Source organism: Musca vetustissima, unplaced genomic scaffold, assembly GCF_032173495.1.
Source record: "Musca vetustissima isolate MV318-11 ecotype Yass unplaced genomic scaffold, APGP_CSIRO_Mvet_v1 utg11186, whole genome shotgun sequence".
NCBI classification, from domain to species: Eukaryota; Metazoa; Arthropoda; class Insecta; order Diptera; family Muscidae; genus Musca; species Musca vetustissima.
Window position 1 is genome coordinate 62873 of NW_026882082.1, and position 72089 is coordinate 134961.

General features: G+C 35.3%; 7 protein-coding genes across 8 annotated transcripts; 4 read left to right on the forward strand and 3 right to left on the reverse strand.

Annotated features, from left to right (window-relative positions):
- The first annotated feature begins 2956 nt into the window (after positions 1–2956).
- On the forward strand, positions 2957–10655 carry LOC133328265 (uncharacterized). The gene is made up of 7 exons (XM_061536815.1): positions 2957–3100; positions 3235–4222; positions 8406–8524; positions 8806–8936; positions 9306–9501; positions 9573–10447; positions 10537–10655. The coding sequence occupies exons 1-7, from the start codon at positions 2957–2959 to the stop codon at positions 10610–10612; spliced, it is 2529 nt and encodes an 842-aa protein (XP_061392799.1). The 3' UTR covers positions 10613–10655.
- Positions 10656–13787: 3132 nt separating this feature from the next.
- Positions 13788–17245, reverse strand: LOC133328266 (repetitive organellar protein). Its single transcript, XM_061536816.1, has 5 exons — positions 17109–17245; positions 15023–16972; positions 14127–14966; positions 13930–14055; positions 13788–13874 (listed from the first exon to the last, which is right to left on the reverse strand). The coding sequence occupies exons 1-5, from the start codon at positions 17223–17225 to the stop codon at positions 13788–13790; spliced, it is 3120 nt and encodes a 1039-aa protein (XP_061392800.1). The 5' UTR covers positions 17226–17245.
- A 2851-nt stretch (positions 17246–20096) lies between these two features.
- LOC133328267 (calcineurin-binding protein cabin-1-like) lies at positions 20097–26809 on the forward strand. The gene is made up of 2 exons (XM_061536817.1): positions 20097–25164; positions 26766–26809. The coding sequence occupies exons 1-2, from the start codon at positions 20097–20099 to the stop codon at positions 26807–26809; spliced, it is 5112 nt and encodes a 1703-aa protein (XP_061392801.1).
- Positions 26810–27502: 693 nt separating this feature from the next.
- LOC133328286 (regulator of gene activity) lies at positions 27503–39629 on the reverse strand. 2 transcript variants are annotated; one of them, XM_061536836.1, is made up of 8 exons: positions 39409–39629; positions 33218–33353; positions 32899–33056; positions 31502–31733; positions 28605–29264; positions 28148–28352; positions 27875–28039; positions 27503–27797 (listed from the first exon to the last, which is right to left on the reverse strand). In XM_061536836.1, exons 2-8 carry the CDS (start codon positions 33348–33350, stop codon positions 27572–27574), a joined length of 1779 nt encoding a protein of 592 aa, XP_061392820.1. In that variant the 5' UTR covers positions 33351–33353; positions 39409–39629; the 3' UTR covers positions 27503–27571. The 2 variants fall into 2 exon arrangements, with proteins under 2 accessions (XP_061392820.1, XP_061392819.1); XM_061536835.1 differs by having other exon boundaries at positions 31484–31733.
- A 3882-nt stretch (positions 39630–43511) lies between these two features.
- LOC133328284 (importin subunit alpha-3) lies at positions 43512–46756 on the forward strand. Its single transcript, XM_061536832.1, has 4 exons — positions 43512–43629; positions 45065–46276; positions 46359–46535; positions 46628–46756. Exons 1-4 carry the CDS (start codon positions 43564–43566, stop codon positions 46721–46723), a joined length of 1551 nt encoding a protein of 516 aa, XP_061392816.1. The 5' UTR covers positions 43512–43563; the 3' UTR covers positions 46724–46756.
- A 3439-nt stretch (positions 46757–50195) lies between these two features.
- On the forward strand, positions 50196–53812 carry LOC133328268 (mitochondrial pyruvate carrier 2). Its single transcript, XM_061536818.1, has 3 exons — positions 50196–50376; positions 50443–50483; positions 53540–53812. Exons 1-3 carry the CDS (start codon positions 50223–50225, stop codon positions 53810–53812), a joined length of 468 nt encoding a protein of 155 aa, XP_061392802.1. The 5' UTR covers positions 50196–50222.
- Positions 53813–56600: 2788 nt separating this feature from the next.
- On the reverse strand, positions 56601–57035 carry LOC133328269 (uncharacterized). The gene has a single exon (XM_061536819.1). The coding sequence runs from the start codon at positions 57006–57008 to the stop codon at positions 56601–56603; it is 408 nt and encodes a 135-aa protein (XP_061392803.1). The 5' UTR covers positions 57009–57035.
- Between the last annotated feature and the right edge of the window lie 15054 nt (positions 57036–72089).

Genomic DNA, 72089 nt, shown 5'->3' on the forward strand with positions numbered 1-72089 from the left:
TTGAGGCAAAACTGTCTTCACTAATGGGTGAACTGAACGCCATTAACAAGGCTGTTGACATTATTTTAGAGGATGGCATTGAAAAGGCCGTAATTTTAACCGACAGTAAAAATGCTCTTTCACTCTTAAGGAACAACACCTCACAGAACTACCTGGCCAATATTATTATCGAAAAGATAAATATGTCACCAATCACTCTACTCACGTTTATTTGGACTCCTTCGCACATTGGAATACAGGCCAATGAAAAAGCCGACCACTTCGCCAAACTTGCCGCAGATGTTGGATGCATTATTCATTCATATCATGCGGTAAAAGATGCACACACTTTAATATACAATACCCTGTGGGATGAATGGGTCACAATCTTCAAGGAGACTTCTATTTCCAAAGGTACTTACTTTTCACAATTCTTTCCCGAACCCCCAAAACAGCACTGGTTCGCCGGCTCATCAATATCACCTGGAAACATCAAATTAATTAACAGACTGTTTGCTGGGCATACGTATGGAAAAACTTACCTACACCGAATCAACATTGCAAACAACAACCTTTGCGACTCCTGCAACACACACGAAACCGAAAACCACGTCATTTTCAATTGCTGCAAATACAACTCCCACAGAACTAATTATTCAATATTTAACAATTACACAAACTTACCCAGAATATACATTATTGGTCTGTTCCGGTACTGCAAGAAACTACTACTTTTTACTACGATAACGAAATGTCCTTTATGATATCGACACAAATAGTAAAAACTATTAGATTCTTGCAGTACGGGAACGATAACGAAATGTCCTTTATGATATCGACACAAATAGTAAAAACTAGTAGATTCTTGCAGTACGGGAACAGACCATATAACTTTTTACCGGGTTAACCTACTTTAAACGACATGTACACTAACAGTACGTTTACATTTAACCGGATTTCGTTAACCCAGTGGGTTTCAATTGTCATTTCCTTTGCATATATGTCACATAAATCCTCATAAAGTAGGTTAACCCGGTAAAAAGTTCTAATGTACAAGGAGTTTAAAACTTTTTCACCGGGTTAACCTACTTTATGAGGATTTATGTGACATATATGCAAAGGAATTGATAATTGAAACCCACGCTTAAATGTAAACATACTATTATGAGAATTTATTTGACATATATTCTAAGGAATTGACAATTGAAACCCACTGGGTTAACGAAATCCGGTTAAATGTAAACGTACTATAAAGATCAATTTCTATTGATGTAGATTGATTTAATTGATGTTGAGTTGTTAAGGGGGAAACATATAATAAATGGGAAACACATACGAGGCATGTGAAGTTGAAATATAAAGGAATATCAGAGTCAAACTTGAATTTGGACGCCGTTTTCCTCTGATTCTTGTAAAATAAAATATAGAGAATTTTTCTACGATCTTGCAATTGGTTTTCCTGATATTGGGTTTTTATTTTTCAAAAAGAATGTACTGTATCTCCCGAATGCAAGGATGTAGCGATGTCAAATTTTGTCCATATCCTATCTAGGATAGTTGCATTAAATCTGTGAACAGAAAATTGTTCTATGATTACGGAAAATAATTCGGGGCTCAAAGGTTTAAATGTAAAGGTGGGAACATCTTTCCTATAATTGTGCCATTACCACTTATACGTGTAACACACATGCAAATGCTGGGAATTGCGAGTTATTCCATGAAGAAAGATTTGCTTCCTCAAATTTTCCCAGCGGGCGCATTGAGTATATTGAATACGGTAGCACATTTAAGCGGTGTACACACTATCATTTTTGACTGTCAACTTTTTTATCGATTACTGACTGTCCAACAACCATAAATATTTTTGTGGTTGCCTGATGAATGACAAACATGTGAGGCCACATTATCAAACAAGCAAAATTTGGGCAAGAGTGCCATTCAAAAATGATAGTGTGTACACCGCATTAATAACGAAAAATTTCGAAGTGTATGCGTTCCCAATTTTCCTGTTGGGTGATCTTTAAAAACATAATTTGTCACATTCATATTGGCACTAATATTACGTTGGAATCAAATCAGCTGGGGTTTGCTGACAAAATTTAATATACACTCCACCTAATGATGGAGGGTATACAAATAATAAAAATGTGGCTTCAATTTTCTATAATAAGCTATTGCTGTGTCATTATCTAAGGTAGTTTCAGGTTTCGTTAACGCAGTGGGTTCAAATTGTCAATTACATTGTATATATGTCAAAGAAATCCTCATGTTGTGGATTAAACCCGTAAAAAGCTCTAATTAAAATGCCGTTTTACTTCTCGCATTTGATTTCCCTGTTGGGTATGTTCAGTGAGTACGTGTTCAAACATTACATATTTTCGATAAATAAATCATTCATATAATCGATTAGTCGTGCATCATATGTCATCTCCGAGAGGGGTGGAATATTATTTTCGCAAAAAGTGACAGTTGACAACTGATTTTTTGTGCATTCGATTAAAAGTTAGAAGACTATTTTCCTTTTTGTGTAAAGAAAAAAAAACCCAACTACTAAATACAATTTAATTAAGTATACATGATTAGAATAAGTAACGAAATATTCGAAAACAAAGTCATAAACGTAAGAATAAATGCGACATAGAGAAGACCTATGAATTTGCAGCTACAACAACAAACAACGCAAACAAAGAAAAAAATCAATAATTTTTGTGAAAAGCATAGAGATTAAAACAAAAATACATATATTAATATTATTAAAAAAAAAACAACAACAAAACAAGTGAGGGACAGCAACTAAACAAAAGAGCAAAATATAGAAGAAGGAAAACAAGAATAGATTTGTTTTTTAATTTTTTTTATTATATACTTCCAACCATAAGGAAAGAAAAAGAGGGCATTGCCTTTATTTAAGGGAGTAAACGTCTAGTGTAGAACAAACGACTGTCGTGTAAGGACGGACACAGGAAAAAGTAAAAAAATGACAACTCCGTTAGTACAATTGGAAGATGTTGATTTGATGAACCACTACAGTGATGAAGATGAAGAAAATAAAATGAATAGCCATAATAAACAGCAGCAGCTGCACCAACAACAACAGCAATTATTAACCACCGAAGTTGAGGTAAGTCTTAGCAGCCACAGTTAAGATAATTTAAGGTGACATCCATCCACATTAGGAGATAACATAATTATTTGCTAATTGTTGTTTGTTTTTGTCTTGTTTCACCCCCTCATAACCTATGGTCGGCCCCACAGATAAATACAATTGGTCTCAACAAAAAGAAACGTAGAAAACCAAAGAATAGCAACAGCAGTAAAACACAAAAACCAAAACAACAGCAACACGAACCTATGCTCTTATCACTGAAAGACGACGACGATGAAGATGACACAGTTGGCGTCAATGACAGTGGTATGGGAACAACGGTACAGGGAGCTATTACTCCCGATAGTGATGACGGCAATGATGATGACGACGACCCAGAGTATAGCAACGACGATGATGATGATGTTGTTGGCGGCAAGTCATCCATGGCGTCTAACCTTACCTCAACACATCATACATCCCATAGCATAGATGCAGCCATACAACAAACGGTATTAGCTTTCGATGAACATGATTTCTTCAACACCCGCGATTTAACAAACGAACCACATTCCTCCACTCTAATGTTGAATGGTCATGCAAATTCAACCACACTAACAGCCGCAACAAATGGCAAACAGCAGCAACAACAACTATTTGCTCCCACAAATGCAATGTCGGCTACGCATCAGTTAAATACTCTCGACACAAGCATTATAACCATCTCGTCGACAACCTCTCCCTCGGTGAGCAATGGCGGTGTAAGTAGCCAACGCGATGACATTAACGAGAGCAGTCAAAAGCCAAGCAATCAACAACCGTATAGTGACAGTCCATCGCGTTCCGGCTATGGTTACAGTTCGAAGACACATTCGCCCGCTTCAAGATCTAAATACGCAATACAACAGCCAACAACATCCACTGCAGCACCCGTTCGTTTGTTTAGCAGTAATGTTTTGCCACCGCATCTACGTCAGGATTCTATAAATTCACACGATGACACCGATGAAATTTGCCTAGTACCCGATGTTGATTTTGAATGCGGAATAAGCATAATGGACCACAGTGGCGGTAGTGATAATCGTGAATCGCAACCGTTGTTGGGTGGTGGGGGAGCTGTTCGGGATCACTATGAGGTGGCATGTAATACATTTATGGGTAAGTCAGATAAGTGGTTAATAACCTTTGGGTTTTTTGTTTGTTTAACATTTATATTAAAAGGAAAAAAAACAGAAAGTGAGAACTTAAAAGAATCCCTAGCAATGCTATGAACTCAATTTTCATAAGTCGCTTAAAATGCAAAAAAAAAAAAAACAAAAAATCAAATGCAGCCATTATCGTTTAAAATTTTTTAATGTTGTCTCTATTATTCCATAATAATAAATTATTATTATTATTAGCAACAACTGGCGCAAAGGTCACTTTGCAACAACAAAGTCTATTCTTATATCTCCAATATTCCGTACACATCACATCAATTATGCCTTCAAATAGGTTAATATTTATATTATTAGCACATGCCTGTATATAAACAAAATGTTTTGTTTGTTTCCTTTACTGGGGGAAATATTAATTCTTATCAGCTGAAAACTAAATTTTTAAACAATGACTCACATTCCAATGTGATTTACAAAATATGTTCTTTCCATATTACAAACCCTATCAGCAATGGCTATTATGTTTACATAATTTAAGAATAATTCGAATTTACATAAATTAAGAATAATTAATTTAAGAATAATAATAAATTGATGTGTAGTTTATTTCAAAATCAATCTTCTAATGGCAAAACGATTTGAATGATTTTGTTTTCCTATTTTTTTTATTTTGCAAGTCATTTAGATGAACGTTTGTTCGTTATACAGCCTAAAAATATGCTGTAATGTTTTTTTTTTAATTTACACATCGTTTGATGTGTAATTCATCAGTTTACTATGTCTGAGTTTATACATGCAAATTTTTAAGCAACTCTGCCACTGCTCTTTTCGATTCACTTTTGAATTTCTACCCCTTGCCACTTTTTATACCTCTCAATTCTATGAACTCACCACAGTTTTTTAGAAAAGATGCATGTATAAACCCAGACTATAGAAATTAATTTCATTAGAAAAAAATTCCTCAGGACTGCGGAATAATTTTTCCATTAACAAAAAAAAAAAAATCTGAAAGATTTCTCAGGGGAAAGATTTTTTCTGTAGAAATTATTTTACCATCCTGAGGTCTATTGAAAATAAAATATATATCATATTAACAAAAATATAACAAAATTTGTGTTTAAAAAAATCCCATTTTTGACATAATACATATCCAGATTAACAAACTTGTATTTTTTAATATGCCAAATTGCTTTCACATTCACTTCGAAGCTTCAAAATCAATTTACTTTTTTTTATTTATTAACAAAATTTTTTGTAAGCAAAAAAAAAAATCAAAAAATTTCGGCAAATTAGATCAAATTGATTGTGTGTGTGTGTTTCTATCGTCATGCTATGCATAAAATTACAAGTTCTCACTGCAATATCACCACCTGTCCATGTGATGAAACCTATTGTACTCGTATCAGTTCGGATTATTCATTTTCATACGACGAATACAATGTGGAAAAACTTCAAACTATAACACCGTTAATGATAACACATTCTTTCGTGTCTATCTCTTCAAGCTCAGCGGCATGGGACTGGGGACAAGCTCAATGTCGTTGTATAAATTGTCCACTTAAAAATGACTGTAAGTCTGCCTTTCTGTCCTCTTATCAGCATTAAATGCAAATTTAATTTAACTGTTTTTAAGGTATTTCGGCTTATTTGGTAGATTTGTTAAATTCACCGACATAGTTTCGAATATGACAACGACAGACTTACATTTAACCAATCCAAGTGTTTTCTACATCAATCCATTGTATATTGAAAATCTTGCCAACGAATTTAATTACAACGACAATTTTGAATTTCAAGGTGCAAAAAAAGCAAAATAAATAAACTTCTTACAAAAGTTATTATTAAAATTATACTTGCTAAAAAATTTAGTATTTAAAAAAATCTAAACGACTTTTCAAGAATGCAAATAAAAGGAATATAAGTTATAACGTATTTATCCTTAACCTTTGAGTTTTGAAAAATATACATCATGTGTATATACTATATATATTTGTTTATTCTTTCGTCTGTCAAGAGTTCAATTCAAGTGCAATGCTATGTGACGCCACGTTTCAATAAACACGCACGACAACAGAAAATCACCACCCCCACCACAGCACTCATCATTATTATCAACTACAATTAAATTGTCCTGATTTTAAAAAGGTGACGGATTTTTAAGGCCTGTCGGTGATTGCCTTGAAATTGACACACTTTAAAATTTTATGTATTTTTGGTAACAATATCCCTTTTATTATTCGGAAACATTTTATATGAATTACTATCAGAAACTACTTGTTTCAGTAAATAACCATTTGTGTCCGCCACTGATTTTTTCATAACGCCAACAACCACAACAACATTGTTTATTTTGGTATGTTCACATACATTCTTCATTTGGTTGCAATACGAACAGAAACGAGGTTAATTCTAAAATAGCCAGGGTTGGGAATAAAATTCCTCAGAGGAGAAAGTTTTTCTGTAGAAAAAATTTCTTCAGACATTTTTCTATACAAAAAAATTCCTCAGTAAGCTGAGGATAATTTTTTCTATAGAAAAAAATTAATCAGTAAAGGGCAAAATAGAAAAAAATTCAGTAAGCTCTATAGAAAAAAACAAACAATTTTTTCTTAGAAAAAAATAAAACAAAAATATAAAATAAGCTGAGGACAATTTTTTTTATAGAAAAAAATTCCTCAGTAAGCAGAGGGCAATTTTTCCTATAGAAAAAAATCCTCAGTAAGCTGGGGGCAATTTTTTCTATATTTTTTTTCCTCAGTAAGATGAGGAAAATTTTTCTATAGAAAAAAATCCTCAGTAACCTGAAATGACTTTTATCCTGAGGTGACTTTTATATAGAAAAAAATTCCGCAGTAACCTGAGGTGACTTTTTTCTATAGAAAAAATTGTCCTCAGCTTACTGAGGATTTTTTTTTTCTATAGAAAAATGTTCCTTATCTTACTGAGGAATTTTTTGTCCATGTGGCAATGAAAATTCCAACCCTGCCATACAAAATTAAAACAATAATTGCAAATAAATTGTATAAGATACCGAACCGAAAAGAACACACAACATATAGCAACAAAGACTACATTTCTCTAGTCGAACATTTGACGAAAAAAGCCGGACTACAGTTTTGTTTGACTAGTCAATAACTATAACGTCCAAAAATGGATAATATTTCATTGCAGAGTGTAGATTCATATGAATACATAACAGCTGGTGTAAATATAACAACGCAATTCAATGGTAATTGGTTCTTTCGCCTGAGCTTATACCCATTCTTTTCAACTTCAACAATGTCTGTCCTTATGGTAAAACAAAAAATTTTACAAAAAAAATTTAGATTTCATTATTGTTGTATGCCCAATTAATATGTGACGACGTCGAAGGCACACCGCCATCATCAAGTGTGTGCTTTTGTGTGTGTGCGCGCTGAAGTTAAAGGATTCCTAATTGAAAAACTATATATATTTAAGGTTTTGTGTGTATGTGTGTGAATTTTTTTATTAATTTTTAATCAATGAATATCAAATACGACACACTAAACTAATATGTGGAAGTATTTCCTTCTGATGTACCTTTCTCTTCTTCGAAAATTGGCCGCCTAAAAAACTAAAAACTATTTTTATATCGTTGAACAAAGTTATAAATTGAAAAGAATTAAAATTATTATTAGGGCCTGTTTTTGCTTCAGACGCCATCGGGTCAATTTGGGTTTTACTAGTATATGTTTCAACGCTCAACGGAAATGTTATGTCCTTTCAAGTATTTCTACAAGAGACAATGTCGAAAGCGGGCTTCCGGTCGTCTGATGTTATTGAAAACGAATTTCTTTAGTAATTATACCTGAAAAACAAAATTTTAAATAGAAGTTCTGAAATGAACTGTATATACATACACGAAAAGGATTCTATCTGAACAAGCCTCTCAAATCTTCAAATTTCTTTTGCTACAAAAAATGTCAAAGGGCTCATTTTTCTGGGTGATTGGGTGAATGAATGTTATCCTTAGCAAATGTGAATAGGTGTTCTATCTAAGCGAATTATAACAATTATTGTAATGTGTTAGGAAAGGATTAAACATATTCAGACATGGCATCTCTATATTCAATACCTAGAAATCTATTTTTCGCAGCCCATGACAAAATTTGATACATTACTTACTCCTAATCTGTGCTTCTGTTTCCAATTTTCCTTTTCAGATGATCCCAGTTTTACAGAGATTGTTGCCCAAGTGGAATTTGCCATTGAGCATGGTGTTATGCCGGAGCGTATTTATCAAGGCAGCAGTGGATCATATTTTGTTAAAAATGCCTCGGGGGTAAGACTTAATTTAAAACTATTTCACTCCATCACTCATCTCACTTCTAGCTTTGAAAATTGACAATATTTTAATTAAAGACCAATTAAGATATTATCTCTCCCATAAACACAAAGCTAATAGTAATTCTTAATGATGACTTAACGGGGAAATTTAACAACAGAGAAGATATTTGTTAAATTTTTGGTTTAACGTCAAACATTCACAAATCATCTCATTGATGTTGTAACTGGGAAAAGGTAGTAGAAAGGAAATAATAAAACTTTTTTTAATTATTTCAGAAAATCTTGGCTGTTTTCAAACCCAAAGATGAAGAACCCTATGGACGCCTTAATCCCAAATGGACCAAATGGATGCATAAATTATGTTGTCCATGTTGTTTTGGTCGTGCCTGTTTAATACCAAATCAGGGGTGAGTGGAAAATCAAAATTGTTAATGTAAAATACTAAAACTTGTAAATAATAAGGGTGTTTAAAAAAATATTTTCAAGAAAAAGACTTCTCAGTTTGCTGAGGGATTTTTTTCTATAGAAGAAAGACTCCCAGGTTACTGAGAATTGTTTTCTTTAGAAAACAATGCTTAGGTTTTTAAAGAATATTTTTTTCCAATCCATAAAAATGCTTAGGCTTGGTTTTTTAAAAAAAATATTTTTTTCCAAGCCATAACAGAAATAAAATCGCTTCAGATTTAGATTTTTCACTCATATATATTTTCCACAACTTTCATCTAAATGATGATAACCAACCTTCATCTCTTGTTTCTCATGCCTTTTCTTTCCAGTTACCTTTCGGAAGCCGGTGCAAGTTTAGTCGATCGCAAATTGAATTTAAATGTTGTGCCAAAGACCAGAGTTGTACGATTGGTAGCGGAAACTTTCAATTATGCACGCATCGATCGACAAAAAGCCAAATTAAAGAGAAGGATCAAGGAACACTATCCCTCAGCTAAATTCAACCGTATGAGTTTACCCTTAAAGGTATGCGCGATCTAAATTAAGTAACCTCCCCAACAATTTGTTTTTACATTAATCCAATTTTCTTTTTCCAGACTGGTTCATTTCAAACCTTTGTAGAAGGCTACAAAGATGCCGACTATTGGCTAAGACGTTTCGAACAAGAACCACTTTCTGAGGCCTTAGCTAAATCATTTCAATTGCAATTCGAACGTTTAGTTGTCTTAGATTATATTATACGTAATACAGATCGTGGCAATGACAATTGGTTAATCAAATATGTTCAACCGAAAATTACAAAGAAAGTGAATGGTACGGGTGGCAAATCATTGTTTTCCGGTAACGCCACCACCACCACATCGTCATCATCGAATGAAGTGAAAACAGCCAACATTATTAATACCGATCCCATTGATACACAAACACCAGCTACAACAAATAACAACATTGAACAAAATAAAAATGCCAGCGGCCAATTGGTTGATATCCAATCTGGTTCGCTGCATAGCACCTCAACGACAAATAGTTCATCGTCTGTATCGTCGTCGGCTGGTGAGGGTGATCCGAAACAGACACGGAAACAACCAACCACAGAACGTAACGAATGGAGTGTGGTAGATGCTCCGGAAATTAAAATAGCAGCCATCGATAATGGTTTAGCGTTTCCCTTTAAACATCCCGATTCATGGCGTGCCTATCCCTATCACTGGGCATGGTTGCCACAGGCTAAAGTGCCATTTAGCGAAGAAATAAAACAATTAGTACTGCCGCAATTATCGGATATGAATTTTGTTGAAGAATTGTGTACGGATTTGTATTATCTGTTTCAGCAGGATAAGGGATTCGATAAACGTCTATTCGAACGACAAATGTCAGTGATGCGTGGACAGATTTTGAATTTAACACAGGCCCTGAAGGATGGCAAATCACCGGTTCAATTGGTGCAAATGCCTGCCGTTGTTATTGAAAGGTGAGTGTCTACAAAAAAAAAAAATAAAAATATATTTTTATGGGAAAATGTGTTTATTTATTTCTTTGTTCCCTTGTTTTCTATTTCAGATCCCGTGCATCACGTGGCTTTTTCTCCTTTACACAGCGCTTCCAAAATAAAAGTCCCTTTTTCTCTTGGTGCTAACATTTCTGTTCTAAATCCCAAACAACAAATAACAACACTTCAATATCAGTTTTTTTATTTTCAAATCTCTTTCTTTACAAAACACACAGATTACTTTTCCTTTGTTATAATCTGAATTGTGTTTTTTTTTTAATAATTCTTTCCTTTTGGGTTCCTTATAATCATCCATATTTATAATATACAAAACATATACATATATGATTATTATTATTAAAATATTGTTAAGAATTTATTGTGCACATATATAATATATACATACAACATAAATACATGCATACATACACATATATACTCTTATTTATATTATAATCTCCGAAAATATACTTATTTTGTTAATTCCACATAGCTTTGTTTTTTTGTTTAATATTTGCGTATATATATAAATAAATATTAATTAGTTGTAATAAAAAACATTTAAATTATTTTTTTAGAAGAAAAATGTGTGTTGATATTTTTCCAAAAATTTGTATTGCTATTTTGGATAATGTATTTTTTTGTTAATGAAATGGAAATGTAAAATTAAAAAAAAAATAAAAATTGTATTTTTTGTTTATTTATTTTCACAAAGAAAATCTTAGAATTTATATATCATAAATATATTTGAAATTTATTATAGTATAATTTGAATATTTTACATATAGACAACTTTAGTAGATAGACTTATCGTAAATATTGGCTGAAAATGAAAAATACACAGGGGATTATTTATTTAATTTTATATACTTTCAGTTTATAAAAAATTGTAGAACATGAAAAATACACAGGGGATTTTTTATTTAATTTTATATACTTTCAGTTTATAAAAAATTGTAGAACATTCCCATGAAATATTTAAATTTTTTTAATACTACTTTTAGGAATATTGGCCTATAAAGAACGTTGATTTTTTAGATATTTTATTTAAATTTTGTAAATAATGGGATTTTTTTAAAGAATTTTTTTAATGGAATGTAAATGGTGTTGATTTTTATGAAAATACTTTTCAAGGGGTATTTAAGGCGTGGAGTTTCTAAAAATATATATATTTTTTAATTTCTATAAAAGGCGTGGAGTTTTTAAGGAATACTTTTTAACATCAATAATTGACGTGCATTTTGTTTTAAGATTTTCCCAATTCCACCAAATTTGTGGATTTTCTAAAAATATTTTTCTTATCTCCATATAATTTTTTAAGTATATTTAAAAAAAGTAAAATTCGTGGATTTTCTTAAGAATGTTTTTTTCCAGGTCTACAAAAGGCGTAGATTTTTTAAAAGTAGATTTCCAAAGTCTATAAAATTGTGGAATTTTTAAGATTAGATTTTTTAAAAATAGTTTTTTCTATAAAAAGTCTTTTTAAGATTATTTTTATAAAATTGTGTTGAATTCTTTAAAAATATTTTTCTAAAATCTATAAAATATGTGGATTTTTCTTTAAAATATTTTTCCAAATTATTTTTTATAATGGAAAAAATTCAGTGAACAATTTGTTTTCAAAAATATTTTTTTATAAAAAAATGCGTGTATTTTCAAGACTATTTTTCAGGGTGTGGATTTTTAAAATTCTATAAAAGTTGGGGAATTTTTAAACATATTTTTTGGTCGTCTATAACTTTTTTATTTTTTTACGTACTTTTTAAGATCTTTAAAAATCAGGAAAGTTTAGGAATATTTTTCCAGCAGGGATTTTTTAAGATTTTTTCTTTTCAAAAATTTTTGATGGATGGATTTTGGGAATATTTTTTTTTCTAATACTACCAGAAAACGATTTTTAAGTATTTCATTTTTAAGCATTATTTTATGTATGTGGGTATGTGGAAAAATTGAAATGTAAAAATGAGTACCCTTGATGTTTTCAGCCAAACACTATAATTTATCATTCCATTTCCAAAACAACAACAAAACATATTCAATTTACATATAACAACAACAAAAAATATTTTGTTTGTAGTAGTTAGTATAAAACAGACTAATTTCTACTTAATTTGTAGGAATAAAAAAACATTTTTTTTTAATTTTTATGATATATATATTTTTGTAACCTAACCTATAAAATTTGCAAATGATTGATTAATCATATAGATCATAGATAAACAAAACCACCTTACCAACATACCATTATTATTATTATATTTTTATTATTATTTTATGTATGCAAAGCTTTTTTTATTTATATAATTTTAAGTGATTTTAAACTTTACAGTCGTAGTCATGAAAGCGAGTCCTTAAACAGTCCTCGAACAGGATATTGATAAAATCAATGAAATGGTTTTTGTTTCTTTATATATAAAAATAACACTGCATATATACATACAATTGCATTCGACTATTTATAAATATACATACCTATATACACACACACACACATTTATTAACGAACTGATTCAATTGTATAATAATTTTATAATTTTTAGATCAGAGATTGTGATTAACAAAAAATATTAAACAAGAAAAAAATAACAACATATTATTCCCTAATCAATATAAAATGAAATAAAAATAAATGAAAAAATGAATCATTAAAAATATATAAAGTGTTTTATTAACTTATTTTTTATACATAATATATTTTCAAGGCTGATGGTAATTTAATTTAAAACCCCCATTTGTTTTTGAAGCAGGGACATGAGGAGGGTAGTCGTTTAACCCTTTCAGTGTCAAAAAATTTTTTTGTCGGAATAAAAATCTAAAATTTGAAGGCACAGAGTTTGGAAAAAAACAAGTCTTATTTTAACCCTCGGACAGTTTTGTCTGTCTTTCAGCAAAAACAAAGACATCAATTGTAACGGTACATAGGATAGCCGAAAAATTGCAAGGCAGAGAGGCAGAGAGTAATTTTAAGGAACAATTTTTTAAGAAGATTTATGTGTGTGGACTCCTTATTATATTTAAAAGAGCTATTAAAATAACCAATTTGATAATAATATTTATTATTTTTTGTGATAATACATTTATAACATTTTACATTTTTAAAATAATAAATTTTTTATGAAGAAAATATTAATGGAATGTGCAATTTCCACAACTTAAAAGATTAATACATGAATTGAGTACATAAATAATAAAAATACATAACAATCATAATACGATTAGGAATGGGGGGAAAAAGCAGACCAGTGCTTTCAAAATGTGTGTTTACATAGAATTTATCTAGGAAGAACATCATATAATTATAAATATTTAAATAACTTAAAATCTATGAATTGCTTGCTGTGTTTTCTTTGTTGTTGTTGTTGTGATTATTTTTACCATTGGCATTCTTATCATTCAGGGCATTCATAAGCTGAAAATGGAATAATTGTTTATTTAAATGATTAGTTATTTCTAATTTTACTCACTTCTTTGTTTTTCTTTTCATATGCCTCTTTTAAACGTGCTTCTATTTTGGCCAACGAAGCATCATATTCAAATTTTAAACGATCATATTCTTTGAGCATGTGAGCTTCTTTATCCTCCGAATAGCGCTGCAACAAATATTAAACAAAAGTTTTAAATAATGCTAAAAGGAATCATATATCGAATTCAAATTGCCCACCTTATAATTAGCTGCCGTTCTCTTGGCTGAATTGTATTTAGTTTGCCACGACGTTATCGACAATTCATGAGCCTTTTGTAAATCCAAAAACTTTTGTTTCCATTCCATTTCCACGGTGTCGAGGGATTTCCTTTGCTCCTCCCATTGTTTCATAACAGCCTTCATAGACTGGCGTTCCGCTTCAATTTGCTGCTGACGTTCATTAAGTTCGTGTGTCAAATCCTTAATTTTCGCAATTTTCATTTGCAACTCTTCCCGGGACTTTTGCACAATCAAATTCATTTTTTGTAGCATTTCATGATTTTCTTCGTCCTTTTGTTTGAGAATTTCTTCCATTTTTTCACGATCCAGTAATATTGCCGCCTTCAATTGATCCACTTCATTTTGTCGCTGCTGCAACTCGGCCGTAACATGTTGATATTCCCGTTGCAAACATAAACTTTGTTCCTGGGTTTGATGCATTTTCAGTTGGATTTTTTTCAATTCAACTGCAAAGATTTTTGCCATTTCATCGCGTATGCGGGCCTCTATTTTCTTTGTCTCATTTCGTTCAAGTTCAGGAGAGGTGACAACACTTTTGTCACTCATTTGCTTAGAGCTGCGTACCGATGAACTGTGGGAATTATCTGCTGTTGAACTTTGCGATTTTATGTATTCCTCAAATTGGGCGGCTTTGGTTTTGAGTTCTTTAATAAGTTGTTCCTGGTGTTCGGATATTTTTAGTTGATCATTGAGTTCAGCAATGTGATCATTGGATGTTTTCAACTCCTTTTTCAAATCATCAATTTCTTTTTTGCAAACCGCATTAATATTGGTCAGCTTAAGATTTTGTATTTCAAACTAAAAGAAAATAAAAGAATATTATTTTGAAAAATGTTAACAAAAACACCACTTACCTTGGTCAATTCAGCCACATAGTCCATACATTTAGCACATTCATTTGCAGCTTCTTTGGAAGCTTTCGAAGCCTCCACCTTTTCTTTTTCCAATTTTTCTCTCAAGGTGCCCACTTCCCTTTCATGGCACAATTTTTCAGTTTCCAACATTTTGGATAACTCTGAGGTCTTAACTTCCGCTAATTGCAAAGATCTCTGTAGATGGGCAATTTTCTCTTTGGCCATTTGTAATTCTTTGGCCTGATCGGATTTCAATAGCTTATCCATTTCATATGACATAGCCTCCTTGGCATTTGATATTTCGACATAGAGATTTTTCAAACGATCACATTCTGCCTGGGCATCTTTGAGCAGAAACTTGTGTTTCTCCAATTCCAAGCGCAAATTGTCTGTGGTATTCCGTTGCTTTAGATCCATGTTTTCTTTACACACATGTTCATAATTCATTTTCAAACTTTCATGCTCTTGCTTCAGCTCCTCCAAATCAATTTCGAGATTTTTTATTTGAAAGTCCAATTTTTTACGTTCCATTTCTTGACTTTGTTTCTCCTGCTCCAGGGTGGCACATTGCATCTTCAGCTGTTTGTGTTGACTGTGTAATTCTTCGAGTTCTTGTTTCAGCGTTTGCAATTGATTGTCTTGTTGGGTGCTATTGGGATCCTTGTTGGACTTCAAATGTTCATATTCTTCCTCAAGCAATTTAAGTTTATTTTCCAAACGTATATTCTCCTCTTTGAGAGTGGTAATTTGCACCAAGGATTTATTTTCTTCTTGTTTTAGAATTCGTATTTCATTTTGTTTATCCTCGACGGTTTGTTGTAGTCGTTTTACCTCTTCCCGTTTGGCTTTAACATTGGCCAATGCTCTATATAATTCATCTTTAAGATTGCCCACTCGATCAATGGGATTAAGTGGTGTACTGCCGACAACACGTCCATGCGTTTGACTCAAACGTCTGGGTGTATCCTCCATATTGTGCTGATGTAAAACACTATCCATCACATCCAATTCAGCCGTTGTCATTTCCAAACGTTCCGTCAGAGAGGCAATATTTTTCTCCATGCCCTTGATTTGTTCCTGTAGACTGGCCACAAGCTTTTGAAGTCGAACGTTTTCTTGAAAATAATCAGGACGTGACATCAGTTCCTCACAACGTTTCTGGGCCTGATCCAAGGCATGGCTTAGATCATTGATTTTACTGGCCTTGTCACATAGCATCATTTCATGATTTTGTTGCAGTGTCTGATATCGCGTATTCATAACTTCCAATTCGGAGGATTTCTTATCTAATTTATTAGCTGTTTGTTGTATTTGTTGTTGCAGTATCTCCATTTCGGCACGATGCATATCTTCCATGTGTTTACGTTTCATTTCAAAATTACGCTCTGTATTTTTGTTCAAATCACGTTCGACCATATCGTATTTTCTTTGAACATCGGCGAGCAGCATTTGTGCTGTATCCAGTTTTCCTATCAGCGAATTATTCTCAGCTTCTATTTGTTTCTTTTCAGTCTTTAGTTTGTCTATCATACTCTCTAGGTTGGAACATTTCTCTTTGGCTTCCACCAGCAATTCATGAGTACTATTGCGATTTGACAAAGCACGATCTAATTCAGCCTCGGTTATGGATAATTTTTTCTCCAATTCATTGCGTGCTTTATATTCCTCCTTTAGAAGCCCTTGTGAATGTTCCAATTCTCGGCTACGTGACTCCAAAGCCATTTTCAAGTTATGTATTTCAGCTTCACATGAAGAATGATCCGCAGGTTGAGCCGCAAATGGCTGTTGTGGCTTATTAAAAACATTGTTTCCATACGGGTGAGAAGGTAAGGCGACTTCAAGCTGTTGATGATCATCTGTTGCCAAGTCACTTTGAAAATTTGTTGTGGAATCAATTGTCCCCTCGTCGTCATCTAAATCATCAAATGCATTTTGTAATAGGTTACCAAGCTGGGAAGGGAAACAAAAAAAAATTAATATTCATATTAAAAAATATATTTTTCTAAGACAAAATAAAAATATTTAACATTTAAATTTTTATTTTTTTTATTTATTTTGTTCTAAAGTAATGTTTTTTTAGAAATACCTCTGCTTGCCTTCGCCTTTGATCTTCCAAATCCTCTTCTTCCTCCTGCCTTTCTAAGCTGGTGTTTATTTTCAGGCTTTCTGCTCCCTTAAATAAACTAATACCCGGCGTATTCATCTTCCTTGCCAGCAAGACGATAAGTTCAGTTAATAATTTTTAAATAAATTTTTAAACTAATTCAATGATGCATCTGCGTCCATTCAGCAAGCCCAAAAGATTACAAGTAAGAGTCTAAACGCAACCAGAGAGTCACGAGTCAGCGTCATACTTTTTCGCCGGCGTGGAAACCAAACGAAAGAGTTAGCGTTAGCGGCACAAAATGTCAATTATTTGTTTTTATTTTCTGACAGAAAATTTTACGTTGTGCAAACAAAATTCAATTTATTATTTAATAAACAATAATGTCAAGGAACTTGGATAAAGGGCCCCATACACTATAAATCATGCCGTCATGCCGATGAACCCCTTTTTGTATATGTGAGATTGACTAGTGTATGGCAAACTCTTCAATCACTATTCCAAAAAATCGATTTTTGTCCCAAAAATTGCATTTTATCGTAAATTCAGTTGTTTTTTATTCCGTCACAATTTTATTATTTTTGTATACAAAATTATTTACTGACAACTATCAAAATTAATATTATTCACCAGATTGATAGGGGTTCATTTTCAAAATCAAAACTATTTTGATTTTCTTCATGCATTGTGTGTGTCACTCATACATAAATAAACTTTCAAAAAATAACACATCCCAGTAGTTCGACTAACTGGTGATGAACTAGATATTTTACTAATTACCTGTAAGTACCACTAGTTACCACTTCATGCCCTAGACTGGTGAATTTAACATGTGTATGTCATTGGGGAAGTCAATTGTCCCCTGCCTGCGTTACCAGTATACAGTCATTTCGATAGTCGATTCATTACCCTTTGCATAACCAGTAACTACTGAATTGGTATGATGTGCGTAAACAACTTTTTCAATTGACAAAAAAATCCAACAGTCTATTTTGTGTTCCTTTTTGGGGTATGAAGTAACTAGATCACCAAGTAACTAGCTATATAACTATATAATAGCAGACAATTGATATTTTTTGTACAACTGGGATACTATGATAAATGCTGTACGGCATGATGTATAGTGTATGGGGCCCTTAAAATTATTGAAAAAATTATTTTTCTTCCATTTTATTATTAATTCGTTCAAAAAACGTCCACAATCTTTGAAAATATTTGTTTTTTTAACAGCACTGCCATATGTTTTGATATAGATTCTCATTGAAATTTGGTAGCACTGTTCATTTTTACCTAAAATATGGCAACTCAACTGAGAGCAAGAGAGAACATTTGAGTATGACGCTGAGCAAAAATGAATAAAATCTATTCTAGCGTCAAGCCGCTAGACGAGAACGTCAGCCGTCGCGATTTCCCGTTGCCTATAAGAAATACACGGCAAAGGGCTGTCGCTGACTCTAGACTCTATGGTTGCGTTTAGACTCTAACTTTGTTTTAGGGCAGCTCACATTCCGAGTTTGCAAATTACAACCCTGTAAACTATGGTGAAAGCAAACGAGCCGAAGCAAGATCTATTAATAAGGTCACCAAGATAGCAATCGAAATCGGAAAACAGCTGTTTTTTTCAAGTCTAATGTCAAAAATTTCGACTTTGTTTACGTTTTCATAATGGATGTCAATTCACAATAATGCATTTTGACAGCAAACTTGAGAGGTATCGATAATCAGCTGGTCTCCCTTGGTGACCTTATTTATAGGCCATGAGCCGAAGACTAGCCAGCAGCCAAGATCTATTAATAAGGTCACCAAGATAGCAATCGAAATCGGAAAACAGCTGTTTTTTTCTCAAGTCTAATGTCAAAAATTTCGACTTTGTTTACGTTTTCATAATGGATGTCAATTCACAATAATGCATTTTGACAGCAAACTTGAGAGGTATCTATAATCAGCTGGTCTCCCTTGGTGACCTTATTTATAGGCCATGCCAGCAGCTGTTTTAAACGCACTGATGTAGGGATAAACAAATCGATTTTGTTAGGTGATAAAAAAAAAACAATTCACAAACACATAGGAATCTATAGATTGAATCATGGCGAAAGATATGTAAATGGCTAAGCAGAATGTTTGCGTTGACGGATAGCCGTCACGTTGTGTGTTATCAACAAGGAAACGATGGTGTGTGTTGCGCTTCGGAGTTTGAAGGGTGAAACACAGGTTGGCCTCTTTTATTGTAAAAGAATAAAAGAGAACGACGTCCAAATTCAAGTTTGACTCGGATATTCCTTTATAAATTGACAATTCATACGAAGCCAACTTAACAGGCATGGCCTGAATCCTCCTTAATGGTATGCTCCCGTACTGCAAGAATATCTCATTTTTTTAAACATTTTTGTCGATATTTGGCCTGTTCCAGTATTACAAGAGTCTAGATTTTACTATTTCCTACGATATCAAAAACGAAAGTTCGTTATCGTAGTAGATTCTTGCAGTACGGGAACATACCAATCATAAAGGAAAAATTGTTATCGTAGTAAAAACTTAGAGATTCTTTTTGTAACATTCGAACTAAAGGGGGAAACACATATGAGGATTCAGGGCTGGCCTGTTAAGTTGGCTTTGTATGAAATGCCAATTTATAAAGGAATATTAGAGTCAATCTGGATTTTGGACGCCGTTCTCCTTTAATATTTTACAATAAAGGCAGCAAACTTAACATGTCAATCCTGAAGTCCACTTATGTGTTTACCCCTTAATTCTGAATTCGAATTACCTCTACCTATTTATCAGTTGTTTCTCACATTTTTATGTGCCAATTTTTCATCATCACACTTGTTATACACTCATTCGTAAACAAAAACAACATTTTCTTCTCTTTTGCCCAGTTTTATTGGTCATTCTCTTTGGTCGCATCTCCGCGGAATCATTCCTTCGAATAACTTCGTTCCCGAACACAGTAATTTACACCGGGGGAAAATGATTAAAATTGTTGCACTGAACGATGACGAGGAAGTAGGAGATTCGGAGCAGGATGAATTTGTCGCAACAAAAGAAGCTCAGGAAGCCATCGCCGAAAGTGAATATGTGCGCGCCATTAAACTTAAAGCGGAGGGTAACACTGAAGCAGCCCTCTCCCTGCTCAATGAACTGTTGGATACCCAGGTGATAAACGAGGAGCACCACAACAACAAAATGATATTTATTAAATACAATTGTCATAAGAATATTGGTCTTATACTGGAGGACAAGAAGGAGTATGAAATGGCTCTGCACCATTATATATCGGCAATATTGATTGATAGTACCGATATCTATACATTGCATAAATTTGCCCAATTGGCTCTGAAATTGAATTCGGTGGATTTGGCGGAATATGCTTTCGAAAAATGTTTGGCCAGCAATGCATTGCATTGGAAGGCAGCCGATGGCTTGCTGATGTCTTTGAATTATAATTGCAATTTGATACGACTGTATAATCATGCACGGGAATTGTGTACCAGTGATCCGAAACATAAGGCGGCGTATGAAATGGTGTTGGATATTTTGACATGGTTTAAATCGAATTCCTCGGTGTTGAATATGACGAACAGTTCGGCACATGATTTTCCTCGCAACAACAACAATACGTGTGAAAGCCATTTAAAACGTGTGTATAAAAATGTCATGGGTGGTGGTATCCAACCCTCAAATGATATATTGAGCTGTGATGTTAACTTGCAAAGCATGCAGATTGATAATTTAAATTGGCGTTCCATAGGTCAATTTATATTGCAGTTTCATCAGTATTTACAAACTAATGGAATTAGTTTGTTTTTCCAATTCGAATTTAAAGATGTTATGAAAACGGAATCCTCAAAAGATGCTGACAATTGTAATGCCGATAGTGTTCTCCAGGAAAATGAGGACAACAAAGATATGCAAGAAGTATCGAATTCTACAACAACTCCTCTCGGTGGTGGTGGTGTTGATACGAACAAGATTACTGTGGAAAATGCATCGGAATCCCAGCCAATGGATTCCAATAATGATGACTCGGATTCAAATGCCAAGGTTGAGGGCGGCATTGAGACCACCAAAAACAAGGCCCGAAGACGTTGCAGTGATTTACATTTTCTCGAACAATGGGGTTGGCACAAAAATCGAAGATATTCATCACGCAAGAAAGCCGATAAGGAGGAACCCGATGATAGTTTAAATTCCTATTTACGACGGACATTTTCCAAATATATGCAGGAGATTCCAGCTTCATCGTGGCCATTTGGAGAGAATTCTACCGAAAAAGAAAACAATGTAAATGCTGATCGGCAATGTACCAAATGTGCTAATCCACCCACTGAGGATGAGTTCCATACAGATACCTTATCGGTATTTGAGGAATTCTTAAATAACCTCAAATCAACGAAGACTGATTTAATGGAAATTATATTCAAATGGTTGAAAAGCGTTTCAAGTTTTTGGAACATTTCCCTGCCTCAGTCGATTAAGACATTGTACACCGAAATCTTTGAGCTTTATATGTCCTATTTCGATTTACCCACCGCAAATCAATTGGCCGCCTTGGATTTTATGTCCTCCTATCGTATTTGTTTGTTATTTCTCGAGTTAACTGCCTGTGAGGAGCTATTTGAAGATCCAAAATGGAAGAACATCTTTTATCACTTGTGTTTCAACATTGGATCGAGTAAAGGCAAAGGAAGAAATTCCACTGATGTGGACCATTTTGAAATACGTCTGACCTATATCAAATATTTGCTATGCGCTGCCAGCAGTGATTATCCTGGCTGCCTGACATGCTTGGATGAAATTGAAATATTGTTGGGAGGACAAAGTAATACTCCCGAATTCGTATTACATTTACCCCACTCGGGGGGATATTGTCTGCAATTGGATTTAGTTGGCAATATGAAGAGTCAATACAAAAGTCAAATGGACATATGCAGCTTGAGGGTGTTGTATGATAAACAACAATGGCCCCAACTTGTCGATGTTATCACAAGAAATGTGGAAATCACGGCGAATAATTTCGAAAATGAATATTGGCTGAAAGATACTCAAACGATATTTGAAATACTTCTACAGGCCCTATGGAAGTTGGCGTCGTACGAAACATGTTTGTTGTGGTGTGAGAAATGTTTCCATTACTCGGTGGGCATTTTTTTGGATGAAACCAGGCCAAGCCTGAGCAGGCAAAAGATGATGTCCACTTTTATCAATTACGTAACTTCATATATCGAAGCCATTATTTTAAATGTAGGGCGTGATATTGTGGCCACACTTGCAAATGAGAATCTCTGCCGTATGGTACAAAATCTGATACGCCTCGTGGTCTATCAATTTGATGGCAATTTTGAGAAAAATAATTCACATGGCAAGGATCTGGATTTCAAACCTCTGTGGTCGATACTACACCAACTGGCCTTAAGAGATGAAGAAATGCGGGATGAAGGTAAGAGTGCCGAAGAAGCTGATGATTTAGTACCGGCCTCTTTTCAAATTCTATTCACGGCCCACGAATATTTGGGCAGACGTCACTGGTGTTCCAATGATAATGGCGAATTTCTACAGTATATCTTGGATGCGGTGGTAACAAATTTGAAAGCTCCCATCTACGATGGTTGTCGTGATGTCATGTACGAATACATTGAACAGGTAACATATTGCCTATTCCAATATCCGCCGAGAAAGGCACGTTCAAAATATCTTGAAGATCATGAAGCTGAACCGGTGAAATTAAACTGGTCCCGTGCAGTACAGATATTCGATATCTACAAACCGGAACAATTGCCAGAATTTAATTCCTATAAACTGGAGTCCATAACATCGGATATGGAACAAATGTTAATGAAAATTGTTGGCTTGGTGCCCAGAGAAGTTGACCCCTCCCAGAGCACCTTTAAGGTTATCAACTACATAGAGGGTTTGAGCAGTGAACATCCATCCCAAATTGAGGATGACTTTGAGTTTCCTTACAAACTAAAGAACCTCTATTATCTCCTGGCAGATTATAATTTTAAAAGTCGCGATTTTACCAAGGCCATAAAATTTTACACCCTGGACTTGGTTATAAATCCCTCAAGATTTGATTCATGGGCTGGTGTGGCCCTGTCCAAGGCCAGTCAAATTGAAACCAAACTAAACGGTTTGGATCAAATCAATTTGGATGCCCTGTGGAAGGAGTGTGAACAAGTGATACGCTGCTTCGAATGCTGCATTACGCTGGACAGATTTCAGACGCTTTTATGGATTGAATATGGTTCTTTTTGTTATACCCTACAGTCGTTTTTCTCGCGCCACCTAAGAGGTACCAAATCTGCCGAGAAGGGAAGTCCATTGGATGAAGTGGTGGCCGAAAGAAAATTGAAGTTGTTGAATATTGCCCACAACTGTTTTACCACAACAAATTCAATACAAAATTCTGTGGGCGATGATGCCCACACCTCAGCTGATAGCAATGATGAAAAATGGCTGTGTCAATATATGTTGGGAAAAATCTCCGAGAAACGCCAAGAAGATCCCAGTACTTATATCAATAATTATCTGTTGGCAGCCAACTATCTGTACGAAAGCAATGCCACCTATCCCATCAAAGTGAATCACAGTAATCCCACCTCGTTATCTGTGGAGGCCCTGGAGGTGTTTTATCGCATAAATGCCTCCATCATAAAATATATTGTCACCCGAGAAAACATAGTATCCAGGAATCATGGAGACCTATTTAAGAAAGTTTTAAAAAAATTAGCAAATAGTCCCTTTGCCCTGAACAAGGCTAAAATTGATGGTAGTTCTTTGAATATTATTAAGGGCAAAGTTTCATCAAGCGACAATCAAGGAAGCACTCAAATAAAGGATACACCCGTAGGAGGTGGGGGAGGGTCTGGAACGTTACAGGTTACGGAAACACGTTCAAATGCACCAACTGAAATCATGCCAATTTTATCCAGAAGTAGCTCAATTTCCACAGTTACCATATCATCGGAATCATCGAGTGATAGTGACGACTCGGATGCAGTCGATGCGACAATGAAAAATAAAACCGCCAACCCTAACACCTACAGCCTGAATGAAATCAAACGGATCTATGAAATGGTTGTGAGGAACATTGAAGAGTGTATAACGCGCTTCCCCGAACATTACAAATCCATATACCGGCTGGTTTATCATTTTATGAATGGCCCCACTGAGCTGCGCAATTTAGAAGTGGCCGAACAGCTGCTAATGGGTCAATATAAAACCAGCCTGGGTAACATTGTCAATGGACTGTTCTACGAGAAGAAACACACGAATTTATTTAATGGCATTTGGCGTATACCATCCTCGGAAATTGATCGACCGGGGAGTTTCTCAGCCCATTTGGTGAAATGTGTACGCATACTAATTCTACTACTGCTGAAGACTAACAATCACAAAATCCTGATAGATATTTCATTGAATCTGCATAAAACACCCGATGCCGATAAGCGTTATATTGCCGATGCCGATCGCAAAGAATTGTGTCAACTATGTATAACTTATTGTGTTGAGATATTACGCAATGTATTGGATGAAAATCGCAAAGGACAACGCAATGATCAACAATTGCTAAATCTGCTAGTGGACATTTATAAGATTCACAAAAAATGCATCAAATATATGAATCAAAAGGAGTCGTTATTTACTAAACTACTCGTCGATGTCTATAAATTTTTCATCGAGGATAAAGTAAAAAATGTCCCAGAAAATTGCAACTTTTTAGATTTGGCCGTTAAGTTGTGTTTGCAACAGCTTACAATACAAAAATCGGCGGAGGCAAATCCGTCGTCCAGCACTTCGTTAGTAGGTGCCATGGCTACAAGGCCGTTTAACATTCCTGGTTTAAATATGATCTCCTCGGCCACTAAACCGGTCAATAATTTAACTAAATTGAATCTTCCCAACTTCGCACAATCGGAATTCAATCCATCAGGATTTGAGATGAATACTCCTCCTGTTGCTCCACACCCATATATACCATTGGAATTTACACCATTTCTTGAGAATAGAACAGCAGACTTGTTGCTATTGCAGGGTTATTATGCCCATTTGTTGCAGCAGGAACAACAACGAGAACAAAATTCAAATTTTAAAACAACAGAATAAAAAAAAACAACGGCAACTGGTATTTCATTTTTCATAAAATGTTTGTGGCTGTGCCATATTCGGAAATAAATGCATTCATACACCCCCTTGTCTTGATAATTTCTTGATCGTAAATGTTGTTCTATTCTAAATATGTTTTAAACATTTCTTTTTATATTTGTTTGCATTGCAAAGGACAGAATAAAAAGCTATTAATTGTAAAACAAACACTTCAATTTTTTTTATTTTTTATAAGGGAGGAGGATTCCGATTATTGTAAATTATAATTATAAAATAATTTAAATTCTGTTCCCGTACTGCAATAATCCACAAAAGTTTTCTGGTATCATAAAGGAAAAAAAAATTATTGTAGTAAAAATAACGTCTGAAACAGACGTTATCGTAACCGTTATCGATAACAATGATATCCATAAAAATAAATTTCGATAAGACTGGTTTCTATAGAAATCCTTGTTGTTAACAATGTTTTCCATAGAATTCATTATCGATAACAAGCGTTTTTATAGAAAACCTTGTCGATAACTGTGATTTCTATACAAATTCATGTCAATAGCAATAGTTTCAAAAGAAAATATAGTCAATAACAGTGGTTTCCTTACAAATCCTTATCGATAACAATGATTTTTATAGAATTTCTTATCGATAACAAGGGTTTCTATAGAAATCTATATCTTTATCAAATGTTTTTATAGAATTCTTTATCGATAACAATGGTTTGTATAGAATTCATTATCGATAATAAATGTCTTTATAGAAATCTTTATCGATAACAATGGTTACTATATAAATCCTTATTATCGACAAGTGTATTTATATAAATCTTTAACGGTAACATTAGTATCTAGGTAGCTTTGGAGTAGTCCATGTAATGAAGTTTTTGGAATCGCTCATGGCCCTTTGGGCTAGGTTCTCGTTTATGAAATAAAATTGAATCTATTGAAATTCTTATCGATAACAAGTGGGTTTACAAAAATATTTATCGATAACAACGTGTTATTTAAATCTTTATCGATAACAATGGTTTATACATAATTCCTTATCGATAACAAACTGTCCTATACAAATCAATGTCAATAACAATTGGCCTGTTCTCGTACTGCCAGAATCTACAATTTTTTACTCCGATAACACTTTTTTCCTTTATGATATCGAAGGAAATAGGAAAATCGGGTACATTCTTGCAGTACGGGAACAGACCAAATGTTTTATATGCAAATGAATGTCGATATCAATATTTTTATATAGAAATTTTTATCGATAAAAATGGTTTCTATAGATATTTTTATCGATAACAATGGTATCTATAGAATCATTATCGATCTATAGAATCCTTTTCGATAACAATGGTATTAACAATACAGAAATCTTCATCGATAGTAATGGTTTCTATGGAATTCCTTATCTATAACAGTGTTTTTAGGTAAATCGTTATCGATAACAATGCTTTCTATACAAATCCTCGTCGATAACAATGATATATATATATAATAACAATGATAACAATGATTCCTATACGAATGGTTCCAGTAGAGTTGGTTATCGATGACACTGGTTTCTATAGTAGTAATCACTAACAAAGGTTTCTCTGAAAATCGTTATCGATAATAATGGTTAAAACAGAATTCATTATCGATACTAATGGTTTCTACAGAATTCCTTGTCGATAGCAAGTCCATATTGACGAATACAAGTTTTGTTTTTAACTTCTATAGACATCATTATCGATAATAATTTTTAGGGATGACATGATTTTCGATATTTTTTTATTATTGTTTCAGGTCTATTGAAATACTCGCAAATAATTGAAAACAATTTCGATTAATAGAATCGACAGTGCAATGAATTAATCGTTAAAATAAATATACGAAATGTATGATTTGATTTTGAAAATCGACAAAATCATCTACGTTTTGAATCGTTCGTAAATTATCGTTGTAATCCCTGTGTTTCATAAAATTCTTTAATAGTAAACACAATTTTACTATTAATTGTGATTTATTTGCTATGCATAAAACACAACAAAAAAGCATTAAATAATGAAAGAAAAAGAAACATTTCATCAATATTTCTAACTATTTCTCCTTCAAGTCTCAAACTCTAATTTATGTTGCGAAGATATTTCAAAAATATTGACGAATGATGGCGTGTTTTAGAATTTTTTGTTTAAACAATAAATTGTAAGTTTTTGTTTTATTATTTTTTGTTCATGCTTTGTGTGTTGTTTTTGTTTTGTTGTTTATCCTTAATTTAAAAAAACGAAAGAAAAGTTTTGTTTTTTAAATAACTTTGTAAAGATTTTTTCGTGTTTTTAAGATTTTTTTGTTTTTTTATTAATATTATACAGACTGTCCATTTATGTTCATAAACGCACTTAAATTGGGGCATTTATCTAATTTCTCGGGATCGATTTGGAAAACTTTGGACAAACGTTTCCAACTCTGCGCATCGAAGTAGTAAAAGGTGCCACGTTCTTTTGTACCATTTTTCTCATATTGGTTGAGGCCAGGAATTCGAGTTATCCAGATTTTCTCCTCTATGTGATATCTCCACTCACGACTATGTCTATAATAGAATAAGATGATAACAGGTATTATATATATTTGGAATATAGATATATGGGTTTTAGGAAGATAACATACAATTCTGCGGCAGCCATAAGTTGCATGATATCGCCGATATTTGTGTAGAAGAGGAAAAACAGCAGATCTTCTTGGAGTTTCTTTAATAGAGGCGAGGAAAGTTTATCTCTTATCGCAAAATTAATCAGATATTCGGGTGGCACATTATATTCAACATCTTGTGCTCTGAAAAGAAGGAAAAGGAGACATAATGAGATTTGAAACCAAATTATATGTAGATAGGATGTTGGAAAAAATATTTATTCATTGAAAATGAACGTTTCAATCACCTACCTGCAGGGATGATCCGCAAACGGTCCAGCGAATGTTGGATGCAAACTTTCTTGGGAATTTAGATTTAAACCTAACCCTGTCAAATCAATGCCTGAGGCTAATGTCACCAAATTTGGATCGGATTCTGCGGCACGCATAAATGTCAGTAGGCCAACCATTCCGAATTGATTATTCACCATACTCGCTGGTATATTTGTGACTTTACCTAAAATGACACGAAAGAACAAACAAAACAAAATGGCATGTTAATAATAATCCTGCGCAGGACCAACACTTCTTCTTAAGTAGTAATAGTTGAATTCGTAAATTAAGAAAGAAAGAAAGTAGTAAAAAGACAAATGATTTGCATGCATTTAATTTTAAATGGGAGAAGGAAGGTGGACTGACTATTATTATCATATAAATAATGTTAGAATAAAAGGGGGGTAGGTAGTAATAAGTGGGAAAAGGAGCGTACCATCAGGAGATGTTTGCACGCCGGTTTTCACCAATTTATTTTCGCTGGAATTATCGTTCGGATGTTGTTGCTGCTGCTGTTGTTGTTGCTGCTGCTGTTGTTGCTGCTGTTGTTGTTGCTGCTGATGTTGTTGTTCAATGCTACCACTATTACCCATACCACTAAGACCAGCTGATGCATTGCTGCCTCCACCACCACCACTACTACCACTGGGCTGTACACTACTCACACCAGAGTTATTAACGATACCACCAATACCACTGCCAATTACGCCACCACTTCCACCAACACCTCCACCACCGACACTGCTCGCTGCTGATGTGCTGCCGGGCGCACCGCCGGAGCTACCACCAACAACTCCCGCCGCTCCTCCTGAACCACCCGCACTATTACCGCCAGCTCCTCCTGACCCTGCTGTTGTTGAGCCACCACCACTGCCCGAGCCTACCGCACCGCTACCGACAGCGCCCAACCCACTATTGGATACAATCGAATTCATCGTCTTATCCGTACCATCCAAATTATTACTATCTGTTAGTCCGCCAATGCTTCCCGCATTCGTTGTACCATCGGAATTGTGTGTGCCCGGTAACGCAGGGAAGTCTTCATTGGACATCGTGAACTCGGATTGTTCTGACGTTGGTTGTTTCACCATGCCAACTGTGTGTGTGTGGTGGTCATTGGATTTGTGTGGTTGGTGTATGGGATGATGGACGACGTATGTATCGATTGATCGTTCCACGGTTACGGATTCGACAAACAAAAAAAATATATATGGAGAAAAAGAAAGAGAAAAAGACTCTTAGCATACGAATTGTTGTTATTTTTGTTTGTATGTATAACGCATTTGAGGATTTTTTTAGGAGCATATAAAGAGTAAAAGTAGAAGGTAAAAATACACAGAGGCCAATATATATAGGAAAAGGAGGAGATAGAGAGAGCGATTGAGAACATGTAGAATATGTTTTAAATCTAGAATGTGCTATCAATTCAATTCAATATTTTCATCAAAAGCTACTTTTTTTCAACATGGGTCAAATAATTGAAATATTAAAACGGGTAGTGGGTGGTTGTTGGGTCTTTACGAGGATAAGATTCAAATACAACACATTTGGCAGGTTGAGGTAGGGGTGTATTCTTTGAAATTGCAAAAATGATAAGCATTTGTTTTCATAATTTCGACGACGACTACAACCACCCACCACCCTAATACAACAAACTAAAACAAGGATTCTCCAATATTTTCTTTTACTCTAATTTTTAGCAAACAAAATTTCGAATTACTTACGAGTGCACATCTAATCACCATTTTCATGTACGAACGAATTATATTTTTGTTAATTACGAATGCCATACAAAATAATGTCGTATTACATGTTTCTTTATGTTCTTTGAGGGAAAAATTAAAATAAAAAAAAATGTACATTTTGGTGGTGGTGGCAGGCACACCACCTCCTCATCAATGAATCTGTGAAATTTTCAAAAAAATAAAAATCAACTTCTAAAGAAATGAGAAAAGGCGAAATCCTCCAAAAATCTAATGAAATTTATTCTCTAAGAATAGAGAATTTCTTTTTGCACCAGCTCAATGTGGCCCATTGCAGCTGATGGTGGTCTACGTAGGCCAGCTGAAGGTGTTCTTTCTTTATACATCAGCTGTAGGTAATCTTTGTAGCCCTTATAGCCATACTGACCAGCTAAAGGGCATATTTATAGATCTTTGAAGGTAATCTTTATAGTCCAACTGAATGTGGTATTTATTGGCCGGCCAAATTGGTCATTTTTGACCAACTGAAGGTAATCGTTATAGGTCTTTATAGGTTTGCTGAGAGTGTGTTTATTGGACAGTTGAAGGTAATCTTCGGCCAACCGAAGGTGTTCTTTCGATATTAATCAGCTGTATGTAATCTTTGTAGGCCTTTATAGCCATACTGAAAGTGTACAGCTAATTGGCCAGCTGAAAGAAATCTTTATAGGTCCTTGAATGTGATCTTTATAGGCCAACTGAAGGTGGTATTTATCGGACGACCGAAATTGGTCTTTATTGGCCAACTGAAGGTAATATTTATAGGCCTTTTTATGTTTGCTGAGAGTGTATTTATAGGCCATCTGAAGGTGTTCTTTATGGGCCAGCTGATTATGGTATTTATAGGCCAACTGAAGGTGGTCTTTATGGGCCAGCTGAAGATGGTCTTTAGTCTTTACATGTCCGTTGAAGGTCATATTTATATGTCAGCTGAAGGATGTCTTAAAAGGTCGTAGAAAAAAGTACTCTGTGGATTCAGACCCATTTTTTATCAGCTCTATATTTTTTATTTATTTTATTTATTTAATTCATTCCTGTAATACAAGCCACCAACCATATGGAATCAGTGATAAAATATGATATTATAGAGGATACTATGACCTAACTAAAACAACGGAAGCCTTTCGAGGGTCATCCCAAATTTACCAAAATAAAATACTCAATTGAAAATTCCAATTATTTAAACTACAATCATAGTGATTCAAAGAGAACACCAAACAGCGCACCACCAAAAACATACATAAATAAATGTTTAATGAAACAAGCCTAGCTCTATTTAAAAAAAAAAAAAACTATAAAAAATAACAACCAAATAAAAACTAAATATTTTCTTTTCGAACAAAGTTAACACAAAATAAAAGGAAATGTAGATCAAATTAACCAAAAATGAACTTATGATTTTTTTAAACTAAAAAAAAATAATACACTAAAAAATGAATACATACACACAGACACACAAATAAAATATTTTAAATTACTAAGAGAGAAAGTATGAAGTGTATTTGTTGTTGTTTTAAACTAAATAAATAATAATAATAAAAACGGAGGATAAATATTTCGTTGAAAAACTCACAAGAGGTAAAGAAATTACCATAAGGTTTGCTTCCCGGCGGCTGGAGGGGATTCGTCTGAGGCAGTGATTGATCGTTCTGGCCGCGGACATTTGTCAGTGATGGAAATTCGGATGGATCGAGCAGGGCCGGCGTTGTTGTGTCCCCACTGCCACCAAACACATTATGGAAATTATTTAGAGGGCCACCAGCGGCATTACCACTATTACCGTAACCTCCTCGGCCTGTTTGCATGAAATTACCCATGCTCGACTGCAAAGAGAGAGATTGAGAGAAAAAAAGAGAAATTAGTTCATTGTTATACAAATGTTATAAATGAAATATTAAATATTAAAAAACGATTACACAAATCTATAGCTAATGGTTGTCTTTATAGGCCTTTATAAACCAGCTGAAGGTGGTCTTTATGGCCATCTGAATTTGGTCTCTATAAGCAAGCTGAAGGCGGTCTTAATAGGCTAGTTGAAGGTGATTTTGTTGGGCCAGTTGAAGATGATCTTTATAGGATTTTATATACCAGCTGGAGGTGGCCTTGTGATTATGGCCTTTAGAGGCCTGCTTAAGGTTGTATTTTTATGCCACCTGAAGGTGGTTTTATAAGCCAGCTGAAGGCGGTCTTTATAAACCAACTGAATATAGTGTTCATTGGCTTGTTGAAGGCGGTCTTTATAGGTCAGCTGATGGCGGTCTTTATAAACCAGCTGAATATAGTGTTCATTGGCTAGTTGAAGGCCGTTTTATAGGCCAGCTGAAGACAGTCTTTATAAAACAGCTGAATATAGTATTCATGGGCCAGCTGAAGGAACTCTTTATAGGCCAGCTGAAAGCGGTCTTTATAAACCAGCCGAATATAGTGTACATCGGCCAGATACGGTCCATTTTATAGGCCAGCTGAAGAGTCTTTATAAAACAACTGAATATTCATTCATGGGCCAGCTGATGGTGGTATTTTGTAGGGCAACTGTATTTATAAAATCACTCAGAGAGTGAAAAATAACTGTTTTTTTTCTCAATTTGAATCTTCCTTGATAATCCTTTTAATAGGACTTGCGCCAGCTGATGGTGGTCTTTATAGGCCTGCTGAAGGCTTTAGTTACCAGCTAAAGGTAGTCCTTAGACAACTCCTGAATACTATATTTATCGGCCAGCTCATGCTTGCATTTATAGACCAGCTGAAGGGGACAGGTGCTATTTAAGTACAGCCATTATAGACATATTTTGACCTTAAGGCCATTTGGTACATTTTATAGAGGACCTAATTGGAGAGAGTAGTCCCTAAAAACGATTTGAGAAAAGTATTTTCGCAAGTCCACTGAAAAATCGCCAATATAGTATTGACGTTTCCTTCAAGCTCCTCTATCTTATTTTGCTACAATTCAAAAAATATATAAACTTGCTACGATTTTGGGATACTTACCATAGGTCCAGCTCCCAGGCCTTGCATTCGTCTTTCCACATATGGACGCTGGTTAAATACATTTGCACGATTACCACTACTTAACGCAGGACCACCAACCGATAGCTGAGCATTACGATTCGGTGATAATTGAGGTTGCGTTTGTCCATAATTTGCTCCTATGTTGTTTTGTTTACATTTGCATCCAAATGAAGAAGACCAACCAAAACAATCAACCGAAAAAAACCAGAAAAAGAGACACACATTAGAAATGGAAACAAACACAAATAAGTAATAACATTGGAATTGTATAACTATCTATTAACTAGCGACGACTTACCACTTGGAAACATGCCAGACGTGGGTGTTACATGACCGGATAATGAACTACCACCAAATCCGCCTGTAGTTCTGCCCGTTAGAGATGCATTTGCTATGCTTCTTGGGGGTTGTTGGAAATTTAAATTCGCCATAATCTGTTGTGGAGGAAGAGAAGAAACAAAACAATTAATTAGTATTAAAGAATATGTGAATGTGTGTGAATTCGTCTTAAAAATGTTACAAATTAATTAAATGCAGTTTTTATAATAATGTTCTAGGTTAAAGGAAACTAACTCTCCTTATCACCAATAAAGACAACTTTTAATTGTTATGATTCTGTTGTTGTTGTTTTAAAGAATTGCATTTCGTTTTATTACCCCTAGACACGCTCCCGCTGTTATGTGAAAAACCGAGAAATTGTCATTGATTTTAGATAACCTTTTCAAAATCAAGGCCATCCCCCTCCTTCAATTGTTTTGTTTATTTGCAATATGGCAAATTTACTAAACAGAAAAATTAAAAAATAAAAAACAAACAAAATTCAAATTTATGATCAAAGGTTTGAGTGTAAGATCATGTTGAAAGGAGTATACGATTTGAAGGTAGCACAGCAGTAATGTATTTACATAAGCTGGAACAGAAAGAAGATCGAGGGACGATAAAAAAGCAAGGAGTTTTTTTTATCAACGATATGTAGAATATAATTTGAAAATCGTAATTATAGGCCAGATGAAGGTGGTCAATATGGGCCAACTGAAGGTGGTCTTTATAGGCATTTGAGATGATCTTTATAGGCATGTGAGATGATCTTTATAGGCCAGCTCAAGGTTGTCTTTATAGGATAACTGAAGGTGATCTTTACAGGCCTTTATAGACCAATTGAAGGTGGTCATTTTAGGCCAGCTCAAGACGATGTTTTAAGGACAACTGAAGGTGGTCATTATGGTTAGCAAAAGGGGGTCATTATAGGCCTGCTCAAGGTGGTCTTTATAGGCCAGCTCCAGGTGGTCTTTATATGCCAACTCAAGGTGGTCTTTATAGGCCAGCTCAAGGTGGTTTTTATAGGCCTTTGAAGGTAAGGTGATCTTTATAGGCCATCTAAGGGTAATCATTATAGGCATTTGAGGTAATCTTTATAGGCGTTTGAGGTGATCTTTATAGGGCTTTATAGGCCAACTGAAAGCGATATTTATAGGCCAACTGAAGGTAATCCTTATGGGGTAGCTCAAGGTGGTCTTTATAGGCCTTTGAAAATAATATTTTTAGACCAGCTGAAGTTAATCTTTGTAGGCCTTTGGAAGTGATCTTTATAGGGTTTATTGGCCAACTGAAGCTGGCATTTATAGGCCAACCGAAGGTGGTCGTAATACTACAACTGAACAAGAACATCAGCGCTTTCTACCAAAGCTAAAGCGATTTTTTATGAAGCGTCGATTTGTTGGAACATAGGAAAATGGGATAAAAACACGTAGTGACCTATATAGAAACAAACATTACACATAAATCCCGGAATACCAAAATCAGGTCACTATGGATGAAAAATAGGCCTGACACCATCAAAATTGGCCAACATAAGGTGGTATTTATAGGCCATCTGAAGGCTGGAGTTATAATTGAAGTCCCGTGACCATAAAAATTGCAAAAAATATTGATTGAAACCTTGAAAATAACGAAACATTGGGGAATGATTATATGAGGTTCCACAACTTAAACCGATAAATTAGAGCCAATTGTGCTAAAAAATTATATCTGAAATCCTCAAAATACCAAATATTGTGGTGTATATTTTTATGAGTTTCATACAAAATGTGGACCGATTCTGTTTATTTTTGGGAGGAAGATTTTGCTTAATTGTCACCGTCTCCTCCTCGTCAACACAGAGTCTGCATTAGTCACATCATGGATCCACTTACTGGTAAAGGCCCTGATATTGCAATGACCAGTAATGATTCCTATCATTACTATTATTTAAGCTTTGCTCAGGTTCAACAATGAGTGTGTCCTTTTGGCAGACAGAGTGGGCTGAATAGATTTTGACACATTGCACCTAAGTTCGTTGTGTCAAAGTTCATAGGCTCTTTCGTCGAAGAACGCCTCAAAGTTCCGATAAAAATGACATATAGGTGGTTTGATTGAGCCGTCAATTGTTAGATCTGTAGATGGATGTCCTCGTCTAGCTAGTTCGTCTGCTCTTTCATTACCCATGATGGCACGCGGTGTCCTGATACCCAACACAGCCGACAGCTGTAAGAATTATTTTCCAAAACTGTTCTACACTTGAGGACGGCCTCAGATTTGATGTAACAGGACTTGATGGCTTTAAGAGCCGCTTGACTATCCACAAAGATAGTTACCGACGGTTCAACGATCTATGCATCCAGACTTTTTATCAATTCCACTGCCTTCCAGATCGCGAAGATTTCAGCATGGAAAACACTACAGTTCCTATCCAGCTTGTAGGTTAACTCAAGGCCTAGCATTTCACAATAGACGCCAGCACCTGCACCATCTTCCATCTTGGATCCGTCTGAGGAGGGTTACTCCGGTTCCAGTCGTTTCTACTAGGAATAACAATATATACATCGTCAAATCTCAGGACTGGTGATAATACTATTAAAAACACATTTAAATATGATTATCCCAAACAAAATAAATGGATTTTCGAGGACATCAATAATATATCAAAGAAAATTGGTTGTTAATCTATGTTTAGCCATAAATTTAGTTGTATGTGTTAAAATTTAAATAAAAAAGGGATGATTTTGTGTGGAATACAAACAATGTTTAGCGGTAAAGTAAGGACGAAGTATGTAAGGGTCAATATTGGAATATATGTTCCTCTGTAATGTTTTTTTTTTTTTGCACAAAATGAAACAAAATAATATTTCACACTTTCACACATACATACGTAATTTATATCTAAAATATAAATAATTGAGTGTGTGTGTTTGTTTGTGTATGTGCGTTTCAGCTTGCATTCTTCTACATATAAACAAGTATGAAGAAAACAAAATCCTACGCATGCACATACATTGATATACAAACAACAAGAACAATAGCAACAGCAATGGAATCGACAACAACAACAACAACATCATCATCATCATCATGAGATACCACACATCAGGTAGTATGAATAAAGGTAGCCAGTCCGTCAGTCAACCAGCCATCCATCTAGCAAGCCATGGGAGGCAGGCAGCAATGTTATTAAATGTATTTATGGCTATGTATGATATCGACACATTATGTACGCGGAGGACGACCACGACGACAATGGTTGTTCACTGAATTAGGTTTATGAGTTTGCCGCTTTAATAGCAAGGAGGAGTTCAAAAGAAGGATGATAGGATGAATATTTCACATGTGAAAAATAGTTATTCGGAAATGACTAATGACAATTAGAATGCCAATATAATTATGTTTTATATATAACGTATAATAGTAATACACAAATTATAATATCTCTTCGATAAGCAATTTATTTTGTAGATATATTTATTAAGCAGGAGCGTGTGTATGGCTTGGCGTGGGAAGATGGTGAATTAAGGTTGATTTAATATATTGATTTTCGGATAATGTGGGACAACAAGCAACGTATTTATAAACGCAAGGCGATAAGGATGCATTAACTTAAATATAAGTTAAGCGGAAATTAATTGCTTCTGAGGTAGGATTCTAAAACCGGAATAATATAATGTAGTAAAGTACGAACTATACACAAAAATACCCAAAAAGGAGTCGGAGTGTTTTGTCAGGAGGTCTTTAATCAAAAAAAAAAAAAAAAAAAACAAGATACATCTGTTCCATACTTGAAAGTGAGCTGCACACGAGTCTTTGCCGTCTGTAGGCCAGGACTGGACAGCGGATACAGGAGATGCTCAATTGTCTCCGTCTCCTCCTCGTCGACACAGAGTCTGCAGTAGTCTGGTATAATGGCCCTGATATTGCAATGACCAGTAATGATTCCTGTCGTTACTCTGATTTGAGCTTTACACAGGTTCAACAGAGAGTTTGCTCTCTTGGTTGACATAGAGTCTGCACAAAAGAAAAAAGGTGACTGGTGTGAATGGCCATGATATTGCAATGACCAGCTAAATGATTCCTGGCTTTAATTAAGTTTTTCACGTCTTCCATCTGATTTGAGCTTTACACAGGTTCAACAGTGAGTTTGCTCTCTTGGTTGACATAGTCGGATAGATAGATCTTGGCACAAAATTCCGAAAAAAGGTGACAGATGAGTGGTTTGAATGACCCATTGATTGCTAGATAATATTTTTGAAAAATATTTAAAAAAAAATCAAGACTGGTGGTCAGGTGCTGGTAAGGAGGCATATAAAGTGCTATCCAGCGTACTGTATGAACGACTGAAGGCAATGGTCGATGACCTGACCGGATTTTCACTCTGCGCCAAATCCTGGAAAAAACACATAAAAACATTCCACCTATTCGTCGACTATAAAGCCGCATTCGGCAGCCCTATCCGTTCAGAGGGGTTTAAAGCCATGTCTGCGTTTGGCATTCCTGCAAAAATTAATTCGACTATGCAGGATAAATTTAACTGGCACAAGATCAGCAGTTATAGTCGGAAAGAACCTCTCGGAGCCAATTAATACAGAACGAGGATTCAGACAAGGTGACAGTTTGTTGTGTGACCTTTTAACATCCTGCTGGAAAAGGTCATACGAGAGGCAAAGGTGAACAGAAATGGTACTCTGTTCACCAAACAACACATGTTACTCGCCCACGCCGATGACATCGGCCTAATGGGTCGAACATTGAGAGCGGTAACAGCCACCTTTGAACAAATTGAGAAGGAGTCTGCCAAAGTGGGTCTTGCAGTAAACGGCGTGAAGACCAAGCTGATGATATCAAAGAGCAAGATGTCCAGTAGACTCGTACCAACTGTAGAAATTGGGAACTACAGCTTCGAGGTAGTTAAAGATTTTATATACCTTGGTACCGCCGTAAATAAAACTAATGACATCAGTTTGTGTTGGCCAACAGATGCTACTATGGTCTGAGTAAGCAACTCAAAAGCAAAACCACCTCCCGCCAGACCAAAATCATACTCTACAAGACGCTGATACTACTTGTGCTGTTATATGGATCTGAAGCATGGGAGTGAAAAATTCTCCGAAAGATCTATGAACCGCTCAGCGTTGAAGGTGAATGACCCATGAGTTGTACCAGCTATTCTCGGACATCGGCATTGTTCGACATATTGAGCTCCAACGACTACGTTGGCTAGGTCATGTGAGAATAGATGAAGATGCCACAGTCCAAAAGGCATATAAAAGCGAACCAGTTGATGGTTCACGCAGAAGGAAAAACAGCGCAAAGATCTTTTTTAAGCTCGGCTTATGGAACAACCATTCTGTCACAAGCCAGCTAAGTATGTAAATATACTGTAATAAGGATCCTGTTTACATCTTTTATTGTTGCTAACGTCTATACTATATCTTCAAAACTCCATTGGGACAATTGGATCCCTGATTAAAAGAATCAATCTCATATTAAATGAACAACATTCTTCAACTTTTTGAAAATAATGACCCTAAATGATCCTTGTTCGATCCTCCATAATCTTAACATAAGCCAATGCTCACCATAAAATGCTCAAAATTACACCACGTTTTGGTATAAACCCTCATTTCGTTATATTGAGAATTTCAGGCATGTTTTTTAACCGAATTGGCTGTTATTATATATTATAGTTCTCATTGTGTGGCAAAAGATTTTTACTAAAAATTACCAATATTGGTGAAGGATAACACCTTCAAAAACATTTTCACAATATGTCCATGTTCCTACATAGATCCCACACATTGTCAATATTTTCAAGGTTGTAAGACAATTTTTCACCCTGAGAGGTTATAGTTTTGTTATTTCATTTTCTCAGAGAATAAAAATCCTGTCCAGCCAACAATTTATCATGGCATAAACCTCATATAAGGTTTTGATCGAGTATACCTATTTTGGATGTCCACCTCCACCTTGTTGAGGGGGTAATTCTAAGATAGTGTTGGGCATATAACCTTGACCACACACATCATGAAGTTATTTGTTAATGGGGTCGATTTATTTATGGAAACAACAACAATACATATTTGCCTCAAATTATTTTGACTCCTACCTAAAATCTAATAATATTTTTGGTTAATACGAAAAAAAACCAAATCATGTATTTTCCCGCTCTCTCATCAAACTTACCGAATAAATCTGTTATTGTTGAATGTCCTTGTTCTGAATGTGCTGGTGCTGCTGCTGTTATTGTTGTTGTTGTTTTCAAACGACTTGTAATACTCGAACTTTTGCTGCTTCTACTGCTACGACCGTAAATACAAGAGTTCACCGCATCTAACATTCCAAAGCGGCAAAATGGAACGTTAAAAGTTTTGTGTGGATGCAACCACCACCAATAACTGCTGCCAGTTTATTTTTTTTTAGCTTGGGATGCCACGAGCAGGAATCCGGCCAACGTGCAAGGTGTCTAAAAAGGGATATTTCCGTTTATTGGCAGGCGGTCGGGTGGGATAGCAGACAAACAAGGCGTAGGAGGGGTATAGAGTGGCGAAAAAAGAATCTAAAGCAAATTCTCTGTCAGCAACCTTGAGTTGGTTGCTACAACTGGTGCTGCTGTTGGCCGCTGTTGTTGCTACTCTCGCTTTTGTTGTTGGTTAAACTTTGTTGTAGTTTTGGTTTTTTTTGGATTTTCAATTACTTTGTTATTTTATTTTATGTTTTTTGTTTTGTCGAACACCGCCAGTTAGCTAGGCAGACCGTCAGTCCGTCGGAGTTAACAGCAACTGCAACAACAACAATATATAAATTGGGTAATGTGGATATTTCAATATTTCAGGAAATTTCGTGAGAGCAGGCGCAGGTGAGGAAGAAGAAGAAAAAAATGGCACAAAAACGGCGTCGTTAACTAACACCACACACACCAAACAGGCGGCGAGGCGATTCGAGCAAGCGGGGGGATATCAAAAAATACCCAAAAGCAAAAAAACAAAAACTGAAAAGAAAATCACAAAATTTTCGCACGTTTTTCTCTTCTTCTCGTCGACTCGGTGGCTGTTTTTTGTTGCCACAGAAACTCCAGCCAGCTAGCTGCTGCTCAGAATGGATGAATGTTTACCAGAATATAGGCAGCCTTCCTAGATATCGTTTGCTTTTGCTTTCCCCTGTGCACTTTGGAGAGATGGACGTCTTCGTCGTTGATGTTTACCTTAGCTGGTTGGTTGGTTAGTCGTTGATTTGGGTTTTCTTTTCCTTTTTTATTGTTCAGCAGTTCAGTTCGTTTTGTTGTTGGTGTTACTTGTCCAATTGATTGCAACACACAAACACACGTACGTATGCTTCCTCTTCTTCTTATTTTTTTCGACACAAACACTCACACAAACTCAACCTCAACTTTTTTCTTCTTCTTTAAACAATCACTTTTTTTCGCTTTTTCTCCGAAATAACAAAGTTTTTCCAAAAAACTTTTTCGTTCTTTTTTTTGATTTTTATAACTTACTTTTAATTATTTCTATGGAATATTGTAAAAATTTTTGTTTTTATTTTGGTTGAATTCGATTCAACCAAACAAAGTTTGTTTTATTTTCTTCTTCGACTATATTTTGTGCTTGTTCTTCCTCACGACGACAAAGTCTTTATTCGTTGGTTGGTTTTGGTTTCTTGATGTGTCCGTCTGTCTGTCTGTATGTCTCTATGTGTGTGATTGTGTTGTATTTAACAACGTCTCTCTAACTTTTTGTCTTTGTGTGCTGTTGTTTTTTTCTTTTTCAAAGCAGTTCAATGAAATGAAATTTCACCCGACGAACTTTATTGAAAGAGACTGTGCATGATGTTGATGATTGGAGGAGAATAAGAAAAATCACTTGGTTGTTGGATCAATTTGGTTTGATGGTGCTGCTGCTGCTGCCGTTTCCACTGACGCAGCTCCACAATTCTCCATAGAAAATGCAATTTCCTTTCAGAAAATTGTTCCAATTTTCCAAAGGATATGTTCCACTCGTTCACACGATTGTACAAATTCGCGTAGAATTTTCTTTTTGGCTAGAAATCAAACACAAAAAACCTTCCGCAAAATTTTTTATGGATCATAGCACGAATACAATTACACAGAAACGACGTTCGACGTTCGTGATGTATTTGGGCAATATGAATGCTGCCAAGTTTTCGATTGGCATCACTGGCAAAAAAAACGTACTTACAATTAGAGTGGGACAAATATATAATGTGTGTGTGAAAAGTGAGTAGTCGGAAGGGGTTATTGATGGAAAGACAAAACAGAAAAACCAATTATCAAGTACCGTTTCTTTACACAGTGTTGTAATATGATGTTCGGTGAATACAATGCAAGAGTTGTATTTAATTATTGACGACAACAAGGGCGACAAAAAGTACATTTACATAAAAGATTTTAAATCGACTCGATTGACAAAATCCACAAATGCTCCCAAATAGTTTACACATAAATGGCGATCAGCTGTTTGTTAGTATACATAAAAAATTATTTATTTGCGCCAAAAATATTTGTTTGCAATTTGAAAATAAAAAAGAATTACAACAATGAAAATGTTTTTGTGATGCTGTGATCGTTTGAAAAAAAAAAAACATCCAAAATCACAAAAATTCTACAAATAATTTTTATTTTTCATTTTTGTATTTGACAACCGTTAAATTTAAAAACAAATAACATGTGAAAACAGTTGCAAGTTTTGGTACATTGTGTGAGAGTTGTATTTTTTCGTACAAAACCACGTTGCATCCGTATCTCAATAGTATCATGGTTTCGATCATGATTTAAAATAAACCATGCCGCACGATGATTTAAATTTGTATGATAAATCATGGTAAATTCAGCCTGATTAGGAAAATAAACCCTGATATAGCCTTTAATCATGATTAGATGTTATATGTAAATTCGCTTTAAAATCCATTTACATATACCATTTTAAATTGACTCGATTCTTTTTGACGTATACGCTATGGAATTGACATTGTAGCACTAAGTATACTTTTAGATTTACGAAATCTGGAATTTATGATAATAAAAAGGATAAAAATTGCATGTAAATTTGTTTTAACACACTGAATTATTTCAACGAAATATTTGCTTTTGTCGAAGATCACAATAAAGGGATCTCATGAAACAAATTATATGAAATTGGGTTTCAGTGATCAAATTCTCTACTATAGTAATTAAGAAAAATCTCAAGTGAAGAACTCGATTTTTTCATGAAATCGGTTTAAATAATTCACGTTATAGTACGTTTACATTAAAATGGATTTCGTTGATCTAGTGGATTTAAATTATCAATTCCTTTGCATATATGTCAAACAAATCCTCATAAAGTGGATTTACCTGATAAAAACTTCAAATATAAATACCTTTTTACTGTTCTTTTTCAAACCGACGTAATGAATTTGTCTGATTTGTCTGTGAACTAAAGACACTAGATACATTAATGAACTGGCAATAGTTCCGATCATTCATTTTCCAGAGTAGTTAAGTTTGTACCATTTCGTTGCAGAACGACACAACTCTGGCAAAACGACGAGAACATAAAGATTTTTTAATAGAAAAAGACATAGAAATTGAATAAGAAATACATATTTATAATTGAATCAAAAAAGAAAATAAAAGATTTGATATTATTTGTGTTTTGTCAAATATATGCAATAATATTAGGCATAATTTGCTTTCAAAATTGCAACTAGCTGAAAAAATAATTGTCTAACGAGAAGAAATATTCGAGAAACTTTTTATTATTGAAAGAACAAGGAAAAAAAGTAATAATGTAAGTTGTGACAAAATTAACCACAATTGGTTAATTGCCTTTTTGTATTATTGTATTGTATTATTTTGAAAATTAAAAAAAAAATGAAATTAATTTTTATTCGATTCTTTTTATTATTTTCTAACAATTCGGAAAATTTGCTGGTGCCGTTTGCCGAAACAAAAAATCGTCGCCAACGCCGTCTGCTGCTACTTCAACTGGCAATGTGTTTGTGATGTGCATATACATGTGTGTGTGTCGTTGATACACTTGAAATTCGTTGCTGTTCTTTTTCCATCCTTTTTCGCCATTTAATTCGTTTCGTTTGGTTGGTTCATTCGTTCGCTCAGCAAACGTCGGTTGCGGTTCGTTGTCGTCTTTCCACCTAATAGTGATTTTATTTTTTTTGATAATACTTGGACCAAGAAAAGGAAAATATATAAATTCTATAGAAGGAAAGCAACGGAAAGAAGTAAATTTTGAAAGCAGAAAATTCAATTCGTTGAATTTTGTTGAAATTATTCGAAACTCCTCCACATATACACAACACACAGCAAAATATATAAAAATTGAAAAAATGACGTCTCTGGAACCAAATGTAAATCGCTTGCAAAATTTCAAAAACAAAGGCAAAGATCAAGAGGTAAGTAGTAGAATATTTTTCTTAAAATTTTAAGAAATGCCATGGGAATAGCCACACCCACATTATTTTGAAAACAAATAAGTTACGATTTTTTGTTAAAAATAACACATTTTTGTGTAAATTTTCCTTGAGAAAGGCACATGTTTTTGTTGTAATCATGTAGTCGGTCGGTCGTCGTCTTCGTCGTTGTCTAGCCTGTGATGATGGCGGTGGTGCGTGTGAATGTGTAAGGTGCCCATCATCATCGGTCAGAGCCAGCAGCAACAAAAAGAGGAGGGAAGAATTGGCGAAATATATAAAGAAACGAACGACGAACATGATTAGCTTAACCTCCATTTCCTGTCGTCATCTTCTTCTATATGTACTATTTTTCAATAGTTTTTTATAAGTAATAAAATAACAATTTAGTTATTTTATTGATTTTTTTCCTCCACAAACAAAATTACACTTTTTATTTGTTATGAAATTTTTATATTTATTGACAAAAAATAACGAAACAAATTTGTCATCGGCATTTTTCGTATTGGTTCACATCATTTTCTTCTTCGTGTGTTCTCATTGCCATCATTCCTCGTGGTTTGGTATTGTGTTGCCTTCAATTACGGTGATTTTTTTCGTTTTTATACTTTGCACCTATATTTACTGTTTGTTTCTCTTATTGCACACAGAATTATCCACACACACACACACATGCACGCAGGTTCATGAACACCATGAGAAGAGTGTGTGTATGGGCCTACAATTTTTTTTCATTTTGTTTTTGTTTTCTTTTGTTAATAAATTTCTTCTGTGCAAATTATCCACAATACAACTCTGTGTGGTGCGGCGATCATTAATTATGAAGTAAATATATACAGGGTTGCCAACATTAAAAAATCAATGTAATGCGAGGCAATGTTGATAAAATCTCGTAAAAAAAGAAAACAAAATGACAGTGAAGTAAATAAAATGATAATTAATTAATATAAATGGGAAAATATAAATTTATTAATTAAATATAAAAAATTTAATAACAAAATGAACATTTCATTGGGATTTTTGCCGATCAGAGCTCTGTAGGTACGATTTGTGTCAAGTGTTCTATAGTTTGACATTGTGATTTCATGCAGGAATAATGACAATGTATATCATGTGTGTTCAAAAAGCGTCTAAAATCAGGGGGCCGCACTATATAATTTCGATCGATTTCATGTAATTGATAGTACCTGAGACGAAGCGTCTGTCTGATATCCAATAAAAATTACAAAGGCGATTAAATAAATGAAATCATGGCCTATAAATAATTGCGCTCTACTCTTATATATAATTTATTATGGGCTATAATATAAATCCCATGAGCACCTCTTTATAGAAAGTTTGATTTTGGTCTAATTTTTTGGATTGATTTTAAATAAATGATTTTTTATTGTCTCTCTCTCTCTCTCTCTCTCTTTAGGAAATGCGACGACGACGCAATGAAGTCACCGTGGAATTGCGCAAAAACAAACGTGAAGAAACCATTCTCAAACGTCGCAATGTCCCCAATATGGACTCAAACACAGACGAAGATGATCAGTTGCCAAATCAAATCAATTTAAAGAAATTAGCCGAAGCTGCTGCTGATTCATCAAAACCCGAACAGCAATTGGCCGCTGTGCAAGCTGCACGCAAACTGTTATCGTCTGATAAAAATCCACCCATCAATGATTTAATTAAAAGTGACATTCTTCCCATATTGGTCGATTGTTTGAAGCAACACAATCACACCATGTTGCAGTTTGAGGCAGCCTGGGCATTAACAAATATCGCCTCCGGTACATCGGAACAAACAAATGAGGTCGTCAATGCCGGTGCTGTACCTTTATTCTTGCAATTGTTGTCATCACCCGCTCCAAATGTCTGCGAACAAGCCGTCTGGGCTTTGGGTAATATTATTGGCGATGGTCCGGCATTGCGTGACTATGTCATCAAGCATGGTGTTGTCCAACCGTTGTTGTCGTTCATCAAACCCGACATACCCATTTCGTTTTTGCGCAACGTCACCTGGGTTATTGTGAATCTGTGCCGTAACAAAGATCCTCCACCACCAGCCTCAACAATTCTCGAAATATTGCCCGCTCTAAATATCTTGATACATCATACAGACACCAACATTTTGGTGGATACCGTATGGGCTATCAGCTATTTAACCGATGGCGGTAATGAGCAGATACAAATGGTCATTGAAAGTGGTGTCGTACCAAAATTGATACCCCTATTGGGTCATGCCGAAGTGAAAGTACAAACAGCCGCATTGCGTGCTGTTGGTAACATTGTTACCGGCTCCGATGAACAGACCCAAGTCGTACTCAACTATGATGCTCTATCATATTTCCCAGCTCTGTTGTCACATCAAAAGGAAAAGATACGCAAAGAAGCCGTATGGTTCTTATCCAATATTACAGCTGGTAATCAGTCACAGGTGCAGGCTGTCATTAATTGTGGTCTATTGCCGAAAATTATTGAAAATCTACGACATGGTGAATTCCAAACACAAAAAGAAGCCGCATGGGCCATCAGCAATTTGACGATCAGTGGTAATCGTGATCAAGTATTTGCATTAATTAAAGAGGGCGTTATACCACCATTCTGTGATCTGTTGTCATGTCAGGATACCCAAGTTATTAATGTAAGTATGCAATTTTATTTTACTATTTATTTAATATAATTTTATTAAATTAATTTGTCTTATTTAATTTAATTAATTACAGGTCGTCCTTGATGGTCTTAATAATATGCTCAAAATGGCCGAAAGCCATGTACAAGATGTAGCCAATTTAATTGAGGAATGCGATGGTCTTGAAAAGATTGAAAAACTGCAAAATCATGAAAATGTTGAAATCTACAAACTGGCGTATGAAATTATTGAACAACATTTCTCAGATGAGGTAAGTTATATCATGTCCTCCCTCCTCCTCCTCCTCCCCCAATCACTCCATCTGCAAAAATCTAATATTTTTTCTTTTTGTCTATTTTACAGCTTGAACAGGCATCTATGGCGCCCGCATCCGATGGCGCACAATATCAATTTGATCCAAATGCCGATGGCAGATTACCGAACACATTTAATTTTTAACAAAATTTCCCTTATTTTTCAATGTGACCATGATTTAATGCGCGATAATACACAACGCCTCATCGTCGTTGTAGTGGTGTTGTCGACTTCTTCTTGTACATTGCAAAACCAATTTAAATCTTTATTTTTTAATTATTATATTATATATATTATTTAATTTAGAATCATAAACAAAAGAAAAAACAACAACAAATCAAGAGAAAAAAGAACAGCAAGAGAGAAAAAAACAAGGATTTAACAAATTTGCAAATAACAAGAACGAAAACCATAAACAAATTAAAATACTGAGTCCATGATAATTTAATTATTTGTAATTTAAATATTTCATAAATCATCTATATATAATTATATATATATATATACAACAACAAAAAACAAAAACCAAACAGAATTATTGAATTTCTGAGTTTTAAACACAATTTTTGAAAAAAAAGAAAAAAACACAATACATAAACGAATATTCTTTTTTTAACTTGACTTCCTATTATTTTTTTTATTTTTTGAAATTTATACTATCCCCCTAACTATCCTGTCTGCCCTGGTCCCATTCCGTCTTCCTGTTTGGTCACACATGTGGCAAATTCACTCGTCGTCCCCTGCTCCCCCTTTATTATTTACTCTTTCCCCTCCCCCCTAATAAGGAAAAGAAAACTCTAAACTAAATTTTACTTTAAAGATTTTTTTATTTTATAATTATTTTTTTTTTTTTTTGAAACTTAAAAAAATATATTGTAGTACGAACTACCATCAATTTTGTAAAGCGAATTTGTTTTTTTATGTCTTTGTTTTTATTTTCATTTCTTTTTTTTTTTTTTTTTAAAAAAAAATCAAGAAGCTTAAAAAGTGTGTCATAAATTCTTATTCATTTCATTTTTTTACATTATGCTGCACAAGCTGCTGCTTTTGTTGTTGTGACATTTTTTTATGTTTTTCATAAAAAACTAAAGGAGAAGAAGAAAATCCGCAAAGCATCATTCATTCATTATCCAAACTATCATGCGCCGCTCATCATCATTAATCACAACCACAATAAGTATTTAAAAACGCCAACATATTTAAAAAATATTAGAACGTTTTTAAAACACAACAATGAAAAATAAAGAAGAACAAGAAAATTCTTTTAAATCGTAAATACAAATTTAAACTATATAATAATAAAAAATCAACAACAATAAAAAAGAGCACTTTAGCATTATTTATCTACCACACACTGGCGCCCCACGCATTGCACAAAACAATCAAACTTTGGGATAAGATGATGCATACATTTTGTTTAATGGGCTATACGCGTGCTTTTATGCAGGGACGATCGTACGCAAAAGGTTAACCACAATCGTTTCAATTTAAAAAGTAGCTTGAGAAGAAGGTACGCTATCGACGAAAAGAACATTTTAAAATGATTTCTTATGTTGATGGGCTAAAAATATAGAGTATTTCAGTAGGTCTTCGATAGAAGATTCGATGTAGTGTGGCCACACTCATGCTCGATATTGAGGTCTACGGAATATGTTTTTTTTATCAATTAGTTGGCCATTTGAGTTTGCTCTATATATAGAGATATATATATTTGAATGTTTATGGGGGAGGTACCAGACGGACATGATCTCTTGCAAACTTTGAAACAAATCGGATGTTCCTTTCGTTTGATATTCAATTAACATATTTTCAAAATATTGAAGCGAACTGATAGGTCCCTTCTTCGGACATGATATAGATATGGCAAAAATTTTATAATGTACGAAGTTTAGATCAAATCGCTTGATATTGGATTTACAATTTATTAAAATTTTGACCTTTTGTAGGGGAGGTACCAAAAGGAGTGGACCGGTGGCACCCATATTCGGACATGATAACAGTATTACGATGAGTAAAATTTGTTTGAAATCGGACAGTGTATTTGTGAACATGATAAGGGGACGTATACGCTATGAAATTGACACTTCAGATCGAGCAGTCTAAACGTGATCTAAAGGTATAATTTTTATATACCATTATATCGTTATCATAGATATTATGTTCGGGCTCAACGCGTTGGATGACTTGGCATTCTTGATTACATCTGCAAGATCTTCCTTCGTAAATTGTTGTTTTACCTCTACTGCTTTTACACAATGGGCTGAGGTTGACAGACGTTGGCCGGGTGGGACTCGGGTCGTTTCGCAGACACCTCTGTCATGATACCTGCTGGGCCAGGATGCCTCTTCTTATACAACGTGTAGCATACAGCAGGTTAAAATAATATGATCACCACTTCGGGTCTGTAACAGTTATGTCTTGACAGCCATCCGGCATCACTGTTTGAGAATAAAATTCAAAATTGCCCACAGATTACATGTTCCGGTTACAATATAGCATTGCTTCTGGTGGTCTAGTCAGTTCTTTCTCTTAGGCTCGCATACTCCTCGTCTTTTTCTTTTTTAAGTAATTAATTAATTCAAAATTAAAAGAACTTATTTCCCATTATAGAACACCTAATTAAATCGAATCTCTAATAATTTATCTAACTTTATTAATTGGTTCTTGAAGAACAAAAGCAATTGAAATATTGGCGCCAAAATTACATTTTCTAATGACAAAGATGTCAGATAAACGATAAATGATTAGCTTAAATAATCGATAACATCACAATCCTTTGAATATCAAGCTGTTAGCTTTGCTTTTGGTTTTTTGCTCAGTGTACTTTATTAACTGTTGACGTTTACTCAGTGAACACAACATATTACTGTATTTGTGCGTGTTTATGAAAAGTGGTGTGATTACGGAGCTGAGATTTTTTATGATTTTTGAAAACAAAAAAAAAAAAAATAAGATAATAGCACAAAAACAATAAGTTGAAAATAATTAAGTTTTTTGGGTAATAATTTTTTATTTCATATTTAAATTTGTTTTTTGATGATAACAAGAAAGGGAGTCATGCACTATTGTCGTGCCATATGTTTTGTTGCTCTGCGAGAGGAGAGACGCACACAGTTGTGCTCTGTTTATGTAAACAAGTTGCTGCTGTTTCAAAATTGATTGTGTTTTTATTGTGGGTGCCAATTTTGTTTTTTATTTTCCGAATTCCGTTTTTAATTTAATTAATTTATTTCCTATACGGAAATTATTTTACATTTAAGAGATTTTTCGGTTTTCTTAATTTTGCATGCAATTGTAACATCAGTTTCAGTTGTTGTCGTTGTTGTTTTTGTTTGTCAAGGCCAAGGTATATTGAAGAGAAAGCGCCAACAAAAAGCTTTCACAATGTGAGAGACTTCTCCTCTCTCTCTTATTTGTTAAACAATAACAAAAAAACATATGTGGCGCACATATGGAACGTGTGTGTGTGTTTGAGTTTGGGGCTTCAGTGAGAAATTAAAAAAATTTCTATTTTTTTTTGTTTGTTTCATATTCACAGCGTAATTCCAATCAACAACATCAACAAAGTAGTAGTACCAGGTGCTGGTTCGGCTTGTCTACATCTCTGATTGTGTGTCTGCGTTATTTTCCCTACTAATTTACCATGGCTACTACAGTACCTCCATCAGCACCTCCGCCACCACCACCAGCTGCTCCAGCTAAATTAAGTTTCCCTTCCAAGGTATATAATGGTTTAATTGGAGCCGTGGATAAACGTGTACCTGAAAAACTGCGTCCCTTGTGGAATCATCCAGCTGGTAAGTTGTCACTTTATCAAATTCAATTATGTTTAGAAAGATGCATAATCCGCTTCCTTTTTGTAGGACCCAAAACAATATTCTTTTGGTCTCCCCTATTCAAATGGGTAAGTGTCGCAGTTTTTTGTTTTTATATAATCATGTTCAATTTTGTAATGCTGCTGCGGAACCTACATACATAAATAATACACGTTGCATTTAAATGAAACCTGTCTGTCGTCGTCGTTTCCCCCACCCCCTTTCTTTCCCACTCTTCGAACTTGTTGACACATGAACTTGAGTAGTGGTCGTCGTCGTTGTCTGCTGCTTAGAATAGCGCGATACCTAGCAATAGACGGAAATATTTTGCAAATTAATTATTTGTTTATATTCAAGCTCTTTTGGTGGTTGCTTGTGTCGCTGATAAGCGATTATAAAACTACCAGCCGTTTTGATTAGTTTTTAATTTGAACTAAAATGTCCAAAAGTAGATAAGAAGTGGATCTCAGACTATTAAAAAAATGATTTATTAGATTATTAAACGATTAACATAAGATTGAGGTTTTTTTTAATTTTATACCCTCCACCAAAAGATGGAGTGCGTATTAAATTTTGTCATTTCAAAATATATTCCCAAGTCTGTTAAAATAACGAAAAATATAAAAATTACAGAGTATAGTTTTTAAATTTTATATACTACTAGGACCCGGAAATGTGTAAATCGGTACAGATGGTATTGGTATAGCCTCCACAATATGATCCCTTTCTAATTTTTATATTTTAAATGTTTTAACTGAGTTTTCTAAACCAAAGAGTCTGTAATATGCAATTTAGATTTTTGTAGGACATATGGCACTTTAGCACCATATATTCTTAATATTTTGAAGGTTATAAATTGGAATTCTGAGGCCATGAAGGTTGAAAAAAAAACATTTTTCCATTAGATTTTTAATATTCAACTCCAAATTATCCCGAAGCATTTGAAGTATTGTAATAGTCCAAGCCGCATTTTTTTTTTCTTTAAAATGGTTTCAGCTGATGTCTCTCGAATTTCCCATTTTACCATACATACTTTGTAAAAATATTTCCTTCGAAAAATATTATTTAAAAATTCAAATTTATAGTGAACATTAAAAAATATTCAGCCTTATTCTGGATATTCGCTAGGGAGAGATCTCGCTTGTGAAATTGTTTTCGCTTTCACATTCTCGACATATTCAGAATGCATAAGGAAAGGCAAAAAATGCAAGATAGGGATTCAAATTTGTGAAAATGGTGGCTGAAAAAAGATTCGTGTTGCCATATTGTAATTCAACTTATACCGCCATATTCTGGATATTATCTAGCGAGATTTCTCGCATGTAAAAAATATTTCGCTTTCACATTCTCGCCTTATTCTAAATGGATAGGGAGAAGCAAAAAAAAAATGCAAATTTAGTACACAATAGTACGAATTTCCAATACTTCCTACTTAACCCAAACTCACATCCCCACAGTTATCCTAAATCCAAGTTTCAGAATTTCAAATCTATCGGTTCATCCACAATTCAATTTGTACCAAATTTAGTACACAGTAGTACGAATTTCCAAAACTTCCTTCATACCCCAAACCTTCACCCTAAATGCAGGTTTCAGAATTCCAACTCTATCGGTCCACCCACAATTCACATTGTACCAAATTTAGTACACAGTAGTACAAATTTCCAAAACTTCCTACATATCCCAAATCCACACCCCCACAGAGATGCTAAATCCAAGTCTTAGGATTCCAATTCTATCGGTCCACCCACAATTCACATTGTACCAAATTTAGTACACAGTAGTACCAATTTCCAAAACTTTCTATATACTTTCTACACACACCCCACAGTGATCCTAAATCCAAGTTTCAGGATTCCATCTCTATTGGTCAAATTTAGTACACATTAGTAAACATTTTTAAAACTTTCTACATATCTCGATCTTACACCTCAACAGTGATCATGACTCCAACTTCATGATTCTAGCTCTATTGGTTCGCCTAAAATTCAAATTGTACCAAATTTAGTACCATTTAGTACCCATGATTATAAATTGCTTAAACTGAATCCTAACCCCTACAGTGATCCTGACTCCAAATTATTTCATTGTTTCCGCTCTATCGGTTCATCCAAATTGTACCAATTATAGTACGATTTAGTACTTTTCGTACACCTAAGTAAAAAAATTTCCAAAACTACGTACATATCCCAATCCTACACTGCGACGGTAATGTTAGTTTCAAAGCTCGATTTGCTCGATTCGTATATCCAAATTAAATTTGTACCAAATATAGTACCATATAGCACTTTTCGTACACGCTTTCAAAATCATATCCTTAAATAGACTCTACATCTCAATCCTAATTCTCATTCCAAATTTACGAAATTGTACCAAATTAAGTTCATTTTAGTACTTTTCGGATAGTTATATTTCGAATTTCCAAAAACCCTTTGGTACATCTATCCTACACTCCAGCAGCGACCACCAAACAAATTCACTGTGAATTGATGTCCAGAATAAGGCTGATTTTTTCTTTAGAAACCATGACTGTCTTGGTCCTTTTTTTAAAATAATATTTTTTGCAGGTCCACAAGACCGACAATTGTTTTTCGTAAAATCAGCTGTTTCTTCTCCCTCCATATATATTTTGTACAACAAAAAAAAAAGCTTTCAGAGACACTTATCTAATACAAATGTTTATTTTCCTCTTCTTCTTCTTCTTCTATGATCGTAGCTATTTTCTCAATGCAATGTTTCTCTAAAAAAGAGAAACATTTCCTCAAAACCTTGACATTATGCAAACAAATGTATTTAAATTATATTGCATCCAATTGTTTATTTTTGTTTATGTTATGTGGCCATTAGTCCTTTTGTTTTGATTGTAGATTTATATGTATGAATATATATTGTAAATGCCGCATATTGGCCCATATCCAAAAGACACATTAATTAAAAAAAAATCACACACACATTTTATATATGAACCATTTTCCTAACACGCAAAAGTCCCAAATTTTTGGGGAATGAAGTCAATTATTTTTAGGAAAAGTTATATTCGGGAGACCTTTTAAATGATCTAAAATTTAACATTTTTGTAATCTCTTTTATTTTTTTTCTGACAACTCAAAACACTCCTAACATTATTAAATTGTTATTTTTTCAGGGTTTGGTAATTGCCGGTTTAAGTGATTTGGCACGTCCCGCCGAAACCTTATCGGTATCACAGTGTGGCGCCTTAGCGGCTACCGGTATCATTTGGTCACGCTACTCATTGGTTATTAAACCGAAAAATTGGAGTTTATTTTCGGTGAATTTATTTGTTGGTCTTGTACAATCGGTACAATTGGGCCGGGCCTTTATGTATCAACAGGAACAAAAGGCCAAGGCACTGGGTGAGGCACCAGCAGTTGCAGCCATAACAACTGGACAAAAGTAAAAGTATTTGTAAGTATAGTTTTTTTGTTCTTAATTTTCAAAAATATTTGTAATTAAATTTGTCTCCATTTTATTTTTCAGTTACTTGCCACAAATTTTCTTCGCTAATTTAGTTCTGGACTAATTTGTTTTAATTTACAAATGTATAGATTTTTATAAAAAAGAGAAAAAACAAAAATAAGGTGCTAACACATACCTAGTAAGACGCTATGCTGGTGATATTATTTTGTAAAATACAAAGAAAAACCCCCAACACGACACAACAATTTCCGTTACCTGTGTAAATTGCTCCAACCTCATTTTTGTTGTTTAAAAATAATAGCACAATTTTTATTTTTCGAAATAAATATACGAAAATATGTTATAATATTTCAAAATATAAGTTAAAAAACAAAAGAATTTAGCAAACAAATATATATATAGTGGACTAGATATATTGAAAATCAACCATGTTTTCTCAATTATTTATAATATAACATTCGGGATAATTCCATACTCAAAAAGTGGTAAAAATGTTACAAATGTATATATCAATTTCTATGATTAGAAAAATTTCGCAGATTCTGTGTCAAATGCATTGCAATAAAAAGTATATATAGCAGAATATTTATAAAACATTTTCTAAAGGTCTACTAAAGACATGTACAGTCTTATTCTGGACATAAATTCACCATGAATTTTATTCGATCTTCCCTTTAATGTTATTCTGAAACAGAACTCACAACGATTTTTTTGCATTTTCACTTTCCCCTTGTTATGAATCAAATTCGACATGCGAAAAAATCCGCTTTGGGGAAAAATTAGTTATTCTGGATTATAGGGAGCGGGTGTTGATTTTTGAATCGACCTTTGGGCTAGATTCTAGTATACGAAATAAAAATTGAAAATTCGAATTAAAAATGTCAATTGTGGGTCATTTTTGACCATGCCCAGTAAACTCCAGTAAAAAAGGAATTTTTAACCTTTAGCTTCCATTTCTCAAAATTTTAAATGGCCTAATAAGACTACGAAATTAACTATACTTTTCATCATAATAAAGTTTGGGGTGAGCGTCACTCTTGGTTAAAACGTGTCATATAAAGCTTTTTTTTTTTTTTTTTTTTTTGAAATTCGTACCAGAACGACACGAAAAATACTAAACGCGCGGTACCATTTATATTTGGGCAACCGGTAGAACTAAAACTCTTAAATTTGAAATGGCGATTACTGATGGAGTGTAGTGAATAGATGTAGCAAAGGATTTTTTTTTTTTTTTGAAATCCGAAAAGTACTAAAATGAACTAAATTTGGTACAATTTCGTAGCATGTGAATGGATAAAGTTAAAAACTTGAAATTTTGAATGCGAAACAACGTTACAAAGTAGGATCGATATAAGGAGGTGGTTTCAGAAGTGTGTAATCCTGTATACGAAAAGTACTAAACTGTACTAAATTTGATACCCTTTGAATTAGAAGAAACGGATTAATCGGGAATACTGAAATTTGAAATCAACATTACCGTCGGAGTGCTGTAGGATAGCGATATGTAGGTAGTTTTGAAAATTTGTACTTATGTGTACGAAAAGTACAATATTTGGTACAATTTGAATTTTTGGAAGAAACGATAGAGCAGGAATCCAGAAATTTAAAGTTAGGATCACTGTTGGGGTGTAGGATTAGGTGATAGACTTCAGAAAAGTAGTCGATTTACGTTTTGTTATAGCTCCAGTATAAAGGTACCGACCGATTTTCGATATTAAGCCGCATTTTCCCACCGATGTGTTTGTAATCTATATATAAATTAGTACGACGTATAAAACATGCGTCATGAACGTCGCTGTAGTACTGGAAGCGTAGCAGAAGTATCGCCGAAGTCATAGTACCTGCATAGTTGGTAGTATCGCCGCTGTCACTCCCTGGAAGTATCAACGTTGTCACTCCCTGGAAGTATCGCCGTTGTCACTTCTCGGAAATATCGCCGTAGTCACCTCTTGGAAGTCTGGAAGTATCGCAAAAGTCACTTCCTGGAAGTATCGCCGACGTCACTAATCTTATACAAAACGCCAAGGAAGTTACGGGTGGCACTTGCTAGTCAACAAATAAAATATCTTTAGGTTTCCTATATTTATTAGATCCTAAATAGTTGTGACAATAAATTACTTCTTCTATTTTAGATGACTTATCTCCCTTGCTTTACAAATACAAAACACAATCCATAGTTTATTTTATTTTTTGTTTTAATATATTTAAGCAGCTTAAGTACCAAAAAATGTTTTTTTTATTTCATATTATAATGTAGTTGTTTTTTAAAAAGTGGTCTTTAATATAAAGTTACACATAAAATGCACAATGGAGGGAGGGAAGGAGTGAACATGGAGAGCGTAAAGTTAGTAGTGAATGAATGGGTAAAAAAAGAAATGATAATACTTATTTTCGTTAGTGAAAAAAACAACACACGAAATATAGAACAAAGAAAACAAAAAACAATTTTTTTTCTTTGAGAAAGGAAATATGAACAGATGACTTAAAAACTAATGGAAACTCGTATAAGTAGAATATTTTATATGCTGCTGTTATTATTCGATTGGAATGAACAACAACCAATAATAATAAATAAGCAAAAGAATATTTGAATACAATTTTCACAAAGTAAAATATTGTACAGTAGTGACGACGAAGATGAAGAATGATTAATTGTAAATGCTTTTGGCTTATTTTGTTGAATTATAAAAAACAAAACATTAATAAAAATTGGAAAGCGTTTAGGTCATGGTTTTGTTCCATTTTTTGTTCATATTTTTAAAAACGCTTTACCAGAAACTACCCGATGAATAGCCACCAGGTGGAATACGTCCTCGTGCTGGGGCTGCACCACCGGCAGCATCGGCAGCAGCACCATTACCATTGGCTGTGGCAGTTGTTTTAGTAGCCGAGGAGGAGGTGGGCTCAGATTTTACCGATTCTCCATCATTACTGGCCGTTTCCTTTTTATGTTGGACTTCCTCGCGTAGTTTCTCGACGACAACATTTGGATCAGTCGAACCCATACAGGCATTTAGATTGGAAGAGTTTTGTTGATTATATTTTGGACGTGGAGCATTTACGCTCACGTCAGGCTCGGCGAAAATATTGGAGTGGCCACCGCCTGGTGGTTTTAGAACACGACTGGAAGGACGGGCATTTGAGGTCATGGTGACGGATGTTTGTGTTGAAGTCATGGTGGATGTTTTTTCTATTTCTTGGAAATTTAAACTGCAAAAATAAACAGAATTATTAATTTTTTGGTTTTTTGTAAAATTTCTAAAAAAAAATAAAATTTGTAATTTAAAATTAAACGAACACACACCCTATTCTTTGTGTTAACTTGAAATAAATGACTTCACACTGACAACCGACACAAGTTACTCATTGACTTGAAAACAACGAATCATCTTCTCCGCCGTCATCGCCAATGCAGTCAGTTAGCCAGCCAGTGGTGGTAATGGTTTTAGTTAGCTGTTTTGTATTCATGCGCAGGCATGAAAACACACAGAGACAGCAAAATAGTAACAACAAAAAGTGGAATAGACCAAAAGTAATAGAAAACATTACAACGGAACAAAGACCCCTATGGGGGCACCATCAGCAAGAACAACAACAACAATCATAACAAAATATTGTACATCATCAACAATAAAAACAGAATATCGTCGACGAGCATGACAAGTACTATCAAAAAAGAAAAAAAAATACAAAAACAAAAACACTCCAGCAGTCAAATATCAGAACTTTCACAACTTTTATTTCCTCCTCCCATTTTTCGCTGGTTTTTACTATGGTTGTTTCCTCTTCTCATCCGCTCCGACCATTTTAATATTCCTTTGTCTTCCACATTTTTCCTCCATGTCTATTTTCTTTTTTCACTTTTTTATGTGGTTAACAACCCATTGCAAATACTTGTTTTTTTTTTTAGTTCGCTGATGATGAATTGCTGCTACAACAAAACGGAAAATTACAACCAAAGCCATTCATATATGTGGTATTTTTGCTTTCCATGCATTCATTATAACCCCCTTCTTTTCTTCGCACTCTATTCTATATATTAAAATGTAGAGTGAAGTTTGAGGTTTTGTTGTTTTCCATTGGGTCATGTTGTTGCTGTTGTTGTATTTATCAATTGAGCAAGCAGAGTTCATATTATTGGGGACAGGTTGCAAAAAAAAGGTCATGAGGAATGACTATATTTTATATCTTCAAACCATATTTGTTATAAAGAGGGGGTAGATGCGCAAGCAATATTATTACACCATTAGCTTGGAAAAAATAGGACTTAAGTTGGGTTTAGAAGCTCATCTTAGATTTTCGTCTCCCTGATCAGGAATGAAGGGAAGTCCATACTTCCCGAGATATGGATATCAGACGATATCGACGCCTCCAAACCATAGTATGCTGAGTCTGAAAAGTAAGTTTTTCAGTAGAAGCTTTCAAAGTATGGAAGTTTCTTTAATCGTACGCGCCATGCTAAGTACATTTTTGCTTATAACTTTGGTTTGGATTGGCCGATGATTACCAAAATTTCAGTGAATTTAAATTAAGGACCGTAGTATCTAAAAACGTAAAGAACTTTAAAACAAGCTAAGTCGACTTAGTATACTATAATTCGGAGGCGTCGATATGAGCCTCCCAAACTCAACTTGTTCCAAAATTAGTCAAGTTTAGGACCTGTTAGTAGATCAGCTTGAAAATTGCATCACAGGTAGCTCTTGGAGTCGCAAAGACATCCTTACGAATCTCATGTTGCCCTTGATGAGTTGAACCTCCCCACTCCGAAATCAAAAAGGCCACGAGGATTGGCTATATTTTATATCTTCAAACCATGTTTGCTATAAAGAGGCTGCTATCGTGATGTATGCTCATACTTCCCGATATAGGGTAGGGCACCTAATTCCGGCATGTACCAATAGTCGGCATCTGTTGTATATAACTTCAAATAACTACAAAATCCTATAACCAAATATGAAAAATATCTTGAGAGATAAGTTTACCTAGGTCAGTTTCACCCTGCACATCATGGAGATCCCCTTCCCATCCGCCACCCGGGAAGAGGCGACTAGTAGGAGATTGGCAGCTCCCCTAGCTCTAAGGAATAAAAATATGCTTGAATTTGAGAGAATATTTTTCAAGGTATATTATAAGCGAGGATTTTTTCAGATTGTTTTTTCGTTTTTTCAAAGTCCAGTATAAACGTGAATTTTTTATAGAATATTTTGTAAGGTCCAGCTTAAGCGTCGATTTATTAAATATACCTTTTCAAGGTGCAGTATAATCATGTATTAAAAAAATATTTTTTCAAAGACCATAGAATCAACGCACCATTTGGTGTAGGGTATCTGATCATTGGCCTGCTAGTGGCCATTGATCCCATGCATTTTTTTTCAGCAAAACAAAACGCAATTAATCCAAAAACATGGCTAATAATTTGAACCTTCTCTCTTTGCTTTCATTTTTTAATATAAGCAAAACCACCACGACAAGTGTCATTGCGCTTTTCCCCCAACAAGTACACACATTACGCACACACACACACACACAAACAACAAAAAGAGGCTCGAATAGTGGAAGTGGGAACTGCAAAATGTAGAAAAAAAGATGGATATTTGTGTGTCGCCAACAACATTCCCCCAAATATATGTATGTACGATGTACATACAAAATAAAAATACACTTTATAAGTAGTGACGTCAGTGTGCAATAGCTGCTGACACAAAGTCTGGGAACTGGGCAAGAATAAATAAATAAAATGCAAATGTATTTCCATATATACTTTCAACATATGGACGAAATACCCAGAAATTTTATTTTTGCCACAAAACAAAAAAAAAAAACAAAAGTAGATCAACTAAAAATAAAGACAAGAAACAAAATATGAAAAAACGATATATAAACATAATTAACTAAACTCACAACTTGCAAATTTTTATGAACAAAAATGACGCCCAAATTTTAAAATGTTTTTTTTTTTTTAACGACGAAAATGATGGCACCAAAACCTAATTATTTTGAACCAAATATAGGCGGCCAAAAACTGGTTTAAACTAGCGACAAGCACAAAACAAATTATGGGAACAAGACACCATTTAAAGCAGACGACCTCTATTTTATTGATTTTTCTCATCATGGCATGAAGAAAATAACATATAAGAGGTATTGTTAAAAAAATATATATCACAGATAAGGGCTATTTCTATATCTTCTATATATGTAATTTACTCACTTGTTTTTTTATCGCGTTCTTGCTGTTGCTTTGTTTTCGATATTATTAATTTTTTGCGTATCTTTGTAACTTACGCCTCAAAAACCGCCAAATAAATGCAAAGAAAAATTCTTGCAGAGCAGCAAGCAGAACAATCGATGACACTATCGATAATATCGATGTGGTTATCTTTGCATTGTCAATATCGTTTCGTATGAAGTGTATTAGTTTTGTTCCTGAATGTTTTTGAACAAATACAGAGTGGCCTTGCAAAATTAACACAATTCACAGAAATTGTCAAAATTACACAAATTGCAACTGTCATAAATGCCAAAAGCCGCTTTCTTCAATTGAAAAGTCTTAATTCATTTTTGGGTAAAATAAAAAAATTAATAAACAAAAAATATTATTTTTAACAAAAAATGAAATAAAGAGTTGTATTTTTGAGTAAATTCAAACTTATTGGTGCGACTATGCATGGTATAATAAAAACAAAATAACATCTGAAAACAAAAACAATATGGTATTCGATATTTCGATGTGTGGCTGCCTTGGCACCCGCAGACTCAAACTCTACAAGGTCAGACTTCAATGAACCCCCACAAATGTTGACGACCCAAACTAATCTCCTAGACCTCTCATAGACGTCGCGAGACTTCTCAGACAGTTTGCTGCCGATGCGAGGACTGGTACTAATGAGACTTCCGTCGTTAAGATGGATAAATCATCAGTACTAGTAACATCAAGGCAAGTCAACGCCAAGGAGATCGCTGCCAAGAAGATGTACCGGAGAGCAGTTAACTACTGTATCCGATTCATCGGACGGGATAACGACTTAATCACGGAAATGAAGAAGAGGGTAAGTGAGTCGAAGTCCGCCAAAGGTAGCGAGCGCGAAGGAGGTGCCTGCGTCGACTGGGTTATCTCTGCGGCGATCGTGACCCCGGGGGGCGAAAATGCAATGATGAATATGATTCCGATACTGTAACAGCCAATTTTAGTATTTTTCGTATCTTCCGTTCAGGATTTTTTGATGTTAAAAATACACTTCGGAGGTAGGTAGGCCGATCGTCGAAAATGTCGATAAAATCGGTGAAATTATCGAAGTTGGCCAGCATGTTAGCAGTCGTAACATCGCCATGGAGCTCCTCCTTCAAAAAAAAAAAAAAATTAATTATATATTTTATTTCATTACAATTATTTTCTGACAAATTTTCGTCTGTTCCCGTACTTCAAGAATCAACGAGTTTTTACTATTTTTTCCAATATCATAAAGGAAAAAATGTTATCGTAGTAAAAAATAGTAGATTTTTGCAGTAATTTGAAAATGAAAATTGAAAGGGTTCATTTCCAAAATCAAAACTATTTTAATTCTGGTACTGCATGAAAATCTCACACATACATTCTTAAACATATATAAAATTACTAGTACTACTTTAAATGCTGTCATGCATGCCCTATGGTGTGTGGGTCCCTTTAAACCATTTATAAAAATAATAATAATAATGGATTTATTTTTCCCCAACCTATATTTTGGCAGAAGAAGCTACCAACTACATATGGTCTGTTGTGATCTATCTTGTGATTGTTGTATTATCGATAACAAAAAACACGACGGATGATACTTCGAATCCATTCTGCGTATGCCTTCATATGAAAAAATCTTTTATTTATAAGTTGCTATTACCTCCTTGAAAATTTTCCTTGTATGAACCTATTTAGTATTTATTTTCAATATCAGCTGATAATCCTGTTATTCAATTAGGTTGTACTTCCGCTAACCCAATAACAACAACTGTGTGCTAAATACAGTGATGCCATACGTCATCAACAAACCAAACAAAATCAATACCATCTGTTAACCCTCGTCAATATATCAGTTCTTACCAGAATTTCGTGAACTGTGGAATAAATCCCGTAGAAAGAAATTTAATAGAAAAATTGTAAAAAACAAATAAATCAAAGGCAAAAATAAAACAAAATACCCCACAATGATGATGATGATGTGCACAAAAAATGTTAAAAATTTGTGAAAAAGAAGGGGCGTGAAAAATTTGTTTTCCCCCATATCTAATTGGATGTAATGAATTTTTTGCTTAATACCACTACGAAAAAGAAGAAGAAGAAGCAGACGACAACTACGAAGTAAAGGCAATTAAAAATTCAAGTGTCATTTAATCGCTGGCTCGCTCTTGCTCTCTGCCTGCTGTGTATATTTGTGTGTGTGGGCCATTCAGCCAGCCAGTCTTTGTTATTATAGTGTTTTTCGTTCGTTTGTTGTTTTGTGATTTGCATTTGTTTCGGTTTTTGCTGGAACTAGAGGAACTGAATCCACTGGACGAGAGTGTCCACTCCTTTTGGGTAAGTAAAATCCTTATTTTTTATAAGACTTGTTTGCAGGATCATGATAATGGAATTTGTAGTTGTATTTTGCTATTGTTTGTCTTCTTTCTTGCTAAATTCGTGACTCACGACGACAAAAGTCGAGAGTGTATTCTGTCTGTCGTTCTGCAGGTATTGTTAGTTGTGAAAATATGTTAAGTCAATAAGAATGAAAAGGTGTTTTTGTTTTTGGTTCTTTGGCTTCAAGTTAGATTCCTTTTTTGTAATATTCCCAATTGAATTCTATTTTTTTCTCTTCATTTCTATTAATTTTTTCCATTTGCTATTATTTGATTTTACATGAATTAAGTTGTTCTTCTCCTCAACATCGTTGTTTTTCTTCGCCTTTTATGTTTTGTTTTTCGTTTTTCTCTTTTAGTACTTTTCATTTTGATTCAGTGTTGTTTTTAGTACAGAAAAAATATTTTTTGTTTGTAAACAGAATAGGGGAAATATCCGGAATGACCGTGCCGACCGATTTGGCATAAATCATATGTTTTCCAAAGGGGATTTGTATACCCCTGCACTTATGGTGGAGGGAATATTAAATTCGTCAGAGACCTTCTATGTAGAAGGACTGCGACCAACTCCGACTGTGGTGAAGGCCGGCACCTCAACAAATTCACCGGGTATAATTCCGCACCCAGTGAATTTGTTGATAGGCCGGCAATCTAAGAGCTGTACACCGCGTTACTTACCGGATATCAGTTGGTTTCTAGAAGGTAATAACCGCCTGGCACTAGGGGATTTCAAAGTCCAACATGAGGGGTACAGCGCTGGCAGAGAGGAATTTCCGGAAAATCATCGCTACTGCTGACGCTCGCTTTATACCTGCTGGTCGAATACCCGAAGCAAGACCTAACTTTCCAGCAAAAGCAACGGCATTGCCTAATGAGCGTGATGATCTCCGTCGTACTATCCCTGAAGACCCAAGGTTGCGAGAACTTACCCTTGAAGTCAACAGACTAGTATGCGAGCACCAAAGGAAAAAGTGGCTAGACCACCTAAAGCAATGCAACATTGTCACCGGAACAAGTAAATTGTGGGCAACGGTTAAGTCACTCTGGTGACTGCCATAGTCTTATGGACAGGACTCCCCCGCCCAGGCACGTCAGGAAAGATCTTCATGATCTAGAGAGAGGTCCAAAGGTATAAGCGTGAAACCCTAGTTCAAGAAGCCTATCAAGCAGGTCTGAATAGAGCAATATCACGTGAATACCATAATCGGAGACCACCCACAATCCATCGCAGCAGAGGAGAAGCAGCTGCCAAGACAAACACGAGTAGTCTTAGCTCAACTATGATGAGGATGGTGCAACCACCTCAATTCATATTGGGCAGGAATTGACAGCTCGATACCTAACACATGTCCTGCATGTGGACTAGGACCACACGACACGTTGCACCTCTTCAACTGCCAAGCTAAGCCGACTCATCTATTGCCCAATTCACAATGGACGCAACCCGTTCAAGTTGCAACTTTCTTGAATTTGAAGGAAGAGGAAGCAGAAGCAGTCAATGAAAGACACACCGCATGTCGTGATAGACAAAATCTTCGGACCTTGGTTCTATAGTGTTTTTCAGAACAGCATCCACTATTGATCCATCTCGGTGAGATGTAATTGATGTAGAGGATACATGCCTTTTCGTGGTTGCTCTGGACTAAACTGGATCTAGGAGTACTGCGAAATGAGTTTCGTCGCTTTATGCATAATTTGTTTATTTTTAATTTATATTCTTGTCTTTTATAAATATTTACTATATTTGCATTTCTCCTTTGTATTCATCTCCCTTGTATTCTTTTTTAGTAATAACAAATCGCCTCCATACACCACAAATTTCATATTATGGAAACAGAACAAAATGGCAACAACCCATCGCAACAGCAACAACAACACAATCCAACCTCCACAACTACACCCCATAATGGAGAACCAAATGATCATCCACCATCAACAATTGGCCATCGCCATCATCATCATCATGGAATGAACGAACTTTCCCTGGAGGTCCAACAGCATGTTAACGAAGAAGTTGATGCGGCCAATTTTGAAACTGTCTACGTTATAGAGGTTAAAATATCTCCATAATATCAATATGATTACTTAAAATTTTTATTTTTTTCCTATTCTTCTTCTTCTTTTTGGCAGGATGTTGGTTCCGATGTGGCCGTTAGTCGTTCACATTACATGCCAATGGACTCATCCGATCGTTATGAAGCATCTGTGGCAGATGACGATGATGATGTTGTTGGTGGTGAGAGAAATATATCGTCTACGGTGGCTACGATAACAACATCGACTGAACCTCAACAGCAACAACAACATCATTTGATGGGTCATAATCGTTCGGTGTCGTCGTTCTATCCCAGGCAACATTACCATCATCATCACCACCACCATCATCATCATCCGCATCATCAACACCTCCATCAGCCGTATCAAGCGCCGATGCCACCACAGCGGCACTATACTTCGCCGGGTTATATAACGGACTATGACATCGATGGATCACCGTCGGAACACAATAATGGCAATGTAGTGAGCTATCATCATGTACAGCAGCAGCAACGACCCCATACAAGTCACATACAACAACCACCACCAACGCCACAACAACAAACGGCAAGTGTTTGTCGTCCACATTACCATCAGCATCGTCTACAACAGCCCTTAACAGCCCCACCACCGCCACCGCATCAATCCAGTGGGCAACCTAGATCAGTTGAATCTTCGTTTGGCCCCTCCGCGGAATATAGTATTAACGGCGATATAACACACTCTCAGCATCAGCATCAGTATACTGATGAATATCCCCCCAGTGGTCATTATTATATGCTGCCCATGACTCCTCATCACGCGCATCCGCATTCACACCATACGCATCCGCAACAATCTCAAACGTGTAATTGCTCGGCCAGCAGTTCCGCAGATCCCCGAAGCCCACCACCAACGCCCCATACCCTACCCAATTCGGCATCACAATGTGATAATCGTTGGGTCAATTGTCATCAATACAGTTTGTCGGGTCGTAATATACCCTCTGCCCCTGAGGTAATGGTTCCATATCAGCGGGATACTGATACAATGGAGTCGAGAGGAACTGCCAACTCCAGCACAAATATTATTTTTAATAGCCATGCCACAACAACAACAGCCGCCACCGCCGCAAATGTTGATGAACCAGATAGACCACCACAGCAAATCACAAGAAGACGGTTTTATGAAGATGCACCAGCCACCACCTCCTTTGTCTATGTAAATGGATCACGGGATGAAGATGAAGTTGCCTCGACCACTTCCACATCCATGAATACCTTGCCACCGGACGAATTGGAATCATGTCGAGGCACACCGTACTCCATATCAATGCCTCAGCCACCGCCCAATGATGAAGTGTCCTCAGCATCATCGGAAACGGAACATGTACAATTCGCCCATACACGTACCACAAATACAACAACAACAACCTCTGCGGCGGCAAATAAAAAACATAAATCGACCACCACCAATGTGGTTGGCTCGTCACCGACGTCAACATCATCAACGGCGGGCGGAGGAGGAGGTGGCAGCAGTGGCGGAGGTTCGGCTGGCACAAATCATCGTTCTACAAACAATAACAGCAACAATGAAGCCTCCTCATCCAGCTCTAACCCAGATCGATATACAATCGATTTGGTAGAATCAACATCTACCGCATCTAACTCTCAACAGCAACTAAGTGGTGGTGGTGGTGACGATCAACCCTCCACTTCAGCTTGTGTGCGTAGAGAGCCCTCCTTTGAATATTGGCAAAATCTTGATGAGAGTAATGACCAAACCTCTTCACAGGCATGGAATCTACACAAACCCTCTTCCTCGACCTGTAATACAACAACTACCACCCAAACCACCGACTCCGATGGCGGTGGTAGTGACTCCTCTCCCTTGGAACATTTTAATTTACGTTATTCGCGGCCAGATAATGAGAGAGGAGAAAGGGCGGCTGCGGAGGAAGACGAGGAGCCGGGTAGATCATCCAAAATACAACGACTCAATAGCAATCATACCGGTGGCGTTCATAACCGAAATAATTCGACGAATTTATTTTCCTCCCGAGATTCTTCCAACTCTGCCAATTCCTCGAATGGTTCTTATGTCATAACCTATGCAGGACATAACCCACCGCCAACTTTATCATCGTCCGCATCAACATCATCGTCTCCTCCACCACCATCAATAGCTGGAGCTATATTATCTGCCCCCTTGCCGCCACCACCACCATCTCCTTCCTCGCAATTACATGGTAGAAGAAAACGCGCTGATCTTGTCACCAGTTCGGATAGTCAGGCGGTTAACTTTGCCGACATGGATGAGCAACCGTCGACTTCACGTGGTGTTGCCAGGGGCCGTAAACCAAATCCGTCATCATCATCCGCCAAAATCCCAGCTGTTCTGACGGCACCCGATTTACAATTGGATTGGCTGTCAGATGCCACAACCACTCCCAGTACCGATGACGATGGTGATGATGATGAAGTTGTTTTTGTTCATTCTAGTCGAGAACCGATTTTGTCAATTGACTTGACCGCCGACGATGAACCACCCTTGGCACTGGGAATGCCAAACTCGCCAAGAAGGGACTTGACAGCATCATCAGCACATGTGAATGCCACAACCACCTCCATAATATCTTCAGCCGGAGCTGCTGCAACATCGGGCACAGTTCGCCAGAGTCCCGATTGGTATAACATGGTGGATCCATTGTTGATTTTATCTCCGGCCGCAGGTTTGGGACCCCAACGGGCCCATCAATCCAATACCAATGCTGGTGTTACAAATTATACATTCCAAGGTGGTAATGCCAGCTATCAGCCGGCTGGCCGGCCACATTCGGCTGGTGGTGTAAATGGCGAAACATCCGGTTCTCGTATTTGGCAAACGGGCTCGTGTATGGAATGTTTAATTCCCCACGATCACGATAATGATGGGGCGATTGATGGTAATTCCCCCGCAGACGGAATGCCTCACAGCCATAGTGATTCGGGTAACACCTCCGGCGCCGCCGTCGCCTCCTCATCCTTAACATCAATTGGGCCACATTGCCGTGGCACAAACTCCAATAATGGTATGGCAATGACACGTTTAAGGACAGTGTGGCATCCCTATTTATCGGAGACAACATCACAGCCAGCCCCAGCACCGCCACCACCATTAAGCCTTATATCGTTGGGAGGCATTTCAACACCGCCACCACCAATCTTCATTGCAAATCCCTATGGCGTTGCGGCGGAAAGTAGTTCTCAACGTTATGCCAATGCCACGGTGGGAGGAATGGCACCTGTACCGACCATGGGTTTGGTAGGTGTTATAAATTCGCCAAATAATGGACATCCATTATCAGCTCCAACACTTTTAAATTTACAGCAGCAGGCACCGCCGCCACCGCCATCGAATTCAATGCAAGCCGATACCACCAATCAACAACAACAACAGCGTTCCATGGTAAATCCCCCGCCACCCCTGTCACCGCACATTAGTCCACCGACAGTTATATTTGGTAATAATGCCCTAGCGCCACATCAATACCCTCCCACCCCCCTTTCTCTGTATCATCATCATCACCACCATACCCATTCGGCGCATACATCAACACGACCACATGACAATCATCACATAATTACACACAATCATCATCATCATGGCCATTCGTCGTCACATGCCGCTGCAGGTCCACACGGTGCTGCTGCTGGTGTTGCTGCGGGTCTGCCGCATACCCATTCAACTCTCACCTTGCGGCAGGGGGCATCAGCAGTTGCGGGTGCTGGTGGTCATGGGCCACCGCCACCCTATTTGGTGCATCAGAACCTGTGGTTGCGCCAACATAACGTTCAAGAAATCCATCGGCGTCATATGACACCCACACCAATTGATTTGTCATCGAATCCCTTGAATTTGACCAGTGGTTTTCGTACACGTTTCCAACAAATGTCCAATGTATGTTCCTGTGTGCATGGTCGTAATGGTCCTGTCTCAAGTTTAGATCCTGTAAGTGTGGCGTAATATAAAGATTTGTTTTTTTTTATTTTTTGAAATTAATTGATTTTTTTCCAATTTGCAGGCATACTATCCCTATGATTCCCGCCCACAGCCACAAAATCGCAGATGTCCAGCGTTGCGAAGGCCAGCTGTACATCATCACATGTTCCATCACTATTCACCGGTGCATGTGGAAATTGATTTATCAACGCCGCGAATATTTATTGGTTCGTCGTTACGGCCACCACGAGGAGCCACAGTGGTAAGTGGTCCATGGGGATTGTTTTTAATTCCTTTGTTAATTGTTTTTTTTTTTTTTTTTTTAGGAAATCATTGAACGCAATACATTGCCCCACAAATATCGCCGGGTCAGACGTCCCAGTGAAACCGATGAAGATGCCGAAAAGTGTGCCATTTGTTTGTCTCTATTTGAAATTGAAAATGATGTGAGGTAAGTTTGGAAGGAAGGACAGATATAAGTAATTCTTCAGCGGTTACAATATAATTCTTGGGAGTGCCGTACCCTGGAAAATATCCAAAGTGTTGTAGTCCTACATACTTTTGTAAACTTAACTAATGGTTTTCTTTTTTTTTCGTTGCTCTCTCCATTTTTTTCCAGACGTTTACCCTGCATGCATTTATTTCATACAGATTGTGTGGACCAATGGTTAGTGACCAATAAACACTGCCCCATCTGTCGTGTGGACATTGAGACGCATCTAAATAAGGATGCCCTTATTGCAACATCATCGTCGAGCGGTGGTAGTGCAGAGAATGGTGCTAATGGTGGCTATTTGTGGCAACCAACAGCTGATTGTTAGAAAAAAAATTGTTTTCCCATTTTAATTTTATTGCTGGAATACTACAGGGTGGTAAAAAAAAATTCCATTTTTTATGCTCTTTAAAAATATAATGGAAAAAATAAGATTTATTGGTGTTCCTTAAGTAGGAGAAAACTCTGCAACTCATCTTTATATACAATGAAATCTATCTATCTATCTATATACTATCTCTCTGTATCTTTCTCTCTCACTCTCACATTGTATACATATGCATATATATATATATTGGATGTAATTAATTTATTTAATTTTTTTGTAAGAGTTTTAATTATTATTTTGTTTAACAAAATTGTATTTAAAAATTATTAACTGTCGATTGGAAGATTAAGATCTTGGAATTTGGAGGAAGAGCTGAAGAACTGCTGTAAAAAATATGAAATGGTCAACTGTTGTTATATTTTAATCGGTTGCCACCCACATTCGGCTGGTGGTACAAATGACGAAGCATTCAGTTCTTGTGTATGGCATGCTCTCTTTTTTGGAATATTTAATTCCTCACGATCAAAATAACGATAGATGTACATGTAGATAATCATCCTCTCGCTGTTGTAAACGACAAAGCATTCGTTTATCGTGTATGGCAAACGAAGAGTTAGTGTATGGAATGTTTAGTTCCACACGATCAGGATATGATGGGACGATTGATGGTAATCTCCCCGCAGACGGAATGCCCCACAGTTATAGTGATTCGGGTAACTCATTCGTCGTCTCCTTAGCATCAATTGCACCACATTGTCGAAGTACAAATTCCAAGAATGGCGTGGCAACGACACGTTCAAGGATTGTGTACAATCCATATTTATCGGAAACCACATCACAACCAGGCCCAGCACCGCCACCACTATTATCGCATTTCACCAGCACCACAAATATTTTGTTGTCAATCCCTATGGTATTGCGTTGCAGCGGAAAGTACTTCTCAACGTTATGCCAATGCCACTGTTGGGGGTACGGCACTCATAGCATATTACCTTCTATTATCGGAGATCAAATCTTTCATAGAAAATCAGACATTGTAGAAGATTCGATGTTCCTTTTTATAGAAGAGCCGATGGTCTTCTTTAATAGAAGATTGGAGGATTATTGAAGATCACATGGTCTTCTTTTATACACAATCGAAGGGTTGGAGTTTATGGAAGAGCTGATGGTCTTCAATTATTGGATGGCAGATGGTCTTCTTATATATGGAAGACCGGATGGAATTTTTCATAGATGGGCAGATGGTCTTTTTTATAGAAGTTTTTTTTATATAAAAACAGGTGGTTTCTTATAGAATAATAGATCAGATGGTGGATAGCAGAAGGGCTTCTTTCTTATGTATGGAATATCGGATGGTATTTTCTATAGATGTGCAAATGGTCTTTTTTATAGAAGATTGAAAGATTTTCTTTAAAGGAAAAAACAGGTGGTCCATTATACAATAATGGATCAGATGGTCATCTTAAAAATCGAATGGTCTTTTTTGTAGAAGATCTGATAGTCGTTTTAATAGAAGATCTGAAGATATTTTATAGAAGATTGGAAGATAAACAGATCTACATTTTTTAAAAGAATGATTGAAACAAATTTTCTATAGAAGATCGGACAGAAGAGCAGAAGATCAGAAAGTCTATCATTATAGAAGAGAAAAGTGGTGATATTTTATAGAAGAGTTTCTTTTATAGAAAAACAGGTGGTCTATTAAGGAATAATAGATCAGATGATCATCTGGAAAATCGAATGGCCTTTTTTGTAGACATTCAGATGGTCTTTTTGATAGAAGAACTGGTGGTATTTTTTACTACTTTACTTTAAGTAGAAAACCAGACAGTCTTTTATAGATGATCGGAGGGTCTGCCCTTATAGAAGAGCAAATGGTTATAATTTAAAGAAGATTGGAAGATTTTCGTTCAAAGAAGTGCAGATTGAATTCTATTATCGGAGAGCAAATGATTTTCCTTTATTGAAAATCAAATGGTCTTTTCTTGTAGAAGGTCAGATAGTCTTTTTTTTAAATAAGATCGAATGGGTTGCCGTTATAGATGAACATATGGGCTTTTTATTGAAGCTTGAAATATTTTTTTAAGAGAAATGCAGATGATCTTCGGGGCAGTTCGGAAAGTTCTTAGCCTATCACAAAAAGCGCGGTATAAACAGAATAAAAGTTAAGTGTTTTGGAAACATCCATCTCTGTTAAATTGTGTTTCGATCTGGCAACTCCTTCATATAAAAACAGGTGTTCAAAAAAACGCATCAACAACTTTTTTTACAATGAAAGCACACATTTCTAATTTTTCCATTGTAAAAAATTACGAATGCGTCTTTTTTGAATACCTGTTTCTATATGAATCTCTTGATAGAAATTTCTTTATATACAATTTTTTCGCATCTCTTAAGAGAGAATTTTCTCATAAGTATTTTTTCATATGCCATTGTTTCCGCTTTCTTTTTCCAAAACCAAATTTTGTTATATATTTTTTGTTACCTCTCTTAAAATTTTTTTTTTGAAGGCATACTGCGATATTCTCATATTTTTTTCTCTTTATGTTTTCTTCTATTCCTTATTTTCTATGTTATTTACTCTATTTTTTGTTATGATTTTTTATTTTTGTTATATATTTATTGGTTATTTTTTTCTTTCATTATTATTATTTTTTGAATTTTATATTTTCAATATTTTTTTTTGTTGTTGTATATATAATTTTTTTCTTTAGTTATAGCATTAACATGTTTTAGAAATAATATGTAAGTTATAATTATAATTTTCTTGTGCCATATGTATATTATTATTTTTTTCTACTCATTCATAACATTCTTTAAGTTCGTAATTAAATTGAAAAAGCAAAT

Excerpts from the sequence above, each read along its gene's own strand:
- LOC133328265 (XM_061536815.1), top strand. The coding sequence starts at position 2,957 with ATGACAACTCCGTTAGTACAATTGGAAGATGTTGATTTGATGAACCAC. Across the intron at positions 3,101-3,234 it reads TATTAACCACCGAAGTTGAG|ATAAATACAATTGGTCTCAA; the intron begins GTAAGTCTTAGC and ends TCGGCCCCACAG. Across the intron at positions 10,448-10,536 it reads CCTGCCGTTGTTATTGAAAG|ATCCCGTGCATCACGTGGCT; the intron begins GTGAGTGTCTAC and ends TTTCTATTTCAG.
- LOC133328266 (XM_061536816.1), bottom strand. The coding sequence starts at position 17,225 with ATGAATACGCCGGGTATTAGTTTATTTAAGGGAGCAGAAAGCCTGAAA. Across the intron at positions 16,973-17,108 it reads AAAGGCGAAGGCAAGCAGAG|CTTGGTAACCTATTACAAAA; the intron begins GTATTTCTAAAA and ends TTCCCTTCCCAG. Across the intron at positions 14,056-14,126 it reads GAACGGCAGCTAATTATAAG|CGCTATTCGGAGGATAAAGA; the intron begins GTGGGCAATTTG and ends TATTTGTTGCAG.
- LOC133328267 (XM_061536817.1), top strand. The coding sequence starts at position 20,097 with ATGATTAAAATTGTTGCACTGAACGATGACGAGGAAGTAGGAGATTCG. Across the intron at positions 25,165-26,765 it reads AGACTTGTTGCTATTGCAGG|AGTTGGTTATCGATGACACT; the intron begins GTTATTATGCCC and ends TGGTTCCAGTAG.
- LOC133328286 (XM_061536835.1), bottom strand. The coding sequence starts at position 33,350 with ATGGCGAATTTAAATTTCCAACAACCCCCAAGAAGCATAGCAAATGCA. Across the intron at positions 31,734-32,898 it reads GCCTGGGAGCTGGACCTATG|TCGAGCATGGGTAATTTCAT; the intron begins GTAAGTATCCCA and ends CTCTCTTTGCAG. Across the intron at positions 29,265-31,483 it reads TGGTAATTTCTTTACCTCTT|TTGGCATGGTGAAACAACCA; the intron begins GTGAGTTTTTCA and ends ACACACACACAG.
- LOC133328284 (XM_061536832.1), top strand. The coding sequence starts at position 43,564 with ATGACGTCTCTGGAACCAAATGTAAATCGCTTGCAAAATTTCAAAAAC. Across the intron at positions 46,277-46,358 it reads AGGATACCCAAGTTATTAAT|GTCGTCCTTGATGGTCTTAA; the intron begins GTAAGTATGCAA and ends AATTAATTACAG. Across the intron at positions 46,536-46,627 it reads AACAACATTTCTCAGATGAG|CTTGAACAGGCATCTATGGC; the intron begins GTAAGTTATATC and ends TCTATTTTACAG.
- LOC133328268 (XM_061536818.1), top strand. The coding sequence starts at position 50,223 with ATGGCTACTACAGTACCTCCATCAGCACCTCCGCCACCACCACCAGCT. Across the intron at positions 50,377-50,442 it reads CTTGTGGAATCATCCAGCTG|GACCCAAAACAATATTCTTT; the intron begins GTAAGTTGTCAC and ends TCCTTTTTGTAG. Across the intron at positions 50,484-53,539 it reads GGTCTCCCCTATTCAAATGG|GGTTTGGTAATTGCCGGTTT; the intron begins GTAAGTGTCGCA and ends TTATTTTTTCAG.
- LOC133328269 (XM_061536819.1), bottom strand. The coding sequence starts at position 57,008 with ATGACTTCAACACAAACATCCGTCACCATGACCTCAAATGCCCGTCCT.